General features: G+C 54.2%; 1 protein-coding gene across 3 annotated transcripts; it reads right to left on the reverse strand.

Moving 5' to 3' along the window:
* Positions 1 to 15387: 15387 nt before the first annotated feature.
* Positions 15388 to 59380, reverse strand: BCOR (BCL6 corepressor). 3 transcript variants are annotated; one of them, XM_079911116.1, is made up of 15 exons: positions 58625 to 59380; positions 39513 to 39638; positions 38120 to 38198; positions 34339 to 37179; positions 33622 to 33675; positions 32964 to 33150; positions 27326 to 27586; positions 26629 to 26871; positions 25708 to 26033; positions 25123 to 25377; positions 20104 to 20270; positions 18782 to 18927; positions 18291 to 18368; positions 17932 to 18088; positions 15388 to 16468 (listed from the first exon to the last, which is right to left on the reverse strand). In XM_079911116.1, exons 2-15 carry the CDS (start codon positions 39596 to 39598, stop codon positions 16177 to 16179), a joined length of 5172 nt encoding a protein of 1723 aa, XP_079767242.1. In that variant the 5' UTR covers positions 39599 to 39638; positions 58625 to 59380; the 3' UTR covers positions 15388 to 16176. The 3 variants fall into 3 exon arrangements, with proteins under 3 accessions (XP_079767242.1, XP_079767243.1, XP_079767244.1); XM_079911117.1 differs by lacking the exon at positions 58625 to 59380 and adding an exon at positions 57819 to 58181; XM_079911118.1 differs by lacking the exon at positions 58625 to 59380 and adding an exon at positions 40200 to 40264.
* Positions 59381 to 70161: the final 10781 nt, after the last annotated feature.

The following is a 70161-nucleotide window of genomic DNA, read 5'->3' on the forward strand; positions in this document are numbered from 1 at the left end:
CAGAAGCTTCATTCTAATCAGGAATTTTTGGTGGTGGCTTACCTTTTACTTCATTTGTTTTATTTCCTTTTTGTTTGTTTGTTTTTTGTTTTGGCCGTGCCACGCAGCTTGCGGAATCTTAGTTCCCCAACCAGGGATCGAACCTGGGCCTCCAGCAGTGGAGGCACGGAGTCTTAAGCACTGGACTGCCAGGGAAGTCCCTTTATTTCCTTTTAGAACGGCGTTGTAGGGGACGGTTTCTGAGAGAGCTAAAGGAGGGGGCAGCTGTGAGGGTGAAGCCACAGCTATGGGAACAGGAAAGATTTGGAAAGGTTGGTGCAGAAGGGGAGGGTCGGTGGTGGTGATATTACAGGGGAGTTGGGAATGTGAAGCCCTGGATGCTTTGGGGTGAGAGAGGGATAGAGGCAGGGGTGATATTTGAGGCTACCCAGACTTGCTGCTGGGCCCTGACTAGCCTGGGTTCTGGCCTTGGACCGGGGGAATAAGAGGAGAGTGGTTCTGAGGGACATGGTAGCAAACACGGGTTGATCTGGGGGTTGAGAGAAGGACGGGCTGTGAAAGGGAGCTGGGAAGTGGGATGCGGGAAGCTGGGAAGGGGAGAGGGGTCTCAGTCAGCAGAGTGTCATGTGGGCCTCAGCCAGGGAGAAGTGGGAGCTAGAAGCGGGAGAGTTCACTGAGACTGGGCCTAGTGTGTGGAAAATGGCGCTCTTCCAGTCTCCAGAGAGCTCCTTGAGGTGAGACCAAGTGTCTCAGCTAAGGGCTCCTGGGCGTCCAATCTGCTCAGAACATCTGCCTCCACCCTATCTCCCCCCTGCCCCCAAGCAAGGTGAGTCAGGAGAGCGGGGCCAGTTATTGGAGATTCTGGGGGAGAGTCAGGGGCTTGGACAGGTCAGGGACTGAGGATAAGGGAAGGCAGAGGAAGGGAGAAATTTAAGGGAAGGCAGAAGTTTTTACATGAAGACCCAGGTGACATCGACAGATCCATCAGGCCTAAAGGGCCTAAGGCTACTTTTTTTCTTTTTTAGCCTGTTTCAAAGTTTATTTTGTTCATTACATTTCTAATTCTTTCAAGGTAAGAGTCTTTCTAAAAAAACTCAAAAAACTCCACTCCGGGTGTATATCCGAAGAAAACGAAAACACTACTTTGAAATGATACATGCACCCCAATGCTCATGGCAGCTCTATTTACAATAGCCAAGACATGGAAGCAACCTAAGTGTCCATCGACAGAGGAACGGATAAAGAAGATGAGGCACATATATACAATGGAATACTACTCGGCCATAAAGAAGAATGAAATAATGCCATTTGCAGCAACACGGATGGACCTGAAGGGTATGATTCTTGGTGAAATAAGTCAGACAGACAAAGACAAATACTGTATGTTATTATTTATATATGGAATCTAACAGGCTACTTTTTAAGAGGGGACTTTGGGGGACTCGTGAGGCCTCACCACATGTCCTTGGCCTCCATTCCAGTTTGTGGCCGTGTCTGGTCTTTAACCCACCTGCTGGGTCTAGGAAACGTTGCTCTTAAGCTATGGGAAGTGTCAGGGTGATGGTAGTGGGTGACCATGGGAACAGGATCCAGGACTCATGGGACTAACATTCTTTTTTTTTTTTTTTTTTTGCGGTACACGGGCTTCTCACTGTCGTGGCCTCTCCCGTTGCGGAGCACAGGCTCCGGACGCGCAGGCTCAGCGGCCATGGCTCATGGGCCCAGCCGCTCCGCGGCATGTGGGATCTTCCCGGACCGGGGCACGGACCCGTGTCCCCTGCATCGGCAGGCGGACTCTCAACCACTGCGCCACCAGGGAAGCCCTAACATTCTTATAATAAAGTGAGAAGGGGAATTCAAGAAGAAAAACCTGTATGGGAATTCCCTGGCGGTCCAGTGCTTAGGACTCCACACTTTACATTTCAGGGGGCATGGGTTCGATCCCTGGTCGGGGAACTAAGACGCAAGTGTGGCACAGCCAAAAAAAAATTAAATTAAAAAAACACCTGTATGATATGAAAAAACAAAACAGATATATGAACAGAAAAGGAAAGTCGAAAGGCTATTCACCAAAACCTTGTCTCCCCCCACCCATGGGCTTGCAGTTCATTTGCGTAATAAAAAAATTAAAAATTTTTAAATTAAAAGAATTTTTTAAGTTCACGCTCTATACTGGATTCACTTATTTATTTACCAGGAAATTAACCAAGACCCCAGGCTCAAAAGCCTCACTGCACTGCTTCTCGGGGGACGTTTGAAGCAGAGGCTGTTGAAATTGTCTCTTTGCCCGCCCCCGCCCCGACGGGGTGATTCATCCATGGGTAATTTCCATGGGCAATTCTGGAAGTTTGTATTCCATATTTTCGTGTGAGTGAAAAAAAACCTCCACGGATTAACATCAGAGTTTGCAAACTGGTGGGCCCGGGGCCTCCCTGGGATGGTTTTGTTTTATCAATGTCATGAATGCTAGTGAGAGTTCACGTAAAAATCCAGATTACTGGCTTCTCTTCTGAAAGGTCAGAAGACCTGACAATCCAGGGTCTGATCGCAGCAACAGCGCATCCCAGAGCCGCACTGCCCCTTCCGACAGGGCACCGCTGGTTCTCACAGCCCCTGTCGCAATCAGGTGTAACCCCAAGTCAGGCGCGTGTGAGTACTTGGCCCAAACTTCTCCTTTATGCCGTTCTGTGAAACGTAAATTCAGTGGCGTTCCTTGGTTTACACTCACTGAATGGTTTCCCTTCCATAAAGATTTGGAGCACGTATGGAGCAGAGGGAATGTGATGGCTTGAAAACATGCCTCCAAATTCTTTGATCCTCTTCCTGCAGAAGATGGAGTCTAGGGAATTCCCTGGCGGTCCAGTGATTAGGACTCCGCGCTCTCACTGCCGAGGGCCCGAGTTCAATCCCTGGTAGGGGAATTGAGATCCCACAAGCCGCGCGGCGCGGTCTAATCCATCTCTTCTTGAGTACAGGTTGGCCTTGGTTACTTGCTTCTAACAAATAGAATGTGGGGAGAGTGACAGTGTGTGCCTTTCAGAGGTGGATCATGAAAGGAAAGCTTCAGAGTGGTCCCCGCTTTTACAGGATGCTGGCCCTTGGAACCCAGCCACTGTGGAGGGAAGCATCCCAGGCCACATGCAGAGTGTAGGTGTTCCAGCTGCCAGACCCCCAGTGGAGCCCCAGCCGACAGCCAGCTTCAGTCACTAGACGTGTGAGAGAAGGAGCTCCAGAAGATTCCAGCCCCAACCTCTGAGCCACCCCAGGGGATGCCAAGTGGAGTATAGGTAAGCTCTCGCAAAGGAGGCCTGCTCGAGTTACGGATTCAAAAATAATTGTTGCTGTTTTGAAACAAGAAGTTTCTTTTTGACATCTTTATTGACACATGATTCATAGATCATAAACTTCACTCATCTGAAGTATATAATCCCATGGTTTTTGAATATTCACAGAGTTGTGCAACCGTCACCACAGTCACTTTTAGAAGATTTTCATCACCCCCCAAAGAAGCCCCATGCTCCTTCCACCCTTGTTCAGCCCCTCCCTGTCAAATACTAATCTGCTTCCTGTCTCTATGGATTGCCTATTCTGGACATTTCATACGTGTGGAATTGTGTAATACGTGGCCTTGTGTGTCTGGCTTTCTTCACTCAGCAAAATGTTTTCAAGGTTCATCCACATTGTAGCAGGTGTCAGTACTTCATTCCTTTCTACGGCTAAGTAATATTCCACTGTATAGATAGACTACATTTTCACATTTATCCATGCATCAGTTGATGGACATTGGATTTAGATCCACATTTTTAAAAATACATTTATTTATTTATTTTTGGCTGCATTGGGTCTTTGTTGCTGCACGAGGGCTTTCTCTAGTTGCGGCGAGTGGGGGGCTACTCTTCGTTGTGGTGCGCGGGCTTCTCATTGTGGTGGCTTCTCTTGTTGTGGAGCACGGGCTCTAGGCGAGCGGGCTTCAGTAGTTGGGGCTCGCGGGCTCAGTAGTTGTGGCTTGCAGGCTCAGTAGTTGTGGTGCATGGGCTTAGTTGCTCCCTGGCATGTGGGATCTTCCCGGACCAGGGCCCGAACCCATGTCCCCTGCATTGGCAGGCAGATTCTTAACCACTGCGCCACCAGGGAAATCCCTATATCCACATTTTTTTCGCTCATGAATAATGCTGCTATGAATAGTCATGTACAAGATTTTCTGTGGAAGTGTTTTCATATCTCTTGGGTATATATCTAGGAGTGGAATTGCTGGGGCATATGGAAAATTCTCTAGTTAACATTTTAAAGCACTGCCAAACTGTGTTCTAAAGTGGCTGCAAATTTTCCATCCCTACCAGCAATGTACAGAGGTTCCAACTTCTCCACATTCTTACTAACTTTTGTTATTTTCTGTCTTTTGATTAGAGCCATCCAATGGGTGTGAAGTGGTACTTCATTGTGGTTTTGATTTGCATTTCCCTGATGGCTAATGATCTTGAACATATTTTTAAAGTACTTTTTGGCCGTTTATATCGATATATCTTCTTTTTTTTTTTAAGTTCCAATCTTATTTTTTTTAATTAATTGATTTATTTTTGGCTGTGTAGGGTCTTCGTTGCTGTGCGCGGGCTTTCTCTAGCTGTGGCGAGCGGGGGCTACTCTTTGTTGCGGTGCACACGCTTCTCATTACTGTGGCTTCTCTTGTTGCAGAGCACGGGTTCTAGGCGAGCAGGCTTCAGTAATTGGGGCTCGCGGGCTCAGTAGTTGTGGTGCATGGGCTTAGCTGCTCCCTGCATGTGGGATCTTCCCAGATCAGGGCTCAAACCTGTGTCCCCTGCATTGGCAGGCAGATTCTTAACCACTGCGCCACCAGGGAAGTCCCTCTTTTCACTTTCTTGATGGTATCATTTACAACACAAAAGCTTTTAATCCTGAGAAAGCCCATTTTCTTTCTTTTTAACCTCATTTATTTTAGTTTTTAAATTGAAGTATAGTTGATTTACAATGTTTCAGGTGTATAGCAACGTGATTCATATATATATATATGTACACCAGTTCATTTTTTGTTTGGTTATTCATGCTTTTGGTGCCGTATCTTAAAAAACATTGCCTAACCAAGATTTGCTCCAATGTTTTCTCCTAAAAGTTTGGTAGCTTTAGTTCTTACATGTAGGTCATTGCTCCATTCTGAGTTTCTTTTTTGGTATGGTATGAAGTTGGGATCCAACTTCATTCTTTGCAGGTAGATCCTGTTTTCCCAGCATCATTTGTTAAAAAGACTGTCCTTTCCCCACTGAATAGTCCTGGCACCCTTGTTGAAAGTCAGTTGACCATCTATGTGAGGGTTTCTTTCTGGGCTCTCTTCTATTCTATCCCATTGATCTATGTACCTGTCCTTACGCCAATATAAGCCACAAAGCTTGGGAGTGACTGTCATGCAGCCATGGTAACTGGAACAGGAAGGAAGCAAGGAGGGGAGCTGACTAGAAGAGATCAAGTGTAAGATGGAGGAGAAAGGTGGCTGAAGGAAGAAGAGACAGGAATCTTCCTTGCTCCTTGTTGAGTCTCCTTAAGCCTATCTTTTGCTTAAATTTGCCAGCCTTGCACATGCACAAGCAGTTTCTTCCGACCCCAGGGAATGGGCCATGAAGACTGCTCATTTCTGGAGAACTGCAATCTTGTGGTGGAACAGAACAAGGAAGCCAATTTACGAAGGTTTCAGGCTTGTCCTTCTCCGGCCCATCCTTTTAGCTTGAAGCCTTTGGCTGGGGGCATTGTTAGGACTTGTATAGACCTTGCAAATCTAGCAGATTTGGGGATGGGAGTGACAGAGGCAGAAAAGTTCAGTCTTGGGCCAAACAGCCAGGCTCACAGTTACCTCCAAAACGTGTTCAGGGTGATGCTCCCACCTGCTAGCGAGATTAATCTGTAGACGTAAGGCAGACAGATAAGCTATAATTGCAAACTCTTGTAATTTTCCTTCTAGGATTGTGGACATAGGATGTGCCTGAAGACCAGAAACTATTTGTTATTTTATTTTAAGCATCACACAGGCTTCGGTCAAAAAAAAATTTCTGCTTCCAAAGTTCTTATCCTTAGCATTCCCTTCCTTCCTTCCTTCCTTTTCCTCCCTCCTCCCATGCCCTCGTCCTTCTAGTAACCATTTCCCTTCCTCCACTGCCCCCCTCCGCCCCACCCCACAGAGGCAACAACTATCCTGAACTAAGTATGTATCACACTTCTTGTTTTTATATCTTTAGTAACTGGTCAGAAACCCATTAAGAGTATAACACGGTACTTGGCCTATTTGGAAATGTTACAGAAATATGTCACGCTGTACACATTCTTCTGTAACTCGCTTTCTATTTTGGTCAGTATTACATTTGTGACATGCGTCTGTCTTGGTTGGTGTAGCTGGGGTCTAGTATCTCTTTGGTTGACTATAAACCAGTTTATTTATTCACTTGCCTGCTCAAAACGCCACCTTCCCGGAGAGGCCCTCTCTGTCCTGACCAGTCATCTAAAACGGACTCTTTCTTTCTTCTTCTTCCTCCTCTGCCTACTTTTAATATAAACACCTTGGGCTTCCCTGGTGGCGCAGTGGTTGAGAGTCCGCCTGCCGATGTAGGGGACACGGGTTCGTACCCCGGTCCGGGAGGATCCCACATGCCGCAAAGCAGCTGGGCCTGTGAGCCATGGCCGCTGAGCCTGCGTGTCCGGAGCCTGTGCTCCACAACGGGAGAGGCCACAACAGTGAGAGGCCTGCGTACCGCAAACAAAAAAAAAAGAAAAAAAAGAAAACCACCTTGAGGAAAAAAAGCAGTTTCCAAAATCATACTGGGTGCCTGCTAACTCTGGTCTTAGTCTTCTTTTATAGCATGTGTGGCAGAGGGAAAGTTGTATGCGTTTGGGTCGCCCAAGAAGTAGAGGCCAAGATGGGATTAGATAGGAAAGCCAGCCGTCGGCGAGGAAGCGGGAAAATGAAAGGACAGCTTTCAGACCTCAATCAGGTCAGACACTCGTGGAAGGAGAGGGGAAGGAACACTCTCAGAGTGCAGTGTAGTGCCAAGAAATCTCCAGCCAGGTTGTGGAGACTGTGGAGCTAAAGTCAACCATTGGAGGAACCCCACATCTGGCCAGAATGAGCGGCCTCTGTACTGCTGCTGTGCGCAGTCACTGGCTGGAACAGTCTCCGCCCCCCGGGGAAATGTGGCCTCGGCCTGAACGCGGTAGTGGTTCCAGAGGAGAAAGACAGCTGGGGCCTTCCATGAAATATGCTCCCCGAGCGGCAGGTTGGAACAGTGCGCTCTCATGGCCGGCACGGCCTCCCTCCCCAGCAGCGTGGTTCTGGCTGCCTGCCTGCAGGGACTTCATGCAGGGACAGCCTGCTCAGGGTGAGGCCTGGCTGATCAATCCTCCCGTTTGTCCAAGCCAGAGGGCTCTGGGAAGGAGGGTGCTGTGGACCGAATGTTGGCGTCTCCCTCAAATTTCATATGTTGAAAGCTTAACCTTCAAGGTGCTGGTATTTGGAGGCGGGGCCCGTGGGAGGTGATTAGGTCATAAGGGTGGAGACCTCATGACCGGGATTAGTGCCTTTATAAGAGGCCAGAGAGCTAATTAGCCCCTTTCTGCCATGTAGGGATACAAGGAGAAGTTGGTTGGCAATCTGCAACCCGGAAGAGGGCCCTCTCCAGAACCCAACCATGCAGATACCCTGATCTTGAACTTCTAGCCTCCAGGACTGTGAGAAAGAAATTTCTGTTGTTTATAACGTCCCCAGTCTATGGCTTTTTTTTTTTATAGCAGCTTGAACAGACTAAGATATGGAGTGACTTCAGTGTGAGGGGGAGAGACACCCCCCCCCAAACCAGACCCAAATCCAAACCCCAAACTCTGAACCTGGGCTTTGGGAGGGGCCTTAGTGGGGAGAGGCTGCAAAACCTTTTGAGCCTTCTGCTTGTGACAGAATCCTAAGACCTTTTAGAAAAGGAAGAAGAGTGTTTTAACCTGTCTTCGTTTCATCTCTCTCTGTGGAAGCAGTTATGAGAGGCATTGAAAAAGTCTGAGATGAAAATTACATTTTTTTCTTTCCCCCCCTCCAAACTTATTATTTTGAAATTTTTCAAACCTGTAAAAAGTTGAAAGAACACTTTAATATACCCTTTGCCTAGATTCACCAATTATTATTTTGCCATGCTTTTGTTATCTGTGTGTGTATACTCTTTTTGCTGAATCATTTGAAACTGAACTACAGACATCATGATAGTTCACCCCTAAACACCCTAGCATACATCGCCCAAGAATAAGAGCATTTTCCTACATAACTGCAATGCCATTATCACTCCTAAGAAAATTTACATTTATTCAATAATATCCTCTAATTTATGGTCTTTATTTCAATTTCCCCATTGACTCTGTAGTGATAGAAACTACATCAGTGGTTGTCTGGGGTGAGGGGAATGTTGAAAGCAGAGGCACAAAGGCACTTAGATTCTTGACTGGGAGTGGTGGTTACATGGGCATAAAATTGTCAAAACTCACAGAACTATACATTTAAAATGGGTGTCTTTTATTGTATCTAAATTATACCTCAATGAGATTGAGTTTAAAATTTTCCCCAGGGCTTCCCTGGTGGCGCAGTGGTTGGGAGTCCGCCTGCCGATGCAGGGGACACGGGTTCGTGCCCCAGTCCGGGAAGATCCCACATGCCGTGGAGTGCCTGGGCCTGTGAGCCATGGCCACTGAGCCTGCGTGTCCGGAGCCTGTGCTCCGCCACGGGAGAGGCCACAACAGTGAGAGGCCCACATACCGCAAAAAAAAAAAAAAAAAATTTTCCCCAGTAGTCTCAAAAGTGGTTTGTTGTTGTTCTTGTGTTTTGCTTATTATCCAATTTATTAGTCAAAAGTGTTTTATAACTATTTCTTCCCTGATCTAGGATACTATCAAGGTTCATGCATTGCATTTCATTGTCTTGTCTCTTCAATCTTCTCGAATCTAGAACATTCCCTCCTACTTTTGTTTTTCATGGCAGTGATTAAAAACTAGAAATAAAAGAAAGCCAGGCCACTTGTCTTGCAGAATATCCCACATTCTGGATTTATCCATTTCCTCATGATTGGATTCAGGTTCCGGATTTTTGACAAGAACGCTGCAGAGGTGATGCTGTGTCCTTCTTACTGTCATTCACCATGTTGGGAGGCATATGATGCCAGTCTCTTCCTCTACGGGTGAGGCTCACCTTGTACGTTCCCTGCTACAGACTCAGGGTCAGCCATTTTTTCAAGCAACGCTGGTTCTTGATAGTGGAGAATGGTATTTAGAAACCAAGAACTTGGTCCTGGGTGTGTTCATTGCTACTGGGGTATTAATGTTTCTCAGGCCCTTTTAGTGGGCAGACAGAGCTTGTGTTTGTTTAAATACTGAGTTAACAATTCAAATCCAACATCACAAGGTTCTTTCTCCCTTCTGCACATTCCATATTCATACCTCCCTTCTCACACAGAAGTTCCCAAAATTACCAATGTATTTATCATTTGCTCTATCTTATAATGCCTATAAAATACAATTTCAATACAAACATCACTGCAAGAGATCTGCTAAGTAAAGTTCATGATATCTTTGCAGTTATGTTTGTCCTTAGAATATATTCCACTAAGGACGTATACTCTGTGTGGTAATGTTGTCAATGGGATACAAAGTTTCATTTGTTCCTATTTATATTCAAATTCAGCATTTATCCTTATTCATCTATTTTTGTTTTTGAATATTTAAAACATTAAAAACTATATAATAGGTGTACACAGACTCTTGCGCCACCCCTGACTGAGCTTTTGCCATTGAGGACTAGCATTTGCCATAATTTCTCTCTCTGCCAGTTTTCCCAGTGACCAGGTCATCACCAGATGGTAGAGATACGGAAAACAGATCTAATCTGCGGGAATTTACAAATTGTATGTGAAGAGACAGCATCGTTTCAGGGTCCTTTTATTTATTGATTTATTTTGAAGTATCCAGCTTTTTAGAAAGGCGAATCTAAGCATTTATCTAGTGCCCACTACCTGTTGGGTACTGTGCTTGGTGCTCTCATTGAATCCTCACACCTCTGAAAGACAAGTATTGATGCTCATTAATAAAAACAACAAAAACCTTTTAGTGTAGAAAATTTCAAGTATACCCCAAAGTAGAAGAGTATAGTGCAAATAAACCCCCATGTACCCATCGCCCGCTTCAACAATTACCCACTGATGATCAGGCTTGTTTGTCTATACATACCTCCCCCTTCCCCCGCCTCCTGGATGATTTCGATGCAAATCCCAGATATCTTATCATTTCATCCAGAAATATTTCAGCATGTATTATTAAAAGATAAGGCCTCTACCAAAAAAATGTTCAGTGTTCCTATTTCCGTGTTTTTCACGAATATTTTCTTTTTTTAGTTTGTCTGTTCAAACTGGACTCTAAGATCCGTATTTTGCAGTTGGTATTTCTCTTAAATCGCTTTTAGTCTATAGGTTCCCCCCTCCATCTGTTTTTTTTTTTTCCACTTACAGTTTGAAGAAACCAAATCATGTGCCTTACAGAGCCTCAATCTGGCTTTTGCTGAATGCATCCCCATAATGTCCTAACACGTTCTTCTGTCCCCTGTATTTCCTGTAAATTGTAAATAGATCCTAAACGTGCATTGTCCAGTATGGTAGCCACTTGCCACACGTGGCTACTGAGTACTTGAAATGTGGCCAGTCCAAACTGAAAAGTGCTATAAAATATAAATTGGATTTTTTTAAAGTTTTAGTAGAAAAAAAACAAAAGTAAACTATCTCGTTAATAACGATTTTTATATTGATAACATGTTGAAATGGTAATGTTTTGCATATATTGAGTTAAAATATTAAGATTAATTTCATCTGTTTCTTTTCCCTTTTTAAAATGTAGCTACTAGGGAATTCCCTGGCAGTCCAGTGGTTCAGACTCCACGCTTTCACTGCTGAGGGCCCAGGTTCAATCCCTGGTTGGGGAACTAAGATCCCATAAGCCACGTGGCATGGCCAAAAACAAACAAAGAAAAAAAAACCCTCTAAAAAAAAGAAACAAAACCCCAAAACACCTCTAAATAAAAAATGCAGTTATTAGAATATTCTAAATTACACAGGTGACTCACATATTTCTATTGGGCAGCGCTGGTCTGGAGGCTCATCAGTTTCAGGTTCAATTTTTTGGCAAGACTACTTCATAGGAGGTGAAGTGTTTGCTTATCAGGAGGCTCAGAATACCTGGTTGTTCCTTTTCGTGTTTTCTTTCTATTTTCGGTAATGTTGGCATTCATGAATGGTCATTGCCTGGATCTACTATTTCATTAAGGGTTGTAACCTGGTAACACCTTATATTGGCTGTAATACTGTTGTAAAGCAAAACATTTCATGTAGGAAAGGCAGGGAAATGCTTCGTTTTTCCTCCTATATTTGCCAGTTTCAAATGATGAGGTTTTCCCTATCATCCCTCCAAAGAGATCCATGAGTTTGTTTTATATATATCATTCATCATGAACTCGCGGATTTGAACATATTTAATGTTTACCGTACTCCCCCCTTATCAATGGGGGATACGTTCCAAGACCCCCCAGTGGATGCCTGAAACTGCAGACAGTATCAAACCCTATACCCAGGGGCTACGATACCGCGACAGTTGACCTGATGACCCAGTTGCCTACTAAGTGACTAACAGGCAGGTAGCATATACAGTGCGGATAAGCTGGACAAAGGGACGATTCACGTCCTGGGCAGGACTGAGCAGGACGGAGCAAAATTTCATCATGCTACTCAGGACAGTGCACAATTTAGAACTTATGAATCGTTTCTGGAATTTTCCATTTAACATTTTCGGACCAAGGTTGACTGTCGGTAACTGAAACCTCAGAAAGCGAAACTGCAGATGTGGGGGGTGGGGTAGGGAACTACTTTATATTCTTTGCAGTTATCCTCACTGATGCTAAAAGTGGCCCATATTTATAGGGGCTTCTCCAAGTTGGCTACTGAGTCTGACACAGCCCTACCAGCTTGTATTGTGTATGTCCACACTCCCTGCCAACTCTCACTGGGATCAACCGTTTCTCAAAGGAACCTCAATTCTCTTTAGTGAGAAAAGGTATTTAGAAACCACAGTCTGGGAGTTGGTGGTGCTCATTTCTATTAGTTATTATTTCTAAGCATTTTCAGTGGACAGAAGGAAACCTTTTTTTTTTTTTTTTAATTCATCATGAGTGCATACTGATACTTCCAATTCAAGTTCAGGACTACACAATTTCTTTTTCTTTTCGTTTCTTTTTTTTTTTGGCCACACCATGTGGCTGGCGGGATCTTAGTTCCCCAAGCAGGGATCGAACCCGCAGCTTCAGCAGTGAAAGCATGGAGTCCTAACCACTGGACTGCCAGGGAATTCCCAAGGACTACACAATTTCTATTTAACCTCACCAATCCTATATTTGCATCTCCTTTCTCCCATGCTAAAAATCCCAGATCCCAACCATGCCAAATACTTTTTGCTTCATCTCAGGACACAAACAGGACAGCATAACAATGCTGACACTATCGCCAAGGATAGGATTAGCGAAAATAATCTAAACCGTTTCTGTACTTTTTTGTCCTTAGGGCAAGGGATTATACAATCACTTTATTGTGTTTTAAAGTCACTTGAAGTAGTCCCTTTCCATGTGGTTATGCTTCTGACTGGATAGTTAAGGTTGGTTTCATTTTGCTTTTTGATTTGACATTGCTTTTGGTTTATAATTATTGAAACTCTAAAGTCAGATCGATACTATAAGAACATTCAGAGAAGTGAAGTTTCCACCCCTTTTCCTGGCACCTTGTTCTTCTTCACCCAGAGGTAACCATTTCTAAAGCAATTTAGAGCTAGCTCTCAATTCCTTGGACAGTTACCGACAGTCAACCTTGGCCAATTTGATGAGGCTGAAAGAGGAAGATGCCCAAGTGCACACAGATGATAAGCATATTAAGATCAGATTTGGTGGGAGTCGTAGAAAAACTCAAAATAACAGTGGCTTCAACAGAACTGTTTATTTTTCTCAAACATAAAAAGGCAGGCAGAGCAGGGCAGGGCTGGTATGGTGGCTCTGTGCCACTAGGTCCTCGGGTACCCAGGCTCCTCCAAATACACTGAGTGCTTGACTTCCACGCCTCATGGTCCAGGGTGGGTGCTGTGGCTATAGCGGTCCCAACCACATTGTAGCCAGGAGGTAGGACCGGACAAAGGGAATGACCTTGACCTTTAGAGGCACCTTCAGAAGAACCATACTTCTACTCTCCACCTTGGTAAGCAGTATGAGCGAATCTATACCTGGGAGCCCGCTGCAGCCAGTATGACCTCATTTATACCCTATCTTCACTGTGGAGGGCTCCTCTACGCCCAGCGGGTGCACTCCCTCTGCTCCCATTGGAGGGGGCGGGCAGGGGGCGGGGGCGTCTACACCTATGGTACCTCCTCTTTACCCATGGGGAATTCCTTGACATCCAAACTTCTCTAGGCCATGGGCAGCTCATCTATACCCTGGGTCAGATACCCTAGTTATTCTCTGTCCACGTTTTCTAACACCCTGATGGTTCTTACAATAAATGTTCTGACTCAACAACAGCTCCTCCAACCGCATAAACCACAACGTGAAATGTCTCCTAAACCGAGCCCATTACTCACTTCCCCTGCACCCCTTAAACCTGTGGCTCTCACTTATTTTCTTGGCTTTATTAATAAAATGACCTTCATCCAGGATAGAACCTCAGTTGGTCTCGGGCACCCCCCCTACTGCCAGCACAAATACAAACAGCGAAGTAACCTGGAGTATTTCGTTGCTTTTATTTGGGCTCTTAGGAGCTCCTCGTTACCTATAGAAGTTCAGGCTCACTGGTATTCTTTCGTTTCGATCATTTCTTCAGGTCTTGCTATTTACTTTGTCTTTCTCTCCTGTTGTGTCAGATGACTTCCTAATAAACAATATTCAGCAAACTGTGAACACTGGTTTTAACTCCGGAGTGGGGAATGGGAGGAAGGGTTGGCTTGGGATGACAAGAACCTCTATTTCTGAAATGCTGGGATTTTTCTTTAAAGCAATGAAAGTGTACTTGTTTATGATCAAAAAATTAGTAAATCGAGAACACTGTTGGTTCCCTTTTGTCTTCAGGATACATCCCAAGCATCATTTGGTACTCACCAACAATGGGCTCTCTCTCATTTCCACCTCTGACAGTGCTGGGTTTCCCCATTCCCAAACATGGCTCACTTTTCCCACCTGCCAGGTCACAGAGCTTGCAGGTCCCCTCCCTCTGCATACTTCACGACCCCACTCCAGTACATCATCGCCGTGGCCCCTTCCGTCTACTCTGCCTAGGTGTTCTCAGGGTTCATTGCAAGACTGACAAGCGCTAAGGGCATTCTGATCCCAAGTGGACTTGATACAAGGAATCAGATGCTGGGCTAGAGGAATGTGAATCGGGGATGACACCGGAACCACTGGATTTAAGAACAGTCTGCTGAGGTTGTCATCCTGGCGTCACCACAATCACTACTGCGTCTCATTACCCACAAAGCTGAAGACCCAGTGTTGGAAGGCTGGTCAAGTCACTAAAACTGGCCAGCATGTCTCCCTAACCCTTCTTACCAGCAGCCAGTAGAGCAGGAAGATGCCTCTACCTCGCTCTGCCTTCCAAACCGACCATTCAGAATCCTAGCGGCAAGGGAGTCTAGTGGTGTTCAGGTTTCTAGCCTCTGCAATGAAAGAAGGAATTAAAAGGATGTAGGATGGAAATTGATAGTACCCAACAGGGATACTGCTGCAAGAAGTAAGAGCAGTAGAGTAGCTGAGTGGTCAAAACTACAAGCCTTGACTATTGGGCCAAGCGGGTTTGGACTCCATGTTAAAAGGTAACAGAAAAACACGAGGTCTGGAGGGAGAAGTGACACAACGAAAGTCTTGTTTCTGGAAAAAGTCTTCCTAAAGATAAAGGGTTGGCCATGATGAAGCTACTGTAGTCCATCAGGGTCAAAGGCAATGTAAAAGCCTGCTAGGGCATCAGAGGAGACAGGGTTGAGAAGGATCTGAGAAACATTAACATATATGTCCATGAATTGAGTTTTCAGGATAGAACTTCAAATTGTCTTCAGAGTCTCACTCCCCTGAAATCCTCTAGTCTGTTTCAGTTCATAGAGACTATAAATTGCCCTAAAGTTATCTATGGGGAACCGACCGTCAACACCGCTTTAAAAAAAATTGTGACAACAGTAATGTTTTAGGAAAATACATAGGAAACAAGGTACTTCAATCTTCTCCTTTCCTCAACAGGTTTATTGCCTTTTAAGAAAATTTTTGTAAAATATAAATACAAAGGCAGAGAATTTACTTACAAAGTTAAAACACAGATTTCAAACATAAACACACAATTCAGAAAATTTTAGTTTTATGTACAATTTCAAGCAACTTCAACATATTATGTTAGTTTTCAGTATTTTACAGGGTACAGAAAAAAATAGCTCAAAGTCTTCTTTAAATAAGAGCATAAAATGTTTAAACATATAAACAATCCGGTTTGATGCGTGAAAACTAATTTCACAGCTTTTAAATTAGGATATAAAAGTTTCATACAATTAGTTGTTGTGTGTGGATATGGTTTGAATTTATATTACACACTACTGGATCACATCCAATAGCATTGACCTGGCCTGAGCAGGTACTCTGTAAACAAAACATAAAGTTACAACGTCGCCAAGTGCCTTCCCCGAATTCAACCCCCCAAACCAACCACACGGTTCTGACCACACTCTCAACAGTTATGGCCTCTGTCGTCGGAGCTTTGTACGAAATTAAGTCAAAGTGTGGAGCTCCTTTTCCTTATTTGTTTTTCTCCTTAAAAAAGAAAAGAAACAATTGTTCCGAGTAAAAACAAACATATCCCAAAGCATGTGTGCATTGAAAAGTAAAGAAACATTATAACAACTTCATAAAAACTGACTTAAAAGTTTAAAAAGAAAAAACATGTTTCTAAGTCCTTCCGACTGGAGTCGTGTCTCTTATATAAAGAAGAGATATTTCATATGTAATAGTGTCCTTTCTTTACAGAAATAGTCGTATTATGACACATATGCACAAGGATTAACACTATGACACACTGTACACGGCGGGCCCCGGCGAGCTCACCAGTAGTCGTCTGAGTCCATGTCGCTGGGGTGGAGCCACTCCATGGATGAGCCCAGCAGAGTCTGAAGCTCGTTCGTGAACTCCACCAGATCTAAGAGCTCCTTACTTTCCGGATTAAAGGACTCCAGGTCTTTGGGGCAAGAGAATAAGAGACTTGCTGACACTTGCCGGTAGAACTCGGCCTCCGCAATGGTGACAATTTCTACATTTGGGAAATTGCAGCGGAATATGCGGGAGGACATTTTCAATTTCTTGAGCGTGTCTGACAGCAACAGCCAGTTCCGAGGCCTGCACCAGAGAAAGGACAGTGGTTTGAGTTTCCGGCAAAATTAGAAGCGCTCCCAACTATGAACTACCCGTCTCCTGGCGGTGAAAGGGCCCGTTACTTCCACTTTGATCACCCCACCCCCACCCCATTTCTCACTGTCCTTAGAAGATCTACTTCTTTTTAAATTTTATTTATTTATTTATTTTTGGCTGCGTTGGGTCTGTTGCTGCGCACGGGCTTTCTCTAGTTGTGGCGAGCGGGCTTCTCACTACGGTGGGTTCTCTTGTTACGGGCTCTGGGCGCACGGGCTTCAGTAGCTGTGGCTCGTGGGCTCTAGAGAGCAGGCTCAGTAGCTGTGGCGCACGGGCTTAGTTGCTCCGCGGCATGTGGGATCTTCCCGGACCAGGGCTCGGACCCGTGTCCCCTGCATTGGCAGGCGGATCCTTAACCACTGCGCCACCAGGGAAGCCCGGAAGATCTACTTCTAGGGGGGGAACTCTGGACTCGTGCGCATGTGTTAAGAGACCATCTAGGGCGGATCAGCCAACTTAGACAAAAGAAGGAGCAGTGTCCCCGAACGAGCCTCGTTGCGGGCCACCCCGGTGCTGCCCTGGCTCTGGTCACAGCTCAGGTCACCCCTCTCCAAGTAAGTGCACCCCGTTCTAGTCACTGGGGAAAACCAGTCTGTATGCCAACCCAAGGGAGATGGCAAACACCTCTTTGATCTCTCCTCCCCTCCGGCCCTCACTTGAGGTCCCCTGGCTTTCCCTTCCTTTCCCACACCTCCAGCCCGCCCCTCAATGCTTCCGGGAGTGAGGCTCCTTCGAGAAGGGAGGTGGTGCAATCCTTCCTGGTACCCTGCCACGCTTTATGACCTCCGTCCCAAATAGAACGTCACCACAAAGGCAGACACGTTCCCAGCCTCAGAGTCCAAGGAGGACGCTACTCCTTAGGCCCCGGGGTCAACACACAGCAGAGCAAGGTCTCCTGACGTGTTCACTCCGAAAGGTTGGTCATGGGGCACAGCGGCCCGACCGTGGGGACAAGACTCGATCTAAGCAAATCTGAAGACACATAAGATCCCAGGTGCCACGTATGGCTTTCTCTAATCTTATACGAGAAGAGGGTACATCCGTATCGTCCCGTGGACCTCACGCGCCTTGGAAGGCCCCTACGGTAGCCGTTTGGGGAGGATCCCTTCCCCAAGAGTTTAGTGACTGAAACTGTGCAATTCCAGTCACTGACTCCCGTGTCCTTTGGGCCCTAGGGGTGTGTTCCAATGAAGGCAGTTTGCTGGGGAGCCCTCCCACCCCCCACACTTTTCTGGAAAAGTTCTACTGCATTATGTGAGGTCGGTGGACACTTGGTGAGGAATTCACTCACCCCCCACCCATCCACCTTCATCTGCTGAAGGGGATTTCTAACTCCTGCCACCCCATAGAGCAGCTGGGCTGGCTCTCCACCACACGCTGGCCACACTCACCCCTGAGCGACGGACACCTGGACGTTGTAACATGGCAAAAGGGGGCTTTCGGAAAATTCAAATTCGAATAGGTCACCATAGGCCTCGTCGCTGTCATCCTGGTCCTCCGGTCCTGGGGGATTTGCTAAAACATCGTAACCACTTTCATCATCTGGTTCTATCCGGGAGGCAAACAAGAGAGAGGTCAGTGAGCTGGAGCACGATTCCAGCTGTTCTCCAAAAAGGACCCTGGAAAAATTATCTCCCGAGTGAGCCCTGCTCACAGCACCACCACCCCCGCAAGCCCTCGCCCGCACCAGAGAGAAACGTTCTGTAACTCGCGCACATCCCGCCCCAATGAAACGAACAAGGCTGCTCACCACACACAGAGCTGCCGTAGAACTCCCAAGAGCCACTGGGGTCATAGTCATCAGGAACCTGCAGGTCGTTTAAATAGTCTGGAGAGAGAGGGGGAGAGAGGGAGAGAGAGAAACAAGATAACGCCTGCTGGCAAGAGGCAAACGCTGCTGGAGTTCGGGGACGTCTCGCGCTGGGGCTGGTGTTGCACAGGCCTCCAGGTATCTGACTGAAACCTACCCACGCGTCCACCCACCTCCCCGAGGGACTGCCCGCCTCAGCACCCCAGCCTGCCAAACAAAAGCTAGCCTGGCTAGCTAGGAGTTTTCCAGCACTCCCTTGCCAAACTCAAAGTATGCATCTCTTCTTTGACAGACTAACGTGAGGCCACTTTTCCCGGTAAAGTGTCACTTAGGGTAAACGGGGGGGGTGGGGCTAGGGGGAAGCCAGGTGAAAGCCTGTGAAGTCACCGTCTAGATGCTTGAACAAGACCGTTTCTTGATCTCCGTCATACCTGTTAAGAACTTCTCCAGAAGTTCGCTGTGGGTCATTTTCATGATGGTTCTACCTGAGTATGTAGCCAAGGTGGGATCAGCACCATAGGAGAGGAGCAAGCGGACAATTTCGAGATGATCATTCTCGACAGCATCGTGGAGAGGCCTAGGAGAGGTGCGGGGGATTACACCTGTGCACGCGACGCGTGCTTCTAGCGACGCAGGGCCAAATCGAGCGTGTGCGGCCAAGCCTTGTAGGCGCGCTATTTCACCGAGGAGGCGAGTATACGGTCACTGCCATTCCACGAAGGGAACGGAGGCACTGTGACTGGCCCGTGACTCTGTTAGTTCGACACATAACGCTTTACGGGACAGGTGAAGGGACTATCTCAGGCCTAATTCTTAAATGCAAATCTCTCTTAATGCACAGTCCAAGAAGGAACTCAGGCCACGATGAGAACGTTTCCAATGAACTTAAATAGTGACAGACTGTAAGAAGATAACTTACGGCGGGGTGGGGGGGAGAATCGCAGCATCACGGAAGCCCATACGACAAGCAATCGTTATACCATTACAAACAAAACGAAAAAAAGTGCAGTTTGTAAAAGAAACTAGGGGCAAAGTGGAACCTCTCCTGAAACCAACTTGGAGATGAGAGATCAACCCTCTCGCCCAGAAGCAGTCGACAGGCAGGGCAAGTCCTCAGGAGGGTACAGAGTCCTCCTGCCTGTGTCCGCTGGGGTCAGGAGCACTGTCCGCAGTCCCATCCAGAAAGAATGCTATTTGGAAACCGTGAACCACCCAATACCTTTCGGTTTTGCTAATTTTATGACTGTCAGGAAAGCACCAGTGCCCTGCCTCGTGGTAGCATCCCAGGCACAACCAGGAAGACGCTCGGGCTGACTCAGACCTGGGCCTCTGGCCACTAAACCGAGGTCAAGGACAGAGTGGGGGCCAGGCCCGGGGATGTGGGTGGACACGGCAGGTCCTATCAAGCCAGTCGCCATTGGACCTGTCTGTACTCCGAGCACTTTCAACTCACGTATATTTTAAATATTGTGATTCAACAGACGCTGGTGGAGAGTCCAGGGTCTTAAAAGATTATTCAGGCAGGCCCAACATTTTCAGGGACTTCTGTCCCTGTAATAACATCGTCACAAAGTTTTAAAGTTCTATGGAAATTTGCCAGAAAGATCTGTCCGATTCCATTCTAGAGGACTCCGCCCTCAGTGTGCTTACATGGCACTCACTCTCCATCTTTCCTTCTGGGGTTCCCCGCACACCCTGAGAACCGCTGCCTACGCCCCAGCAGGGCCAGGCCAAGAGCAAGACCGCCACAGACCTGGTTCCATCCTGGGCACTGCAGTTGACATCGGCGCCATATTCAAGGAGGTGTCGTACAATGTTGAGCCAACCCCTTGCACAAGCCTCATGCAGGGCACAGTAACCCGCGTTGTCGCGGTGGTTCACATCACAAATCTTGTTCTCCAGGCAGTACAAGACCACTTCCTACAGGGAGAGGAGAGGAGATGCCATCAGACCACCATACAGTGAACCTTGCAAGGGTGACCTCTCCATAGGCTGGCGGTGCCCACTTTCAAAGGCATACACCCGTGGGTCCAAAAGCCCACCATGGCGCGGGCAGGCGGCAGGCATCTTGGTGGGGGGCAAGAGTGCGTGCGAAGGGCTTGGAGATGCAGACAGTGTTGTCTAAGGCTCTGCTGCACCAGTGGCCTGGCCATGGGCAAGTTCCCCTTGAACTTCTCCAAGCGTCCACAGGGCTGCTGAGAGGACGCATTCGGAGAGCGTCGAAAGCCCTCAGCCCAGGGGCCGACGTGACCGGTACAGAGGTGTCACGGCTGCTAACATCTTAGACGCCACATCGCCAAGCACAGACCATCCTCACTTGGTGGGTCTGTTCAGTCGGTGGCAGTGGGTGATAACACAAGTTTAGATCAAAGTATGGCCGACCAACGCTTAAAGAGAGCGTAAGTCAGCCAGAGAACATCCCCAGCTTCGAGGAGGGACACCCAGGTCGGCTACATCTTCGCGCCCCCTGTTAAGACCCCAAATCAGAACCTGGGCCTCAGACGCTCTTGTTTGTATGTTAAGTTAAAGAGAAGCTCTCTCTCTCCATCCTCGAGGAATGACACAAAATGCTTCCAATAAGCCCACCCTGTATTTTGCTTCACTCCAGCTTCTCGGGGCAGAATCAGTCTAATATTTTCATATTTACTCCAGTTAATGACAGGAACCTGCTATACCACAGGCTGCAACCTCCACATTTTAAGAATCAAATAAAACGTTCACCCTCCCCCGCTCCGAAGGTGTTCTGTGTCAACGCTGTGCATCAGAATCACTGTTCTTAATTTTATTTCTTTGGCTTGTTAAAATATTAATATGAGCCACTCCCAGTAAGCAGAGCAGTAATTTATTCAATGTTTTATCACCTTAAGAAAGTTTTCAAACACGTCGAAAACGTCTGCCACCAGAAAATACGTTATACTGTTTATACTGGTTAAGTCATGCCCAGCAGAGAGCTGTCAGGTCCTGAGCTGGGAGTAGGCAGAACTTGCATGTGGCCCAACACATGGTCGGCTGGGTAAGGGGGGATGGGATGGGGTCAGAGCAGGCCTCCTTGTGACATCTCTCAGGCAACTCATCTGTTAAACCTAAAACGGGGGTCATTCTAGCCGCCCGTAAGTGCGAGATGGGTTCTGTGAAACCTTTTATGCCCTTTGGAGGACACGCCAATCAAAGGTGGCCACTCACTTGGGAGCGAACCAGAATGTTCCATTTGCTCACCACGTGAACCTAATGGGGCATGCTGGTAAACCTGGCCATTGGTGCCCTGTTACTTCAGGTCACTGCGGCAGCTCCCTTCCAAAACAAGAGGAGGAAGAGAAAAGGCACGCCCACGAATGCGTTTCTCCGCTCAGATCCCAACCTGCCGTAAAGCCCACAATCCTCTGGGCTCCCAGGCCACCTGCCCCGAGCCCTGGTATCCAGGATACCGCATGAAGCTGCTGCTCTTTCAACAGGCCCTCACCAGCCAGACTTGAGTGGACGGCTGCAAGCTAACGAGTTGTGTGCCCCAGCCAGGGAGAGGCCCTGTCACGTGGCTCTGGGATCAGGTCTGAACGCCACCAACTGCTGTGCACAGATCAATTTACTCAACCCTGGGTTTATTTGCTGTGACAATCATGGCCTTCACCTGGAAACCTTCATCACTGCTAGGGCCGATTCAAGGGTACCTAGAAACGAAAGGCCGTCCAAGCTGATGGGTAAGTCAACTCTCTTCTCCTCCTGGAAGATGGCAGCAAAGGCAGCAGTAGCCCCACGGCCAGGTCAGACTTTTTGCCACGGGCTGTCCTAACTCAACCACGTTGATACCACGTCTTCTGTCACCCACGGGAACCCAGGAGATATCAGGAAAGGAAGGTAGTACTATCCTCCTCATTCAACACTTGGAAACTGAGGCCCAGAGATATTAAACCCCAAGTTCAATTAACGTGAACTACTAGACCTGTAACTCAGGTCTTTGGTACCTGGTCAGCTGGGAAGATTCAAAAGGCCCAAGCGGGCCCCAGTTAGAGGGATGCAATCCAGCTGTGACGAGCATCCCACAGGCCTTCTCTGTTGGGGGTCAAGTGGGCTAACTACACTCTCCTAGCTAGGAGGGTGATGGCGTCTAAATGGATGGCAACCGTCGTCACCAACAGTTTCTCTAACTGAAAGGTGAAGAGGTGGGGCGAGTCTGTCTACGCAACACATTTCTTGGTTTATTTTCTCCGCTAGAAATAAACGGGAGTGTTTGAAGGGCAACCCACCCATTCCCAAGCAAAATCAAACTGCTTTTGTTGGACAACCGTCTGTTAAGCGGCTATAAGCCGAATGCCATTACCCGCAAAATGTAACCATAAAGGCCATAAACCCGACGTTGTTAATTAATTAAATGCCTCATTAACTTTTTAAAAAACATGATTTATTCAATTCATAGAAAATTTAACCATCACCGCTAAAGGCACAAGCACGTGGTCGCACACTGGCGTTTTAGCCTAAGAAACAGAAGCCTTTTTCCCGGGAGGGAAAGGTTTGAGGTCTTTGGCCACGCAAGTGATCTATTGAACGCGGATCTGAAGCCAGAGTGTGTTTCTAGACTTCCAAACCGGATTATCACGACATAAAGCTCAGACAGCCTTTATACCGCACATGGTATCTTCGGCTAAGCAGAAGAAAACAACCAAGAATGCTGAAGACAAAACTTCAGGAAAACCCTCCCGAACCGCCCCCTTATCTGGTTAAGCAAACTGTCCTTCAATTTTAAAAGGTTTAAGTTGCCCCATCTCCCAACTGGGCCATCATCCCAACATTTAAAATTCTGCCCAGAGAAATCCCAGAAAGTTGGATTCAAAGTTGAAAGCGTTCATCTACTTGTCACAATGTTCAGCATCAAAACTGGTGATCTGTATAATCTACATATCGAAATTTACATTTGAAGAAAAAACCAAATCCGACCATAAACATTCCCGAGGCTTCCTGTGCGATCAAAGGCCAGGTAGCCTGAAAAAGTATGGATCAAGTGCCCCTTGGTCCAGGCCTCAGACCCACCAAACCGAAATGGAAACTGTCTTAGAGGACCAACGAGGGTCTTCTGAGGTCTCTGGTCCCAAAGGGAGACTGCTGGAAATGATGCCAAGTTCACAGGTGGGGCTAGAAGCCCCGCCCTCCACGGCGTGTGCAGGAGCACCCCGCCCCCCCATCTCTAGCATTTGCTGGAAGCGGGAATCTATTTTCTCAACCCTAACCCAAAAGTTGGGGTTAGGGGGCTCCCCCCCCACCTCCAGCGTTTGCTGGAAGCAAGGAGTCTATTTTCTCAACCACGGGGGGTCTAGCTCAGCACTGTGTGCGACGTCTGTCTGTTCTGTCCTCCTAGGCGCTGCTGCTCCCGGCTCTTGGGAAACCAACTGCGCGCTCCTTGGACTTCACCTCCAAGTAACCGTGCTAACTACCAGGAAGTGCTCTCTAGCTAGCGGAGAGGTCTCCAAGAGACGTGTAGATATAAACAACAGCACATTCAACCAACGACCAAAAAAACCCCCCCAAACTAAGCATAGCCCTAGAGCTTCCAACTTCCCGCCCACAGTCATGCCTTAGGGCCAAGGCAGGCTCACCTCGAAGGGCTCACGGCACTATGGACGGTGGCGGGGGCGGGGGGGGGGGCGGGAGACGGGGAACAGGGGCACAGAGCTGGCTGAGGGTGTGGGCGCCAGGGCTCCGGGCCAGCCTGGGTCCTGCCGCCCCAGTGCTCGTCCACACCTCCACCCTCAGCCTGCTGAGCCGCATTTTACTGTCACCATTCAACTCCCAGAGGGCTGATGCCAGCACAAAAAAATGCCTTTGCCCTGTGGGCTGTTACATCACGATTCCTACTGACAAGTATGGTGGGGGAACTGCACAGGGCAGAGGGAGTAATCTGTCTCACAGAGGTTTTGAACTGTAAAAAGGGCAACTCCAATGTGAGCCAGTCTTGGCGAGAAGCGTGGTGGGAAGTGGTGGGCTGTGCAGTACTGCTGGATTGCTACCTGTACGGGCATCAGCTAACCCCTCTGGGGCTCAGTTTCCTCATCCGAGAGTGGGCTAGTACTCGTTACTCCCACGTGAAGATGTTAAAAGGGTGAAAGGAGTTACTACAGATCACACGGGCTTAGAAAGATATCAGCTATCTTTCTGTCTACGTTGCTCTAGCAATAGAGACTATCACTGTCATCAGCCGTGCTGGGTTGGGATACAGCGGTGTGGACAGGGAGTTCTGTGCAAGGCTCAACAACCCCCCCCCCCCCGCCCATCAGCCCTCGGCTCCTGTGCCCTCCCAGAAAGAGACTGCTCAGGTCTGCCCCACTCCCACCCCTACTCTGCACAGACACTTCCCACCCGCTACCCCACAGGGGCATCACCCCGCCCCAAACAGCACAAGTAACCCAATAGAGCTAATAACTACTCTCTCTCTTGCTATTCGGGATCCAAAAGGGCTCATTAAAATTCCCCTGGTCGCCAAGCCCTGGGTTAGGTCAGATTTTATATCAGAGATAAGTGAGCCGGACTGGCCGAAGCAGCCTACCTGCCTGAACGTGAACGGAACATCAAAGAGGCCTGCCTTTCTTTTCACACCACGACTGAACAAGCCACCGAAGAGTTGGCAGTGTGAGCGCGGGGGCCAACACAAACGTTCCGCTGGAACGCCCAGCCCAGCCCGCCACGTGGCTCTGAGACCCGCCCCCCATCCCCAGCCAGTGCGTCTCCCACCCAAGGAGCAGCAGCCGGCGGATCCTGAATCCGGGGCACCCACAAGGACGCTCACCTCGTAGCCAAGCCGGGCGGCCCGCTGTAGGAGGGTCTCGCCCGCGTTCTTATTGACGATGAGTCTCCGCGCTTCCGGTGGCATTGGGCGGGACTGGGTGGTCTCTGGAGGGGAGCTCGAGCATGTCAGCTGCGAGGCCTGGGAAGGTGGTAACAGTTGCTGCAAGCGGTCCAAGGGCTTCTGGTCCTGCTTGGCCGGCGAAAGATCATAGTCGGAACTGGGCTCAGGCCGCTTTCGAAATCTCCGGACGGTCACCTATCACGAAACCACACAGCGCACACATTTCAGGCTGTCCTTCCACCACCCGCCTGGTTCCCCTCCTCCCTGAGTTACAAACCTGAGTGGAGGAAAGCACTTTTCCTCCTCTCTGTCTGGGGGAGGCGGGGTGGGAGGAAGGGGTTGCATTTTTACTAGCTGGAAACTTCACCACCACCCAGGAGACAGGTCCCCTAGGAAGGGGCAGTGACGTTCTTGGGGGAGGGGTTCAGGAAAAGGAAAGCTTTGTCCCCAGAAGCAGAGAAGTAGGCAGGCGGGCTGTGCTCGCACGGGCCCGGGGGGCGGGGGAGAGCCGGGGGCAAGAGGTACCTTGCCATCGGCATTGTCCACGTAGTAGTCCCCTGGCAGCGGCAAGCCCCGCCTGGGCTCCTGAGGGATCAGATGCTTGGTTTTGCACAGTCGCTTCCCGGATGGCTTCTCGCTGTTGTCGGTGTATTTCTGCAGCAGGGACGTGGCCTGGCAGTCCTCTTCGACGTCCATGCACACCACATCTGTCTTCTGGCTTTCTTTAACTTGGTCATGTTTGGTAGGCAGTCCTGAGGCTGGCGTGCAGCCTGGCTGAGTCTGCTTTCGGCCGCTTGCATTGGTGGATGAAAGGCCCTTCACGGGCGGAGAGCCGGAGAACACAGGCAAGGCTGAATCCACAGGGGGGGAGGGCGGGAGGCAGGGGGAGAAGAAGCGGGCGTTACACAGTTGTAGCCAGTGAGGAAAGAAAAGCCCATTGTTAGCACTGATCATTGGAGCGGCTTCAGTTTTTAAAGATACACCAATTATGTTTCCAAAGCATTAATATTTTAATTATCCCACATTCAGCCGGCAAATAGCTTAACCCACGAAACGCCAAATGGCAAGGTGCTTCAAAGGGCCGCAAGAGAGGGCAGAAGCCAGCCCTTCGTGCGCTCCCGTCCCCACCCGTGGGGGGCCTGGGTGCTCGGGACAGGGCGACTGGGGACAGCCTGAGGCTGGAAAGAGGACGCCGACAAGCGCCCGGGGTCACCCAAGACTTCCCTTCCTGCCCAGCCGCGGGCTGGGTAATGAGGAAGCCGAGCTCCCGCCTCACTGTACATTCCATAAGGAAGTGCGCAGGCTGAAAGGACCTCATGAAGAGAACTCCCCGCTCGCCACACGCTACTCTTGTCAACTTGGATGGCGCTCAGGTCCCCTCCAGGGCCGTTTCCCACAGAGGGCGGGTGATCCACCCTCCAGGAGCGCCCCCCGCCCCGTGCGTACCTTGTTCATTGCCAGTGTGTTTAACTGACTCCTCCAACCAGCTTCTGTTGCTTTTGGCCTCTGCCCTTTTCCTGCCAGGTTTCTCTTCGGAGATGCTATTGCCCTGGGGGGTGACCGCAGGCTGAACCGCCTGGGTCACTTCCTTCCTGCCCTGCCGGCCAGGTTTGCTCTCTGCTGCCGACACCTGCTGCTCCCACCGTTCTCTAAGGTGCAGCAAGTGGCGTTGCTTTTTGGGATGGAGCCCTGTTAATTCAATGCACACCTTCAGCTTGGTCAGCTCACTACAATGTGGCTCTTCTAAGTGGTTAGAGGAACTGTTTGTCATTTCCCTCTCAGGCCAGTCATCTAATGGAGAAATAACTACAAATTAATGAAGAAGCCCCCCGGGGGGTGGGGGGGAACAAACTGTCTTACACATCACTAAGAGGGGTGGGGGAGGGGAGGGGGTGTGGTCACTGTGTTGGCTGGAACTTGTCACCAAGTCTCGGGAGGGGACCTACTTGCCTTTGGCCATCTTTGGGCTCCAGCCCCGGCACCTGGCTTTGGGGGGGTGGGGGGTGGGGGTGGGGTGGGGTGGGGGGGGTGGGGAGGTGTGAGTGGCTCCCCCAGGGCTCCGGGGTGGGACTGGAACTTTCCACTGCTCCGCTCCAGGACTTCCGCGGGGTGCCCTGCGGGCCCGAAGCCAAACCGAGCTCACCTTTGGAGACCCGTCTCCGCTTGGCTTTCAGCAGAGAGTCCTCCGGGAGCTCTTCCACAGTGGTCTCGGTGTGGTTGCTGTCGCCAGAGACCTTGCGCTTTCTGTCCAGCCGGAGGGTGGGGCTGCGTGGCACGTCCGGGGCCGCCTGGTCGGCGGGGGGCTCGCTGGCAGGCTCCGTGTCCATGAAGTACTTCTCCCTGGGAAGATCTCTGTCCTCTGGGGCTTCGAAGGGGTCGTGTTTGTTTCCAGCACTATACTCGCCTAGGGGAGAGGAGACAACCCGGAAAGGAGGGAACAAAGGTCACCAGGAGCAGGCAGGACCCCCATGCCCAAGGCAATCTGCTACCAACAGACCCTCCTTTGGAGGCCAGGGGCCTCGCACGCAGGAAGCACAAAACCCTCAGAAAGACAATGTCCCAAAGGAAGGGCAGCTGAACACAACCAGCAAAGAAAGCAGAAAATGAGGCGTGTAGCCCACTCACAATTTCCCTTCCTCCGGTTCATAGCCGGAGCAGTAGTGATTCAAGGAGAGGCGCCTAGATGACCCTTCTATAGGCACGTGAGATGTTAACTCCCTAACTGCCTAACTCTCCAAGGTGGCTTACTCTTCAACTGAGGGTGAGTGACCTCACAGTAAGATCCAACCAATCCAGGGCAGAGCTACAAATTACTATGGAAACAGCTGCTGAGGTCATTACCTTCTAATAAACAGAAAAGGCTGATGTCATAAAGAGACCAAATGTCCCCCAAATGTCGGCTACACAGAGATAGCACCAATGTTCACTTGGGTCAGCAGGGGCAAAGGTGAAGAAAGAGGGTAAGGAAAGAATGGTGGGAGGCTGGGAAGCTGGGGAGACCAAGGGAAGAGGGGCCTGGCAAAGCTAAGGGAAAGGCTTCCTGGTGCACACACAAGGGTCAGGGGCAATTTCAAAGAACTCAACCAGATTGCTACAAGTCCATCTGTCCTCTTTCCACACCCGTGGGGGGAAAAGCATTTCACTGCCATCAAGGGGCTGCTCCTACTTCCTGTCTCGGAAGAAGGCCCTCAGTGACACTAGGCACACCCACAGGGACACCCGCCACCCCACCTGGTACTTCTCCACGCCTTCCTTCCCAGGCAACAAGCATCTAAGGACATTTCAAAGACACGACTCCAACCCCCTTCATGGGAGGGGGGCGGGGGCGAAACTGCTCACACCCCAGCTCCGCCCCCTCTGCTCAACCTAGCATCCACTTGGGGCTTTTCCTCCAATGACCCCAGCCTAACATCACTCCTCACTTTTGCTCTAGCCAAAGAAACAGTTCAACCGCTCTGCTAGTCACACTGTTTCTAACACACAAATAATGCCATAACGATCACTGTGATGTTAACGAGTTCCCCGAAGATGAGCCTGTCCGTCACCGGCCGGCCGGGGGTGGGGGTGGGGGTATGAGTTTGGTATTTCGTTAACACCTGAGCTAAGCTCCCACAGCCCCGTTTTCCTAGATGAAATCATGGACACACCCCTCACATGCTGCTAGCATTCCTCCTCCTCTCCCTAGACCACTTCAAGTATCACTCCCACTTCTGCCCAGCCGGCTGGTCCCCTCATCAGCCTCTCTTGGGGGCCATTCCCAGCATTTAGCGGCAGTCAGTTGTGGGAATGAACCTCACCCTGGCCTTGGCTAGCCTGACCTGTGTTCTCAATGGTGGAACCCACTTTTCTCCAAGGGTATCCCAAGGTGGGACAGATCCCTATCTACTCTTGCCGGAATGGTGGAATCACCCCAACCGCGAGGGTCTCCTGTCATGGCAGCAGGAGAAACCCCAAACTCCTGACCTGTGCTTACGGGTGATGCAGCCCACGCTACCGCAGGCCCGGTGAAGAGGGTGCGCTGCAACTCTCACTCCGGCTGCTCTTGTAAAGTGGGAATGTTACTGCTAGCCTCCTCCCAGGGCTGGGCTTCATAATCACGGGCCGGGCTCAGCACAGAGAAAGGCTGGAAAGATCCCTTTAACCGAAAGACGCCAAGACCGCCAGACCAGCCTGAATTTCAGGCCTGAAATGTATGAAGTTTTAAGAGGTGAGCCCTCCTGGTTACACCATTGGACTTCTCTGGTCCAGTCGGCCTTCCCTAAGAGCTCCGTGGGAGGGGATCCATGGAGGAAGGTAAGGGCTGCCTTAAGAACCCCCCGTGTCCAATTTTAAAGTTTCTTTTTCCAAACTAGGTCCATCCACCCTTCCCCCATCCCCGGAGCCTTTTAGGGCAAAGACCTCAATTCCCCTCAGCTAAGGTCCCCCCAAGACCTTACGCTAGTGTGACCTTACGCAGGCCAGTAATAACCCTGAAGGACACCCACCCCGACTGCCCAAGATACCCATGGCCACCAGCTACGGGGGAGAGGCTCCGTGGCACTTGGAGCTTCTCAACGACTGTTCTAACCACGACCCACAGGAGGAGTACCCTTGAGGGCAAAGGAGATGGGGAGATAAATAGATACACGGGGACCCTAACCATCAGGCTTTGCCATCACTGCTACTTTTGGCCCTTCTAAAAGCGGGAAGCCATGTGCCCTTGGTCACCCAGTCTAAGCAAGATGTGAACGTGGCTGTATTGTTTGAGGTTTCATGCTTGCTCCCTGCAGCATGGTCGTATGACTCACAGCACATAGATCCCAAATTCATTATGGTTGTACCATAGCATCACCTCACAGAAGCATCACCATAGCAACATATACAAGTCACCGTGGCAACAGAGCGCCCTCACCACTGTTGAGCCATGCCCAGTGAGGCCTAAACAAGGTGAGAGGGTTCTGAGTTGTTGGAAGGCTCCCCAGGATTAAAACCCCCTTCTCTGTAGCTTAACTATAGCACCTCCAGTAAGGGCTAACCTTGTTAAAACTTACACCCTCTACAGAAGGAGTGCAGGCGATCTCTGTTCCAAAGTAGTTTACAAACGTGCAGGTGCTCAGCTGGAAGAGAAGTTCCCCGAGCAAAGAAGTTTCATGAAGCCCCTTGACCAAGTCTTCCTCCGGCTCCTGGCCAGGCATTGCCACCGAGCAGGTCCTAGGCCTGTCCCAGCCAAGTGGTTGGCAAGGGAGATGGTTACTCCAAGTTTGAGAAGGAAGGGACCAACGCCTCCTTGCCCCGCCCCATCTTCAAATGCCACTGAGGGTTCCTAGTGATGAACTTCCAAGTCTGAGGAACCTCCAAACTCATTTGGTGAACTTCCAAAATAAAAATTTAACTCAGCCACCCATGCAATCATAAAGAATAAATGAATATCTCAGCCACTGTGTTTTTCAGTTAATTCGTTTTTTAAACAAGCCCCTAGCAACAAGATGCACCCACACCGGGACAACCAGGGCCGCGCAGACAGCACCCACCATCGTAGAAGCTCCTGGTCCCTCCACGGATAGGGGCTGCCTCAGAAGGGGGAAGGCATCCCGGACCCTCTTTGTGACCCCTGCCTGCCCCAACTCCCCGCCCCAGCTCCCATGTGCTCACAGCTCGGCTCTCGGCCACACCGGCGCCCATGAGAAGGACCCGAGTCCACATCAGCTCAAGACGTGATGGCCCAAGAACAAGGCCCATTTATTTCCAGCTGAATGGAATGAACACCTGCTGTGCACCTTGGATGCGGAGGCGGCAGGAAGAACAATGGCTCCTTTAGGTGACCTTTCCTGACCAACTATTTACAAACCACAAGTCTCTACAAGACAGAGGGTGGATGGTGAACCCACCTCCGTTGCCCCAATCTTTCAAACGGAGCCCCTCACCTTCCCCAACCCTTCTCCTGCCCTCCCATGGTGGAGATTCATGGCTCACTGGGCCACGTCCCGGGTGCTGCAGGAAGAGACCCGTCGGTCGGTCTGAGACTGGAGGCGGGCAGTGGGGGGAGGGGGCTTTCGGAATCATCTGGGGCTCAGGCCCTGCTCCCCATCAGCCACACTGAGTTCTTGTCTCCACGCTCAGCAGGCAGGAAAGACTGGGAAGGACACACACAAACTTCTCTGGGAAGAAGGGCGGGGTGAGGCCATTGAGACATGAGGGGCAGCGGCCACCCTGGGTTTGGCCATGTTGCTGGAGAAAAGGGCAAGAAGACTCGAGGCCGGTTAACTTCCCGCTCCCTTCCTCCAGCCTCCCTCACCATCCACCCAGAACAGGCAGAGCCCCTCCTCAGAGAAGTGCATCCCCGTGAACTTGGCCTTTGCCCACTTTTATCAGATCTCTCTGAGAAACTTCCCCGAGAGCTGAGCTATGAGGCCGCTCGGGAGGGTAAGGGCTGCGTGTCAGCTGTGAGCACAGGCAAGGAGGGAGGCTTTCTTGCTGCTTTACTCCAGGGCGGCCTGGACCCTCCGTCTTTCATTCCAATCCCGAGGGGGAGGAGCTCGGAATCGTCTACTCCAGGCACATCAAGAGCCCCATCACTCGGGTAAGGTCGTCACTGACTAGCCACAGAAATCCCCTTCCACGGGAGCCACGCAGGACAAACCGGTCCCGGTGCGGCTTCCCCAGAACCCCGGCCGCAGGCCTTTGTCTGACCCCAAAGATGAGCTGAGGGAGGGCAGTGCTCCAAGCAGCTGAGAGAGGCACACGCTGTCGCTGACCACAATTTTCCCGAACTGCATCAGGCACCCAGGACCTAAGCGTGTGCGGGAACGCCGACCCTACGACTGGGTCTGAGGGCCTGGACCTCCCAGGCGTGCCCACCACCCCCGACTGTCCTGTCTCGGGAGGATTTCACGCCCACCCTGTCCTCGACGTTCACCTAGATGCCCTCATTCACCATCACCGGTGAGGTTTCTGGGGTCCGGAGCGGGCTGCAGGCCACAAGCACGCACACTGAAGACAGCGGGAGGAAGACCTCCACTTGCTGCCAACAACATCTCGTTAGCCCAGGAAGTCTCGAGGGCAAAGCCCGAAGTCGTCCCCAGTGCGGAAGCAGCTGTTGGGAGCGCAGAGTGTGACTCGAGGCAGACGCTAGCTTTCTCTCCAACTTTGCCTCCAAAACATAATACACCCCGTCTGGTAGGAAGAACGCCCTCGTTTATCCCACGCCCCTGGAGCGTGTTGTCAACTCCTAATGACTGCAAACAAGCCTGCCATAGAAAATAATTATGCTCATCTTGCTGGTGCCTTTATCAGCCCTCATCTCACTTTAACGAAACCTCTGCCTTTGGAGGGAGAATCCGAGTACTCTCCACTCCCTCCCATAGGAGACTGTCACTCTGGAGGGTCTGGCTCTGGCTGCAAGTGTCATGCCACTGCTATCAAAAACCCGCATCCGTCCCTGCTACAAAACGGAACACATACCTGCTACGCTGGAGGTCTTGCACCGCCATTCCCCTGCTCTACTGTATCAGGCTATTACTAACTACGGGACTAGCGTTTCTCCGGAAAAAGGAGATGCGTGCCAGGAAACAACATTTCATAGGCGCTCCACTCCTGGACGCCGCAGCGCTCCAAAGGGCAACCAGCCTTGCAATCCACAGCTGGGAAGGATGGCCAGAGCAGCCCGTTCTCCGAACAGCCACCACCCAGATGCTGGGCCATCGGAAGCGTATTGTTTCCTCTCACCTCCCTCAGCACTGAGAGCGGAACCGCCCCGTTCCCACCGACGTGGTACCACACGCGAGCCGCCTGGGTTCACTTACATCTCTCACTGTCGTTCTGGTCGGCAATGGCCTCCTCCAGGGCGACCGACTTTGGCTTTTTGTCCTGACTTCCTTTCAGCCTTTCCCAGTCAGCGGGGCTGAATTTGCACACCTCGGAGTCTTTGGTCGTGGGGTGGCCACCTTCTCGCTCTTTCATCTCCAACTCTGAGAAGCGCATCATTGCACGCTAGAAAGAGAACGGAGATGGAAAAAAGACACACCTTACCACCAAAGCTACTTCACTGCCCTTACCTTAAAGGAAAGTATCTTCAAAGAAAAGTTTGCCCAAAACCAACCACAATTTATGATACAACTGAGATATTTTAAAATTTAACGATAAAAATGTAAGAGTGTCTATATGTAACTAGTCACACACTCTTTACTCGTAAAGCCATATGTATGTAGAGATATATGTGGTGTGTATGTAGAGCCATACATACACTGTGGCATAGAGACAGACATTCTCTTTCGAAGGTAAATAAAACAAAACAAAAACACAACGCAAAGAAAGCGAAACAAAAACACAACAGAAAAGAAAACAAATGCACAGTGAATAAAGACGACCATGGCCCACAAACTTCCCTTTGTATATTTGGAAATGAAATTTAACTCAAAAGGTTTATGTAAGATTCTAGTAATAAAAATTTGAAGAACTGACCTCACAGTAAGCAGCGGGTAGACATAAAATACTGTCCTCTTGTAATCCTTCCATCTATGTAATTAAAATGGGCACTCAATGGATCATTTAGATAACTTCATCCATTTTTATAAGCATAAACCAATTTTTTTCTTAACATTGCAAAACAATTTGGCTTTATTTATCTTTTAATTAAAAGTAAAATATCTTAAGGAAATTCCTATACAACATCTACCATTCACTAGCAAGTTAAATACATACTCTATCCCTTTAAGCAAGGTTTGTTTTTTTGTTCTTTTTTGTTTGTTTGTTTTTTTGGTGAAAAAAAAAAAGTTGCACGAATCTCACAGACATGCGGCCGCTACACACCTCCACCAAGTATCACGTAAGGCATTCTAAGCAGCGCTTTTAGGTATATCTGTTAACGTACAGTAACGGCAGAGAAATCAAAGCGATTGATAGGTAAATGTCATGCAGTCTTTTAGACATCCTTCGCAATAATTAAAACTTCCGTTATCAGCATTCGAGTGGAGTTCGCTTAAAATCTACAGAATAACTTAAAGTATCCACTTACGTCCCCTTACTGGACACATTTCAAACATTTAAATTATCATAAGCTTCATTAACCAAATCAGCCCGGTGTCCTGCCCTATCATACCCCCGGCCCCCTCCTCTTCACACATTAAAAAAAAAACCTGACAACTGGTCAGGCTCCTGAAATTCGGGTGGGGGGCTCACCTGCAATGCCCGCTGCTCCCGGCTGAGCTGACTGGAGTCTGCGTACAGTTCGGTAGTGACACACTTGAACCGGTCACCCACGTAACCAGCGGAGTTTGCGATTCTCTTTGCCAGCTTCGATGGCTTCGGTTTCAGAACTTTGCCATCGGTTGATTCTGCCTCGTCAGCTCCGTCTTTGGTATAGGTGGGGGTGACGTCCACACTCGGTGGGGCACTGCCCACGCAAAACGGTTTGGGATCCTCTTGGGTTTTCCCGAAAGTGACCGCAGAGCCATCGCTCCCCAGGGTCGGCTCCAGGAATGAAGTCGAGACCGGCATCGCCAGGTTCTCCTTGTTGGTTCCCGCCGGAACATTCTCCTTGCTTAAGCCGAAGACTGGCTGGCCCGGAGCCTGTTTGAAAGTATAGGCTTCGTGGAAGTCACTGATGCGCCCCAACTCCTCTCTCAGGGCAATGAAATCCCGGTGTGGCTGCAGGGCTGGGTCGGGCGGGGGTTTGGTGGGCTCGGCACTCTGGCCGACGCTCTCAGCTGTGAAGCCGGGTTTGGACGCGTTAGCGTCGGTTTTCGCCTCTGGCTCTTCCCGGAGGAGGTCTACATAGACGAGCTTGTCACTCTTGACTGCGGTCTTCCCTTGATTCCAGCTGGGGCTGGGCTTTAGGTTCTTGTCCGCGGGGACTTCTGGATGTAACTTGGTGTTGCCAGCCTCCAGCATCTCAGAGAACCGGTTCCGGAGGCTTGGGTCCTCGTAGCGGGTCCTCTCGTGGGACCGGGACCTCCTCTCCGGTTTCTCCTCTTTAGTGATCTCGATGGGCGTGTGAGGTATCAACATGGGATGCACCATGCCCAACCCCAGCGCGTCCTGGTAGGTCACGAACTCCGGCCTGCCCGTGGGGAGCCCATAGGGCAGTCCCGGCTTTGGGGCGAGGTGCCCAGGGAAGAGACTGCCGTTGGGCAACAACACCGGGTGAGGGTAGACAGGGCCTTTGCCGTGTAAGGACAGGGGGCTTATGGCAATGCCCTCGGGCGCTGGGTAAGGCAGGTAACTCCTGGGGTAGGGGATGGGTGGGGACCTGAACGCCTCGTTTGGTGAGAGAAATATTGAGCTCGGCGGGAGGCCGTTCTCGTTCGCTTTGAAGCTCGGCTCTGGGTTGCTGACTTTGGCGCCCTTGCTGCCGGTGCCGCCGCTGTGCTTGGCAGGTGTGGTCGGGGGCTGGCCCACGTGCTGGATGACGGATGGCGTGGTATCCACGGAGCTCCTGCTGGTCTTGCTGCCCTCGGCGGTGGCATTCGGGGCCGGCGACGCAGAGGCCGGGCGGCCGGCGCTCGACACCGACCCCGAAACGTTAGTGACCACGGCGTCGGCGGCGCCCATGCGGGGACACGAAGAACTGCGCTGCTGCGGGATGGCCCAGTCCAAGGCCTTGTTTTTCAGCGGCAGGCCTTTGCCATTGTTCTCTTCGTTAGGACTTGGCCCGGGCACCACCCAGGACGAGGGAGCCGTGCTAATGATCTCAGATCTATAGATAGCACAGCCGTTTCCTGGAGGAGATAGAGTTTCTTTCGGAATCTCACTTCCGGAGAGCACGAGGCCGCTCCCGGCTCTGCTGTGAACCAGGACCGTGGGCGCCATCTTCTTCATGTGGTCGGCTTTGGAAGCATCTACATCCACCACTTTAGAGGACAAGTCTAGTGGCTTATCGGTGACGTCTTTGGTAACCGTCTGCTTCTCCAAGAGAGGAGGTGAGCTGCCGTCTTTTCTGTCCTGACCTGCTGCTTTGCGGGTGTGCCCGGGAGCTGGCTGGGTGCTTTCGGCTCCTTCTGGGGCCTTAGGATACTTGCTGCTGCAGAGCCTGGCCGCGGGGAACTCGCTGCTGACCGTCATGTATGGCTTGGACAGGGTGACCGAGGGCGACGTGGAGATCCTGGCATAGTGCTTATGGAACTCGGAGTAGGTGTCCGCAGCGGGCTGGGAGGGCAGGTGGACGCGGGGTGAAGGCCGAGGCGAGGGGGGCAACAGGAGAGCCGTGTCCCCCGGCAGGCCGCTGGTGACCGCCTTGGCAGACGGCACCCTAGGCTGCTTACTGTTCTGGATGTGGGGATATGAGTGGGAATCGACCGGGTTCCCAGGACTGACGCCCATCTTCCAGGGCAGGCTTTTGTCTGCGCAGTGGACCAGAGGCGGGATGGCTGGGGAGGCCGAAGGCGTCGAGAGTCTCATGGGCGAGGCCAGGGACGACGGGATGTGGGGACTGACGTAGTGAGGTGGCGGCAGGTAGAGAAATCGCTCCCCGTTGGTACAGACCGGAGAATACAGCGGCTGGGCCAGGCTGTAGGACTGCTGAGGTAGCAAGGCCTTGTACATGTTCAGGGAATACTTGTTTGGCGAGTCGAGGAAAGGGTAGATGGCTGGCGTGGCCCCCTCCATGTAAGGATTGACCCAGGGCAGCCGCAGGTAACTAGCACCATTGATGTTGAGTGGGCTCTGTTTGTCGCTAGCAGGTCTGTCCAAGCCCAGTGTTTCTGCCGTGGGGACAGCACTTTTTTGTATTCCGGGTGGCGTTTTGTATATAGCACTGAAGCCATTTGGGGGCTTTCCGGAGACAGCGGAGGCCTCCACCGTCTCGGGCGTATTCGGTTTGAACTGCATCTCTGGGTTTCTTTCGGAAGAAAACCCCAGACCACCTATGGTTGTGGCAGCCTCCCGCCCTTTCTCTGAGCCCAGTCCACACAAGCTAGAATAGACGATGTTTCCGGGGACACGCAGCCCTTCCCGGATCAGGCCGGTGCGGTCCATGCTCAGCGCTGCCAGGCCATCGATCCGATGGGCCGTGGTCGCGTCCACCTTCGCAGAAGAAGAACATGGGTATTACCGAGGACACGCCTTCAAAGCAGCCCATCCCAGAGAGAAACCGCGGACTAGCTCAATAAGACATCAGCCTCGACATCTGAGCCGAAAGGGTTTAAAAATAAAGGATTCACAAGGTCTCTGGCCCCCTCCCCGCTTATCCAGAACCCTCCTCTGCCTGCCGTCTCACTTTTGTCCAACTAGTATCCTGAAAGCACGTAAAACGTTGGTCCCTTTAGACTTGAGGCCCCTGCATTAACTCAGTCATCTATTCACTCTGGAAGATCCACCTTCTCAGCAGAAATTCTTTGCTGCAACTGAGGTGATACCAACTCCACTGCTCTCAGAACCACCCTCGTGGGGTACAGAACTCGGACTCACCCTCCCCAGGCCCTGTCAGGTTGGGGCGGGGCGATGTTCCCTGTGGCCCCCCCGCCCCCGATGTAGCGAGGCATTATTTAACATAACAAAAAACAATCTTCAGGGGGACAGTAAGGAATGAAGGACTTGAGCTGTCTCGTTTCTAAATCAATAAAGAGGCCATGGGTCAAACTGTAGTTGTGTCTTTTGACTTCCTCTCCCTGGTATCTGAAGACAGCTCTGTTTCACATTTTACTGGGAAGGTAAACCCTAAGGCTACAAATTTATCCAGCTGGGAGCACTGACGTGGCACGTAGCTTATCGAAGAAAAGGCGGCACATATCCCACCAGTCGCCAGGGGACGAGGACGTAAATGGCGAGCACAGCCAAGAAATGGAGCCAGGAAGAAACTGGGTGAGGCTTCGTCCTGCAGCCTAGGCTTTCTTTCTACTCAAACCCTGCCCTGAAACACCCCGCCCCGCCCCCAAAAGGCCCTTTAATGGTATGCAAATGAATGCACGATTGATTTACAGATCACTGATACTCAGCACATCAACAGAAGCCATGAATCTCTTACCACGTTGTGATTCAAGGGATTTTCTTCCCTTAGTTCCAGTCTGGCCTTTGAAGCGTCACCATCGTTTACAGGAATTTTCCTATTTAGAAGGACACACCAACTTCATGAAAGCATTCCTCACTTAATCCATCTTTCATAGATTGCCCCAGAATGGACCAGTTTCTAATAACTCCGTTTTTCCAACTGCCCTTAAAAAAAAAAACAAAAAAACAAAAAAAAACAAACCTCCCCAATGGCCCATATTGAAAGTTGTCCCCGAATGGTGATCCAACAGGACTGGGAAAAACAACGGAAAGGCAGGGCAACAGGGATGTGAAATCACAAATGCGTCCTCGAGTTGGGTAAGGCAGAAATTCTGCACAACCACGTCACCCTCACAATTTTTTTCTCTAGAGAGGCCGGGCAGGGCAGTCCAGGCTCTGCTGTCCTAGCAGACCCTTGTAAGCTCTACCTGAGGACAGGCATGACGTAATACAATGTCCAAAGCCAAAGTGGGGACCTCAAGGCTGGAGTCTGCAAGCTGGCTACATCAATCACTTCTGTGTTACCCGTGAGGACAGGCTTTCAAAAACTTTTCCCCAAACAAAGTTAGGTACCATGTCCTACGAAACTGGTTTCCATGGTGATAATGAAGCCATATTTGACTGCCTCTATCAAAATGACGGGGGATACACACTAATATTCTACAAATGTCAGCTGCTCCAGGGGAAGCCGCACATCTGTGCCAGGCTGCTGCGGCTGCCCTGGAACTTGTTATCAGAGAGCATCGGTAAAGAAAGTGCTTGGTGCCGACTTCCAAATCCCCAGGATAAAATCACTGACAAGCGGCAGAGAAAAGTTTCATCATTACCCGGAAGAGCAGCTTCAATTATCTACTGCTTAGCTGCCTCTACCCCGCACTCCAAAATTACTGATTAGGAAGCATAACAGAGCTGTCGGGTGACTGAAACCAGGAGCCAATGGCCTCGCTGAACAGGCGGCGGAGGACGCAGAGAAACCCTGGGCTTCAATGATGTGAAGGGTGGCTATCGCCCCATTTATTACTGAGCAAACTATTTGTTTTAAAAGCACATCGAATGCCGATCCACCTGGGCCCACACTCCTGACATTTAGAGTTAAAGCAGCATATAGACTGGGATTAATTCTCCTTCATAAATATGAAATAATAAATTAAGGACGAAAGTGCACTGAAAGGCCGCTTTAGGGGCTAATCTCTTAAAGGGCGGCAATGCTTCGCTGAGCCAGGTTGCCTGTTAGGCAGGAGATCTCCCCCCGACCCCCTACCCCCTTTGGGCCCACTCTGGCTGTGAGGACGTGAAGGGGGGGCTCTGCTCAGGAGCCCTGGGGAAGGACCCACGCTCTCCCCAGGCCTCAGCCGGACACGCGCATTTACCTGTCGTCGCTGATCCCACACATGCGGACCCTCTCGCTGTTCATCCAGCTGTGAACGTTCCCATACAGGGGGGTTGCTGAAAGCATGTCGTCTTCTTGGATGGCAGCTTTTCTTCAAGCGTCTAGTCTGTTTAAAACAAAAAGAATCCCAGAAGGTTGAATAAAAAAGGAGCCAAAGAGGGAACAAGAGAAACCCTCCTTCTAGGCACTCCATACAGAACGCACTTGGGAAGGCAGACCCTGCTCCATGTTCTACAGACGGCCAGGAGCAAAGGAACACGCCTGAGCCAGAGGTTCAAGGAGGGAGCTGGAACTTCCCTGGCAGGAGGCGCTGGGGATGCAGAGAGGGTTCAAGAACCACAGGCCACACACCATTCAAGGTACAGCACATATCACCCTTAACCTGCCCTTCTCCCTCCCCCTTTCCCAGCCTTTCGGAGAACACACTTGGATTGAAAGCAGACGGTGCCTGATTCCGGGGAGCCCCACATTGATTCTTCTTGCGGCTGAAAGGATTGGGGACGGGGGTGGGGTGTGGGATAAAAGGCACAACGGTCCGGTGTGGCGGCCCAAACGACGACTCACTTCTACGGCTGCGGTGCGTGTGACTTACAGATGGAGGGTTAAAAAGAGTCAGTGGGCTGGCGAGCCACCCCACCCGGGCCCTAGATTAGATTAAGCCCCAAACCTGGGTGGTTTGGCCTGGGAGCTGCAGAGGGAGGCGGCGGAGTAATTCGACGACGCCTGCTCGCTGGGGACCAGCAATCAGTAGCGAGTGCAGAAATCGTAGCAGCCCAGGCTGCCGGGCTGGGGCTGGGGCTGCAAGTTTCCGGCCCGCGGGGAGCAAGCAGAAGCCACCCGTTAACCGTCTACCGGGAGGAGGGGGGAGGCTGCCGAGGCGGAGGGGAGAGCCCCGCCCCCTCCTTAACTTCCCGGCCCACCAGCCCCACCCACATCACATTCTAGTTTGCTGCATGAGTGAAGGGTCAGGACAAGCTGCATTTTATTAACAGGATTATCACGGCGCGTGATTTATCCTCGTGCAGGATTTTAATTGCTCTTTGGAGGTTGAGCCGTTTCTTTTGACTGCGCTTCAGCCCCATATCCTGCTGTTAAATGCTGGGTTAATAAGTAGGGGAGCCTTTAATGCCTGGGACCGATGGCCCTAGGCAATTCCCCTGCTCGCAGACTCCCTTGTCCGGGGCGGGGTGGCGGGGGAGGGGAGGGCCCCCCCAGCCACGGCCTCTTTACACAGGGCCCAAACCTGAGTGTGAAATCACTGGTGTGCAGCTCATGGGGGGAACTTTTCTTTCTCCTCCCTCACACACCCACCCACACAGTTTCCGAAAGCCCAAATGTTCCCTAAGTCGACACATTTCCTTTGTTAGCAAGAAAAAATATGCAAATGCTTGCTTTTACACTTTAGCGCACGGAGCTGACTGCCAGGTCTGTTGGGTGGGAGCCACCGAGGACTGGGGACTCTTTTTCCGAGAGTGACTAGGGGTGGGGTCAGGGAGCACCTGGGAGACCTGAATCCCAAAGCCAGCCAGGCTATCCCTCTGCATTTCTTTGTCCTAACACAGGCTTTTGTCCACCAGCATCCCCCGTCGGCGGCGGCCCCTATACAGAAGAGAACACCGTCTCAAGAGTCACACGGCCCGTAGTCAGAACTCAACAATGAAGCTTGAGGAGAGGCAGAGATCTCCCAGTTGTGTCCGGCCTGGTGGGATTCTAGAGAAGCTGTTTCTTTAGGAAGCATCCCTTACTTTAGACAGACTGGGGCACTTCCAGTGGCTGGCCACGGTGCCCCGAAAAGGTGGACTCAGATGGACTTGGGCATCAAGGAAGGTTCTGTGGGGGGCTCACGGGCTGTTCTTCCGTGTTTCGAACATACACATCAAGTTGGGGGCAGGCCACCACTAGTGCAGGGCCGACCAGAAGGCACATTCAACAAAGTGTCCCCTCGCTAACCCCTGCCGCCCCTTCTACCGAAAGGAAGACCAAAAGGAAGATGTCCAGGGAAGCCTCATCTAAAAGGTGGAGGAGCAACATTCCTCGGTGCAAGTGTCCTGGCCGTGGCTGCAGCGGGAGGACCACACCGTGCCACCCCCTGGCTGGGTGTCACGATGAAATTTGGACATTATACCAGAAGCCAAAGGGTCACTCCATCAAACCCTTAAGAAAAGGATGAGGGAAGAAGCGTGTGTGCCCTCGAAGCCCCAATCTTCTGGTGCCCCAGGCTTCAAAACTTACACAAGCTGCCTCTTACATGTCTCCTTTAGTTGTCACCTTGGGACAAGGACCTCTGAGCACCTGACTGAGGAAACAGAAAGGCCGCTGCCACAATCATCCTTTTGAGTCCTCTCCCCTCCCCTCAAAAAGGGCCAGGAGCCCCCTTCCCTTGAAAGGGCTTTTCTTTAGAAAGGGCGGCCTGGACTTAGCATGAGAGGGGAATGCAGTTTAGAGACACCTGGGACCACGGGGTGCTTTCAGAGTCTCTCCCCGCCCTTCCAGGTCTTGTCTGGTGGGGTTTTCAATATTAACGCCGCACAGATAAATAACACCCAGTGTCAGGATGAAGTGTTCTTACGTGCACAGGGTCAGATGGAGGGTTGAGGCCCCGAGCGTGGGCCGGTGTCATGGGAGTGGGGGCGGGGCGGGGGGCTGGCCGTGAAGAAACAAGAGGAGGAGGGGTAAGGCTCAGTATTGGATCCTGCTGGCTACACCTACACACACACACACACACACACACACACACACACACACACACACACACACACTTATAATCTTTAGCTGCCCCATGAACTTTTTGTGAACTGTTTAAAAGTGGAGGTCTGCTGAACAAACAGCGGCGCCACTGCCAGCCATAATTTCATTGCAACGAGCTAAAGACTTTTAACTCTTCAGGTTCCGGGCCAAAGATGGACCTGGGTGGAAAGGGCCAAGGAGCCGGGGCCCTGCCTGGCGTGAGGCCCTTCTCCAGAGTGACGGCCCGAATCCTGGGCAGGAACACCCTCATCCTGGGCAAAGGCCATACTGCTTACACCCCACCATCACTGACGAACGGGCCCACCCCCCATCTCGCTGGGATGCAGAACTAACTAAGGGGATCTTGGGCACAAGGGACACAGAGACGGGGTCAGAGACACAGCCATGCTCACCCCGCTCCTCTTCTAGAAGCGGCTATTGAAACAGTTGGGGGGTCTTTCTTACTTTCTTCTTCTTTTTTTTTAACCTCCAAGGAAAAGTTCTTCAAAAGGGACTTCCCTGACCCTTGGCCGTGGGTCATGGTGCAGGGGGGCAAATGATGTGATTCAGATGACAGAGCGGGCGCTTTCCTGCTGTATATAAGAGGCTCATCTGCCCTTATTTCTCAACGACCCCCCCCCCTTTTCTTCCACAGGTGGGTGATGCTTCTGGAAGTGCCAAGATGTGTGAAGTCAGTCATGAAAAGCACTTTACAAGCACCAACCTGTTTCCAGTGGGAGCTGCTAAGCTACACCTTGGCTCTGGGTTTTAACCCTTTTTCCCAGCAGTGGAGAGAAGGGGGCAAGGATGTGGGATAGGGATGAAGAGGGAAGGTGGCCAAGAGAAGGGGTCAGCCGGGGAGACGGAGGAGCGTCTGGTTTCTGAAGAACAGACCAGGAATTGTGGTGGCTGCCCGCTGAACACCCGGTTCTGGGAGAGACCCGGCTTGCAAAACGCAGACTCGCAGCGTGGTCTCCGGCTTTCGGTCTGGCCCTAAGGGCAAGCACAGGAGAGCTTGAGTCTCCCTCGACAGACTTGGGCCGTCATCTGGTCCAGGAGCCAAGAGTTATGATTAGCATCGGAGCTTGGCCTGGACACTGGGGAGAAGAGCCCGATTGGCGGAAAGAGGTCAGAGGGACCAAGATTAGGAGCTGTCACCCCAACCTCGGCATCCCTGAGTGAGGGCACCTTGGCCCTCTGTGAAAAGACACGAGGGGGCACACGGGTCCCCAGCTGCACCCACCACCGTTCTGCCGATCCCTGCCACGAAGACACCATTATGGAACGAGGAAAAGGAGGGAACGTTTGTTTTGTTTTTTTCTTTAAAGGCGACTTCCCTTGGCAGGCAACAAACAGGTCGCAAAGGAAGGAGCAGTGGCCGTGAGAGGCTGGCGTGAGTGCAGGGAGGCAGCACCAGGCCACTCCTGGCACCTCTCCTTTCTCTCCACCCCAGCTCCTCCTGGCATCGGGCCACTTTCCACTGCCTCCGCCCTTGAGGCGCTGATGGATTGGTTCAAGTCTGCACAGCACGCTTGTCAAGTGACAGCGACGGAATGGGAAGCAGCGTCACCAAACCATCCCAACTCCACTCCAATACTAACGGTGCCCCTTCCTAGGGCCTCGCTCTCTAGGCACCCCTTGCCGCATCAGGCACTTTTCCAGTTAGTGACCAAGAAGACCTGGACAGGTTTTGGGGAGCTTCCGGCTCAGAAGGCCGGGCAGACGGCAGGGCTCCCAGCCAGCATGCCATGTGCCACGGTCCTCCGTAGGCTGGGGACCTCCTCGGGGAAGGGGTGTCCCTCACTGCATGGGCATGGCTGGTTCTCTGTGGAGGGCGCGCGTGCGTGCGCGCGCGCGCAGTCACCACAGCCTCCCAGCTCCCACTCTCATCCACGGCGTGTCTCTGGGCAGGTGGCCGGACCTCTTCAACTTTGGCCCCCTCATCTGTAAATATTTGGCACCGTGTTTTCCAGAGGATTAAACTGCACTATGGACTTGAGTTCTGCCTGGCAATAGCTGGTGCGGGCCACATCTAACCCATTAAACAGCATCTAACTCTACTAAACATACTATGTAACAAACCAACCCCAGGACGGCTACATAGTTTCTTTGCGGCAGAGGGAAGGCTGAGGCAGGGACACAGAGGGGGCCCGGGAGGGGTGACCTTCTGCAGAGTGTGTGGCTTTCATGGAAGCCCAAAGCTCATGGCGCGGGAGCCCTTCCTGGGACTGCTCCAAGCGCAGACTGAGTCACACACAGGCGCTTCTCTATTGGCGTCAAGGAAGGGAGGGATGAAGAAGTTCCTATTTTAGGACTGGGGGCCGCGAGGAGGTGGGAGATGAGAAAAAGCGGTCCAGGGTGTGCAGCGTTGGGGCAAGTCCTCCTGGGATGTTTTCCCCAGTATGTGTAGCAGTGGAGAGAGGGGAACCCCAAGGATGCCCCCAGGTCGGAGGGAGGGTCGCAGGCTTCCTGGGGTGTGGCTGAAGGAGGTCGCCGACTGGGTCCTGCAGCCGGGCATGAGTGCTGGGGGGGAGTGGGGGGTGGGAGGAGTGATCCAGCCTGCCCAGGCGCTGTCTCTTGGCACACTCCAAGTCATGGCTGTCGCCGCCTCCAGAGGCGTCCCCACTCACGACCCAAGTTTTGCATTAGTAACAGAGCTGCGGAGCAGGAGTGGGGGTGTGACGGGGTGGGGGCCGGGAAACTCACGCGGCCGGCCCTGACCTTTCGAGCAACCAGAACCTTCCCTGCCTCCTCCCAGGGCGCCAGAATAGAGCAGCGAGCCACTCGGGTCAGTCGGGAGTGAACTTGGCCCGCAGCGGCGGCGGCGGCGGCTGCGAGTGGGGGAGGGGCGCCCCCTCCCCCGCCTCAGCCCCGAGCGCGATCGGTCGGCAACAAAGGGATTTTCTCTCCCACCACACACACCCGCGCTGCCGCAGGCTCCTCGCCCCTCCTCCGCCAGGTCCCAGCGCGGGGCCGCCCCCCCCCCACGCACCCCCCGCCCGACCTTCCAGGACCCCCGGCGCTCTCGGCCAGCTCCCGACCCCAGCTCACCCCGCCCTTGCGCTCCTCTGGGCTCCCCCTTCCCAGGCGCCTGCCGCTGAATCTCTGACAAAAAGCAACTTTGGGTGGGCGCACGGAGAACCCAGGATGTGCGGCGGCGCGCCCCAGGGGAGTGGGCACTGACTGGAGACCGCTCCGGGCCATCGTCCTGCGCTCCCTTCGGCCAGTCTGGAGTGTTCTCTCCGTGGACGCCTCCCCCACCTTCCCCGATTGAAAGATGCAAGCCAGGTGTAGCCAACTGTAAAAGGGGGCTCGGGGGCTTGGGGGGGGGGGCACCAGCAAGGATCGACCGGGAGAGCCGCTGCCAAACCGGGGCTGCCCGCCACACACCCCCTTTCCCAAAAACAGAGCCGTGTCGTCCCCCATCCCACCTCCCCGTCAGCTCTCGGACCAACCTCAGACACTTCCCCTTCCCCACCCCCCACCCCCCACCCCCGACGCCAGGCCTCGGCTTTTTGTTCCTTTCACTTTCTTTCACGGTTGTGCCACACACAACCACGTGTGTATGCAAGAGGGGGCCCCATTTGGAAGCTGGTGTCCCTCGACAGGAGGCAGCAGCCCAGGACAGGAAACCTAGGTTGAATGCAATGAATCAACCTTACTCCTCTCCTCCCCGCCAACACACCCCCTCGGGTCTGGTCCCTACAGGCTGGGTTCCCGCTTGGAGTCTACACAGCCTGGAGGCAAACCCAGAATGAACGATCCATAGACCACAACTCTAGAGGGGGTGTCACTGCACTGCAGCCTCCATCAGGGCTTTGGAGAAATAAAGTGAACTCACTGCAAACTCCTCCCCCCACAAGGAACAAGCTATACCATAAAGCTATTAACGACAGCTATCATTAGTACACACAGGAAGCACAAAGGAACTTTTTACGAATAAAAGATGCGGAAAACACAGGGTCCTGTGATCTGCACCCGGCTTCCCTGCTGATTGTGTGCAGACTGGGAGTCCTTGGAAGGCTGGGGATGAGGGTCAGGGGAGGACAGGGGCTCCCACTTTCTTTACAAGGAACAATAGGAACCCCACGTCTGTTCATCTTGGAACCCGGAACACCCCAAACAAAGCTGTGGGAAAACTGCGGTAGACGTGGGGGCCCGTGAATTTTTCTAGCCGTTCAGAGCTTAATTACTCCTCCTTGATCCGTGGGACCAGACACGACACCGCCAAGGTTAAAATGCCCCAAACAGCGCCGAGCAGATGTGAGCGAGCTGGCAGACGCGCAAATGAGGCCTGCCTCGGAGCACGATAACAAGTGACTAATACATTGCATATCGTTGAAAGAAAATTATTTTTCTCTAATTTGCATTTGCTTGGGGGGAAAAAAAAGCCAACCAGAGTCCCTCTTCACAAGCACGAGTCTAATCCTGGAAATACAGCCCGGCTGCTTTAAGAGAGCTGGAAGGAGGGAAAGACTGCCAGTGTTTTGGCGTTGCAGGCTTGTTTATCTTTCCGCCTTTCCTCCAAGGCGAAACTCGTTTTGCAAGCAACATTCCTACAGAAAATGGCACACGTCATAAAAAGAGACCAATTTATAGAACTGGCACCGAAGTTCATGTATCATTCCAGAAGCATCTCCCAGCTCCCCACTAGGGAACCCAACTAGATGTAGAAGTCCACATTATAACTCAGAGAGTAGATCTGGGGGCAGGGGTGGGGGGGGGAGGTGGACCCATAATTTGCAGATATCCTGCAAGCTGTACACTCAGGGGCCAAAGTCACACAGAAGGGCAGAATATAGAATTAAGTCAGCTCTAAGTGATCCTCCGAAGCCCAGGGGCCAGGGCTGCGAAGCCTACAACCTTGAGATTGGGGGGAGTGGTTTTTACAGCCAGCTTGCCCCAGGACAGCCCAGGGGCAGGCCCATCTTCCGGACCATCCAGAGCCCGCCAGCTTGGACCGGCCCAGCGGGGTATTGCTGCCACCCACCAACTGTTCTCCCTCCCACCCTGGCGCCTCCCCACAGTGCCTGGCAGAGGACCAGGAACTCAGAGAAGGCCGGGCTGTGGGCATCTAGTTGATTAAGTCACAGAGTGGGTGGCGCTGTGGGCAGACCTCAAGACAGCACCGTTGGTCCTGCAGCTGAAAGGCAAGTGCACTCTTAAAAACTGGGAAGGCAGAGGGAGGTGGGTAATCAAAAGCCGACTTGCACACCTCCCCACCCCCATTCACCCCCCTTCGGGTCCTGAACCTACACACTTGTGTTTCCAATCCAGGAAACAGGGCCGAGGGCATAGAACACAGCGGCCGCCTGTCTCTTGAACTTGTCTGAATAACAGGGCCATTTCAGAGGAAGAACAACGGCCTTCAGAGCCTCTGCAATTTCCAGAAAGCCTTCAGTTAATAATACATTCTTTCCAACAGGCTTGCTTTAGGGCGGAAAGTTATTTTCCCAAATCTTAACAACCCGGTCACAAGCCGCGGAGGCCCCAGGTCAACAGATCCCGGCCAAACCCCTCCAGACAGTTGACACTCGTGACCCCGCAGGCCTTCTCCTGCCACCTCTGCCTAACAAGTTCCCTAAACCACAACACACCAACCAGCGCGCACGTCCACCACGATCCCAGGAGCCAGAAAGATGCGTGTCGCGGGGTGCGGAGGGGGGGGCGGGTGCCGCCGCCGCCGCCGCCGCCGCCGCGGGCTGTCTCGCAGCGCATCCGAGGGCTCCCGGGCCAGCAAGGGGCGGCCACCTCTGCAGCTCTCCGCGGGCCTGCATAGTGCGCGCTTTGTGTGAGCGCCGAGGAGGCACAGCGCTGCTCGTGCACCAACAGCTGTCACATTATTTGCACTCGCTGTAAACAGCCTTCACATTCCCCCCTTACCACATAGTTAAAGCCAGACTAACAATCCACAGTTAGAGATCAAACCAACAACAGCAGCATTGTGTCTGCCTTCGCACCAAGCCCAGCAGCTGGCAGGTTTCTCCGGAACAAGAGACCCCCCTCCCCCCACCCCTCCAGGCTCCAGCCAAGGCTAGCCGAGGCAGCAATGCGTGTGTCGCTGCCGATTGTCAAGGCAAGAGAACACAGCCATTTCGCGCAGAGTTCTGTGGGGTTCATCAGCTCTCTCCCAGAGTTTCCTCCTCCCAGGCCCCCTCCCCCATTTCCTCAGCTGGGAATAAAGCTTGTTCAGCCTCCCAGGGTCAGTTTCTCTGCTCAGCAAAGCGTGGGTCGGCCTGCCCCGGCCAGGCCTGGGGTCCTGCAGCCCTCTCTACCGTGTCCCAGAGGCTAGGCAGCTCGGCACTTTCTGCAGCCCAAAGCCTCACGTGCTTCGGAAAACCGTCCAACTCCCTGAATCCTTCCTGGTCGCCCCACTGATCAAAATGTCTCCTTTATGATTTTTGGTTAAGTCGAACATTTCCATAATCGTCATTATTAGCACAAATTACACGCCTAATCGGTCCTTAAATAGATTTTAATTAAATAATCATACAAGGCTCATTTTATGACTTAAGAAATGCATTAGTTTTCGTTATAAACTTTCCACCAGGATATAGAATAATGATAGCAGACAAATACTTATTCTTTGAAAAGCACCAATAACTGATGGGCAGAGTATTGGAAAAGTAGACCCTGCTTCACACCTTCTGGAATCGAAGTGGAGACTAGACAGACCACATCTGCACAACTTCCCTCCGGAGAAGGGAGAGGGGATTTCTTCCTCCAAAACATTACTTTTGTCTTCTCTTTGGGGCCAGGAGAAAGGAACCCCAAATGTTCCTTTTCCATGCCCATCTGAAGAGATTTCTCCAGCTTAGAAGTCTCTTCTAGAGACCACTCCTCGCCACCCCCATCTGTTTTTCACCCCTCAGTCTGCTGAGAGCCGAGGTGGAAAGCAGGCAGGCTGTGCTTGTTAAATGCTGTGTAAAATGCTGTTAATAAAATAATAAATACAAAGGATGGAGGCTGCTGGTTCCATGGGTGTTTTGACTGGAAATGCCTTGGCACTTGTCATGTGTTTATGGGAGGGCAGACAACTCTAGGATTTACATAGTTTGGACATTTCTGTACTTCATTTATTCTTTCCTAAATGACGTAGGCCTAGAGCTATTTCAAGTTTGCATTTGTACAGAACTGTTAAATGCCTAAGAGTTTCTCCAATTAAACCAAGTTTTAAATCAGACCCAAGGCTGGAACGTACTCTCGGCCTCGCCCCACTCCACCCCTCTGCCTCTGTGGCTGGAGAAAACAGACACTCAACAACAATCCCCTGTCCTTGCTCTCCCCACCTTCACCACCAACCCCCGGGGGGGCACCTAGGGCAAAGGTTAAGGTGTCTTCAGATTACAGGCAAGGCCCTGGCTACACACACTGGAAAGCACTGCAGTTGGGCGCATCCTGGGCACACTCGAACCTCTAAAATAGTGAGCTAAGATGGGGGGAAAACTGCTGGCCTGGTAAAACCCACTGTTCACAAAACAATGTCAGCAAAGGCTGGAAGGCATTCTTTAGAGAGGTACCAGGGACTCATGCCTACTGAAGCTCTTTCAGCACAAAGGCTTTTAGGGGAAGAAGGGAAAAGGGGGGTGGGGGGGGAGAGAAAGGGAGGGCTCCTGTTTCAGAGCAGGCATCCCCAGAGAGTCAAGAACCAAGTGTAGCTTCAATCAAACGCTGACTTCCCCTCTGGGAGTCTAGTAGGAAACCTGATCACAGTAGCTTACTACCGGCCTGGATCCACACAGGTCTGGTTTTCTTCTCATGCTAGTAATTTTTTAAAATACATATCGATATAAAAGAAGCAATCCCTGACAGACTTTATTGAAAACCACACTGAGACCTCATAACATCCGGACTTAATCCCTATCAAACAAACCACAGCACCTCTGGCCTCTGCAGCGGGCCAGACCCTTTCACCTCATCCCACCAGGTCTCACCCCTCCAGCCGCTGCTGTTCCCTCCCCCCGAAAGAATGACGGGAGGACTGGCCAAAGAGCACCTAGATACCGGTTCTGGAATCAATTCCTAACCATATAAATGATCCCACTTAGGGGGAGGAAAAAAAAATCCCAGCCTTTTCATATGGAATCCTTTAAAGCCCAGAATGCAAATAACTGTAACAAAGGGAAAGAGGAGCCCACAGAGGCAGACCTGGAGGAACAGCCTCAGGAATACCCTTGGAGGGGAGCTTAACCTGCAGGTTGGTCCCCAGACACAGGCCTACGCAGGTCTTGTTGGGGGGGCGGGGGCGGGGGCGGGCATCTCAGGGGCAGCAGGGAACAGAGAAGCAACTATAGGAATCTGACCAGTCATTCAAAGCAATTACTAATCCTCGGGGCCTACTATGTGCCGAGTATTCTTTGATCCTAAAGGTGGATAATTATTCCCAGTCTTACAAATGAAGAAACTTACTGAGGCTCGGAGGCCATAAATAACCTGCCCCCAAGGTCACACAGCTAGTAAAAATGGGCCACGGTCAAACTCAGTCCTGGAGTTGCGGAGAGGAGCCAATGATTGGTCAAACTGTGCCATCCGGAATCCCCAAGAAGTTTGGGAGGCTCCCTTAGCCCTTGGACTCCAATACACAGCAAAAGGATAGCACTGAGCACCTATGAAATTCGGTCCACAAGGAGCCTGGACCCTAGTTTCTCCTACACCCAGAAATCTCTTGGTCCATGTGAAGTCTTTCGAAATTTCTGCCAACGTCCTACCCAATCTCCCTAGACTGGAACACCCTGGTGTGAGGCCAGGGATCCCCAAAAGGCTCCGCTTTCCCCTCCTCCAGGAGCCCAGAACAAGCAGTGGGAGGTGGGTGCTACTCTTAGGTCTCTGTAAAAAGTGCTGACACCTGGAACTAGAACAAGGCTTGCCACACTAGTTTTGCCACATAAAGCAATAAATCAAATTATCTAGACAGAGCAAAAGCCCTTTGGAAAGAGTGCCTACATCTACCTTTCCTAGGACTTTAATGAACAACCCAGGGACCAAAGTGGACTGGGGAGGCAACTGAGGGGGAAGCGGCTTGCAAGATGCTAGACCCTCCTGGACTCCTGGGGGTCCCCACAAAAAGCCAAGTCCCAAGACAAGCCGGAGGTTGGGGTGATCTCTCCTCTCCCCAACTTCTCATCCCAGCAGCGCAGGGTCGGCGCTCAACATCTCCTCCCCACCCCATGCTCGATTTCCTGGTCTGCCCCGGGCTTTCAGAAGCTTCGGGAACTATCCACACCCGATGCCACAGACGCCACAGGCTCCACGACCGAGGGCCGTCTCCAGCTCAGCTCGGTGGGAAGGGGAACGGGCAGGAGCGCCGGACACTCGGCCGCCCCTGCGGCTTCCCGGCCCCGGGCGGGTGGCTCCTCCAGCGGCCGAGGCTCCGGATGTGTGAAATGGCTCCAGGAGCGCCTGGGGCAGGCCAGGGCCTCCGCAGCGGGAGGGACCGAGGCGGTGGCGGAGCCGGGTCCTCACCCCTCGAGCCAGCCAAACACGCCCCGGCCAGTGGCTCGCAGCCAGTGGCTTTCTCTCTTTTTTAAACTTTCCGGCCTTGGCGATCACCGCCGATTGGGACAGGATTTCCAGCCCCCGCCTTCCCTCCTCCACCCCCTCCGTGCAGGCCCTTCCAACCTCCAGGGAGGTGACCCCCGCCCCCGGGCACCGTGAGTCCCTGGCCCCGGCAGACCCTCCCCGCCCCCGCCACTTGGGCCACCTGGAGCGAGCCGCTTCCCAAAGCGATCGGCGTCCGGCCGAGTCTGGGACTGCTGCTGCGTCCGGGGAGGAACTCCCGCAGCCTGCAAAGGTCCAGGCCTGCCCGCGGCGGCATGCAGAACCGCCCCCTGCTCTTGCTTTCTCCGAAAGACCTGACGCGGGGGACGGGGGGGCGGGGGGAGTTTAAGGCCTGTCTTTTAAAAAAAAATTTAACTCTTCAGATGCAAGAATTTGGGTGCCCTTGGCACGGTTATGAGCGCTGGGGTAGAACAATAGAAATGGGGGGTGCCGGAAATGGTACAGGAAGACCCCTATAACCCTATAAACCTCTCCTCCCCCCAGCACTTACTATTAGCATTAAAAGATCCCAGTGCCCTCAATGCAATAGTGCCTGTTTATAACTTTTCCCTGCTGGGTCTCCGTACCCTAAACAAGCCCCCTCCTCACGTTTTGAAACCACCAGGGCAAAGACCGCTCCCAAATCTGTGACCTCCCGGAGCTCTTGGGCCTCTCACCTGCTCTGCCCCGGCACCCTGACCTGACTCACCCTCTTCCCCCCAGTAGTTCCTCTGGTTTGCACCTAGACAATAAATTTAGTTTAATTTAGCTTCCGGTCTTTAATTTTAGCAGGTCTCCTTTTTGCATGCAAATCAATAGGCAATTACCATCTAAAAGCTCGCCCAGCCCCGGGTCAATGTAAATTGATCATTGTCCGCCTTCCACAAAATAACACCGGGAGTCTGTGATGCATAATGAGATTATACTGGAAACTGTCTTTTAGATCAAATTATATTTTATGCTGTCAGGATCTTCTCCTAGCGGACTTCCCCGCTAGTCTAATCACGGGGCGCCGGAGCCCATGGGTGCCGAGAGGCGATGGCTGACCGGGGAGACATGGTTCTAAGAAATAACAAAGTGCGGGGACGCCCCCCCCCCCGCCGCCATTTCCAACACCCTCGACTAGGGGCAGGCGGAAATGAGCCTGCGCTGGGAAAGGGGGCCTTCTACAGAAACGTTGCGGGGGAAAAGCTCGTTGGTTAATTCCCATCCAACAGAAAGTCAGCTATCCCTTCCGGAAGAACACATGGGGGGCAACCAGCGAAAGCCGTCGGGCCGGGCTGGAGGTTGGGAGACGTCCCCGGCCAAGTGCTCGGGGCACAGGCGGCTCGGCTGCCACGGGGGTGGCCTGAGAAGACCTTCCACTCCTGCCCCGGCTGCTTCTCAAGCCAGCGCCACCATCTAGGCCCCGGCAGCGCAGCCAGCCTTGCAAACAGACGGAATCCTGCCGGCCGTACACTCGGGCGAAGCAGCCCGGTCGGGCCAGGCCGGCTTCGGCCTCCCCTCCCCTGACTGGGCGAGGCCCCTCCAGGCCCGAACCGTGTGAGCCGAGGGCTGGAGGCCTCCAGCCAGGAGAAGGTCCTCCCGCCCTTGCGCGGCCCCCGGGGCACGGGTGTGACCCTGGAGCTTAACAAAGGGCCTTCAGAGCTCCTTTCGGCCTCGGGCTGGCGGGGGAGGGGTGGGGCCAGCGGGGAGGGGAGCGGTACGGCGGCCCAAGTGGACCCGTGAGGCCCCCCGCCCCAACGGGCTGGGTCTGCCGGGCCCGCCGCCCTCGAGGAAACCACCGAGGTGGCATTGCCGGGGCCGCCGGGCACTCCCGAGGACCGTCCTGGGGTTCGGGCGGCTCGGAGGCCGGCGAGCCTCCTGCCCAGCCCCGCGGCCCGGCTGTCGTGCCCGACCCAGCGCGGACTCCACCCGAGTGCGGTCTTCCCAATAAAAGCTGGAATTCCCGGCTGGGCTCAGACAAAGAGGGACCGCGGCAAATCGACGCCGCGGGCAAACCAAACCCAAACCGAGTTTACGCGCGCGTCTGGGGTCACAGAGGCGCCTGCTAATCCTCCCTACGCTGGCCGTCCCCGCACGGTCTCCTCAAGGGGGAAAAAAAAAAGGGAAAGAAAGCATACCTCCCCTTGATTCCGCCCAGAGGCCGAGCTTCGCACTTCTTTCGGTTCAGTCTCTATCAGTTCACTAGGCCCCGCGCCACCTTAGCAAACAGGACTTAGAGGAGCGCAACATCCCTTGCTCCCGACCCAGAATGCAAAGCTACTCCTCTTTTTCCTCCACCATCCATCCTCTCAGGGTCAAGAACTCAGAAATCTTTCAGAAATCCTCCTACCTGCTCAAGTCTCTTCCCCGCTCTAGATGGGAAGAAACTGTAACAAGAAGCAATCTTAGTAACCAAGGGCCACCCACCCTTAGCTAGGCACCGTTGCCCTCAGTTTCCCTCTAGCCAAAGACACATTATTTCCCAGTGAATGAGTGTGCGAATGTGGTTGTGTGGCCCACACTTCCGTGCCCAGCTCTGTCTCACTGGGCAGGAAAATCTTCATCAGGCATTGAGGAGTTTTTGTCATTCAGCCTGTGTATCTAAGCATGGATGTATGCATGTGAATGCTTTTTGTGTTTCCAAGTGACCCTCTTCACACCTTTAAATGGGCTTTTGTCTCTGGAACGAACTTACAGAAATTCTGCTCCAGTTTCCAGCTCAACAAAGTCTGGGATTTTCTCCTAGAATCTCGCTCTAGGTCTCAGTATTTGCATACCCATGTTTACATTCCTCGCGGCCAGTTCTTTATCTCTTCTGTATCTCTTGTTCCATGTGGGCACCAGAGCCCAAGTGTCTTGATTTGTCTCAGCACATGTCATTCAGGCGCACATCTTAATCTGTGCATTCCTGTCTAACACGTACACCTCCCCACGACTTACATTCTTGCTTTGCCTATATAATGTGGCTCGTTCCCAGACCAATATGGGTTTGCAGTTTAACGTAAGTAGAGGATCCCCTAAGACTACAAACCCTAAAAGGAAGAGGAGGGGGAAGGAGAGAGGAGTGTGACTAATGATTCATTTCTCTACAGGGTAACCCACCCACCAATTTCTACCTCAGGGAAAGAACGAGACCAATGCCTGCAGAGTTGTGTTAAATTTTTAGACCAATTCAATGCTGACCCCATGTACGTGTATACAAATGATCGATCTTGTACACATCACTATCCCACTCTTGTTTGGAGGCTGCCTCCCTGCACATATCTTATTTGAACTCTCCACAAGTTCACGGTTAGAACTGTTTTTATTTACATAGACAGCTCAAGGACCCCTTTGCTCTCTCCGATGCATACCTGTACACACTGGCCAGGCATTTCAGGCTTGGGTCTTTGGTCGGCAGCACTCTCGGTCAGAGGCCCCACTGACTAAAGCTCTGAGCAGACCTGCACATACTGGGCCGCTGGGAACATTAAGGTCTAACCTCTGCATCTCCCCAACTCAGTTCCTTAAGTGAGGGTGCCCACTGTGTGTGTTCACACCTCCCCCATTGGGAAGTATCGGGTCAAATTAGATCACCTAGCAACTGCGTTTGGTTCGTCGAAGAATCGAGCCCAACGTACCAGGATGTGAGATTGCATACACAGAAGAGAAAGGAAAACCCTAAGCCCAGACTCCCGCCTCCTCTCCCCAGGGGGCTACTTTGCCTCCAGGAATTTCTACTACACTCCCCACCCCCACTCTCCCTATCGTCTTTAAAGGGTTAAGAGAAACCCTCGCAGCCTTCCCTCCACCCTGGTCGCTGGGCCCGAAGGCTCGCTCGCTCACGGGAGTCTGCCGCCGCCTCCGCGGCCCGCCCCCCCCTTCCCGTCCTTCAGCCGGGAGGGAGCCTGCATGCCTGTCTAGACCGATCTATCACAGGCACACCAACAACACCCGCGAGAGCGCGGAGACCCTACCCAGGTCCCCCTGCCCGCACGGTTCCCGGCGGACAGAACCCTGGAGCGTGACCGCGCCTGCAGGGTCTGGGTGGGAGCCTACGGGCTCGGGCTGCCCCGAGCGCACAGCGGGTCCGCCCCGGCCCCGGCCCCCAGCGCTCCCGCCAGCCCGGCTGCCGGGGCACAGTCACAGCTCTGCGCGCTGGGCAGTCCTATTTTTATCTTGTCTAATCCCAAACTGGGCGGGGAGCACAGGCGTCGTGCTTAGAGAACAAGAGATAGGCGAGGGAGGCGGGGAGGAGCAGCCAGGCAGCGACGCGAGCGGGAGCGAGTTAAAGACACAGTCGAGGCGACCGAGAGCAGGAAGAAAGAGCGGGCTGCGCGGGCCTCGAGGCGCCGCACGCAACGCGCCGCCCGGCGAAGTTACACTCGCCTCCCGGTCGCCCCTCGCCGCCCGTCCCTCCCCACTTCCCAGCGGCGCTCTCCGCAGCCCGGGCCGCGGGGCCCCGGCCTGTGTGGGAGGCAGAGGCCCGGCCGGCCCTGCAAAGGGCTGGAGAGAATCGCTAATGAGCTGTGCGGCCCATTGATCCGGAGAACACTTCCTAATTAACTCTCAGTCACCTACTGGTGACAGCGCCTCAAAGGACAGCGCTGGGGCCGTCCGAGCCCCAACCCCGACCTGCCCGCGGAGCGCCTGGCGCCCGAACCCCGCGCGCCCCCCCTCACTACCCCAGGCAATCCCGGTGAGTGGCGGCGTAAACCCGCACACTAAAGGCCAGCCTCGGATTAAACCTGGACGGCATATTAATCAACGCCATCTCCCCCCTTGCTCCACGCGGTGAAATCATGCCCAAAATAAACACGGGAACCAACACTGCAAAGCCCAGACCAGATAACAGGTCGGGGGTGGAGTGGGAAGGGTCGAGAAGCAAACGTATTTTCCAAGTGTCCACGTACAGGAGTCTCGGAGGCTGACAATTAAAATGCCTTCCACACAAGCAATTCTGTTGGCCAAACCGAATCCAACACCTCGTAAGGATTGATTTCGGCCCGCGGTGTCCGTTTCCAGTGCCACAGGAAGTGTCAGATGGCTAGAAATACCCAAGTCTGTCTGCGTTCACCACCCACCACCTTCTGGGGTGGGCCATTTCCTCCTCGTTTTTATTCCCAAGTCATTTTAAGGGTTTTTCTCCAGAGACTACCCCTAGAATCAAATACCACTACCCCTCCTCTGGCCTTCTCTCAAAAAAGAAAAAAACAAAAAAAAACGGCTAAAACCCTGAGCTGTCTACTCTAGACACAGGAGACTGTACGAATACCTATTTGAAGCGCGCTGGTTTCTTTTTTTAAGGTTTGTTTTTAAATACACATAACCCTCCCCCCCTCCTTCGCTCTTCCATCCCCCCAACCCTTTAGACGCCGGCGGCGCGCGCCCTCGCGCGCGGGCACTCACAGCCTCTAGCTGGAGATCGCGGACTTTCTGGAAAAGATTCATTAACTGCAAATTAAGCCTCGCCCCGGCCTCGGCCTACACGCGGCCAGGCTCAGCCGTCTCAGGGACCCGGGGACGTGCCCACTCGAAAGTGCAGGCGGCGGGAAGCCCGCCGGGACCACGCTTGCCTCGAGCCGCCCTACTCCGCACACGGCGCCCCGGGGCTTGCTTGGTAAACAGCAGGAGCACGTCGCCGCCGCCCCGAGCCCCCTAGTTGGCGGAGGCTCTGCAGCGCAGCCGCCCGCCTGCTCCGAGCGCGGGCCCCGCGGCGCGGCGGCGCCTCGCCCTCCCCGCCTCGGCCGAGGATCGCGCCCGGGTGCGCAAGTTCCTCTTCGCCCTCAGCCTCTGCGCCGCACGCCCTCCGAGTGGGACCAACTTCCTCCGGCCGCAGACTCGCACACGCCCTACAGGGCTTTCCACCAGACTCCTCTCTGCCCAGAGGAGGACCCAGGTCTCGCCCCCCCGCCCGCCGCCGCCCCCGCACGATCTACCCCCACTCCTGGGGTCTCACAACTTAAAAGCAACCCCACGACGTCGCAGGGAGGGTGGGGGTGGACCAGGGTGGCAGATTAAAATTTTAAAAGAACATTTACAAAACAAAGCGTCTGACCTGACTGGCTGGCTGGCGGGCGGGCCGAGTCGGAACCCCTCGCTCTGCTCGATTTCCTAGTATTTTTTTTTTTAATCCACGTGATTCACGCTTTAGAGCAAGCCAAAAAAAAAAAAACAAAAAAACAAAAAACCGGGACTCCCCTCCCGAGTCGCGCGGCAGCGGCGGCAGGTCGAGCTCGGCTCGGCCCGGGGCGCCCGCCACACACACCCTCGCGCACGCACACGCCGTCGTTCCACGAGCAAGAACGAGCTGCCCCCGGAGAGGCGAGACGAGGCAGCAGCGGCTGGGGGTTTTTACAGTTCTTTCCCGAGTCGAAAAAGAAAGCAGACGGGAACCCGCCGCCCTCCCCTTCCTGCTAGCGAGCTAACGCCGAGCCGAGCTTCCCAGCTTCCAGCGCAGCTCACCCCCCCGCCCCCCCCGCCCGACTCGCGGCGCTCAGCGACGACCGCGCTCCCGCGCACACAGGCACATACTGCCTGCAAACTTCCACTCCGCGAACTCCCTGCTCTCCTCCCAGCCCCCAGGGGGGCGGCAGGCCCCCCCCGCCGCGCCCCCCCCGAAGCCCACGCCGGCCGCTTAGGTTGGCTGCATTTTTAATAACTTACAGCTAGGAAATAAAAACGAAAGCGAGCAAGGCAGCCAAAGTGAAGCGCGAGGCACAAGCTTCGAGGGGTACGCGAGAGAGTCAGAGGAGCCACCCGCCGCTACTCTGGGCCCCGAGGGAGGGGGCCGACTGCAGTCCGCCGCACGCACGCTCGCCAGCCCGCGCGGCCTCCCCGGGGAACGGTGTTCCGGGCACTGACCTGAAATCCCCGGCCGGGGAGTAAGCAGGGAGCCTGCGATCCGGCGCTTTGAAGTTTTCCCCGGAGCAGAGTCGAGGCGGCGAGGAGGAGCGACGGGAGGTGGGGTGGGTGGGGAGAGGTGTGCGGGGTTGGAGGAAAGTGGGGTGGCGACGTTGGCGATGGGAGAAGGGGCCGGGCCGGGGAAGCGCGGCGAACAGCAAAGTTTGCCGTCCCCCGCTGCCCGCAACCCGCTCGCGGCGCCGCGATCGCTCGCCTCCCTCGCCGTCTGCTGCCAGCCGGCTGCCCTCGGGGTCGGCCCCGCCGAGGGGTGGGCTCTGGGCCGGGTGGGGGCGGGGCAGGGCGGGGCGGGCTCAAAGCCTCCGGGCAGGTGGCGACAGCCCCGCGCGATCCTCCGGGCTCCGGCGGCTGGGCCGGGCTCGGCCGGGCTCAGCAGCTCTCGCGCCGCCGCTGCTGCCGCCCGCGCTCGGGCAGGAGCCCCAGCGCCATGTTGACGGTTCGCCGCGAGCGCCCGCTCGGGCTGGGTGTGTGAATGTGTGTGTGTGAGTGTGTTGGCCAAGTCTTCCCTGCGCGGCGACAGCGCGGCTTGGGCTCCCCGCCCGGCAGCTCGCGGGCTCCCCCTCCGCCGCCGCTGCCGCCTCGCTCCCGCTCTCGGTCGCGGTCTGGGCTCCGGCGCGTCTTCCCCGCTGCCGCCGAGCTCGGTCCGCGTTCAGCAAGGAGCGTAGCTCTGCCTCACCTCGCCGCTGGGAGCCCAGGCTCCGTCTGCCGCCGCACGCCGCGATCCCAACGCGTCCCCCCTCCCTGGTTCCCTCCTCTTCCTCCTCCCCCTCCCTCCGCCCTCTCGCCCGCCCGCCCTCCCTCCCTCCCTCCCAGCAGCCGCCTCCCCTCCCCCCGCAGGCGCAGCGCTCGGGCGACAGCCGCCCGCCCGCCGCCGCCTCCAGCTCTCGCAAGTTTGAGCTCCCCCAGCCTCCGCTCACCCTCCGCTCACCCTCCGTTGCGGCGCCTGGGCGGTGGGGTTTCGGAGGCGTGATTCCCCAAGAAAGGTTTGCCCGAGTTTCCCCAACCGTCATCGATTCCCGGCGCGTTTCACCTCTCTGGGTCCGAACCCCAGACCACTTGGGTGGCGTCCCCCTCGCCCCTTGTCCTCCCCTCCCCCGCTCGGACCGAGTTGGCTGCGCACACCCCGCCCGGGCGCGCGTCCTGGGCGAGCGAGAGACCGACTTGGGCGGCGGCGGCGGCGCGGGCGGCCCGCTGATCCTGAGCCGAGGGGATGGGGGGCGGCGGGGGCGGCTCTCCCAGCCGCGCGCCGAGACTCCCCTCGCTACCCAGAAGGCCAGTGGAGGACCGCAATTACCATAAAGCGCCTAGCACTCGGCTCAGCCAAAGCTGTCAAACCCCAGCGGCAGCCGCCGCTGCCTCCTCTCGCCACCAGCGCTGCGCTCTCTCGGTCGTGCGTCCCCTCCGAGACCAAGCAGAGCCTGGCGAGTGCGCGTCGGTGCCCATCCACACCCTGGGTCCCCCCTTCCTCCCGGAGAAGCCCTTTCCCATTTCGGTGTCAACAGCTACCTGAAAACACCACCTTGGGCAACGGTGGCCGTTCCGCCCGAACTCCGCGCCCGAGTTCCCCGGACGTTTCGATTGTGTGGGAATTGTTTGGAGAGGCGGGGGATGGAGGAGGCAGCCCGTGGGGCACAAGGAGGCGGGGGTGGGGGCGGCAGGGGAGTGGAGATCCACCAGAATTTCTCCCCGTTCTCGGGCATTTCACAGTCTGCATCTCAGATGATTAGAGGGTCTGTCCTGGCCCCTCACCCCTGCCTCGGGAGATTATCTCCCGCGTTTTATTTTCCTTGGCAGGGAGCAACTTTTGGCTTACACCGTTCGCTCCATAAATTTCCACTCGGTAACGTCGTGCTGATCGGAGCTCGGCGGCGGCGTACAGCCTGCGCCCGCAGCAGTTCAATTCAATTGACACGTATTGAGCTTCTCCAGCGCACCCGGCGCGGCGCTGGGCGCGGGGGGAGGGCAGGGGCAGGCAGGCGAGAGGGGGAAGCGGAGAGGCGAGGTTCCGGCCTCCCCAGAGCGCAGAGCCTCTAGGGCGAGCCGAGAAGCCCCAGTTCGTGAAGCGGGCGGGAAGGGGTGGGAGTGGGGGAGGGGTGTTCCGGCCTAACCGGGCCCGGACACCGCCGCAAGAGGTGACCCCACTCCGTTGCTGGATAGGCTCTTTTGATGCTGAACGTGGGGGAGTCTCTTTCTGCCTAAGGACAAGATGGTGCAGGCTCGATGAGAACATCAATCCGAAATGGAGGTGGCTTGTAAATTCCACACGGAAAGTTTTAAAATATCCTGGAGCGTCTCCATGCCAAAATAATCAAGAGCATCTCAAGTTGATTACTAAGTCAAGGTCAAGGCCAAAATCAGCTCTAGCTAGCAGATCCCTTTAAAAAATTAGACTTAATACTGACTGCAGGACTGGTGTTAGGTGCGATTTTATTTATTCTGTTTTAGTTCTCAGTACATAGTTATAAAAACAGCCCTTTTCAAAGCAGAAGTGAAACATCTCTACCGTTTGAAACCCGAAACTTCGGGCAGAATTAAATCTTCATGCTCCAGGGCTGCTTAAAACAACTGATGCAAAAGACAGGCGGGCAAGTGCCCCTGTGAGCAGTTCCCAGCCCTGCTGGGCCGCCACGGCTTCCAGGACCCGTGCCTGCATAATGGAATGTACGCCTTTTTCTTCCTGGTCTCTCTGGAGGTGGGTGTCTCTGAAGGCTAACCCACACATTTTTTTAATCTCCGGTAACAAGCAGAAAGACACCTGGACTATTATGCTGTAAAGCTATTTTTTATAAAGACATTTTAGGGCCAGACATTAAAAGTTATTAGACTGAACGCATGCAACTTACAGACACAGCTGGAGAAAAGGCCTCTGGTTGTGTGTTGTAGCAACATTTCTTTTTGAAGCAACTCCTTTTATTCAAAACAAATCTAAAATAACCGGGAAGGCTGAAGTTGGGTATTTGTGGGGAAACACTCTGAATGCGGTTCCAGGCAAGGAGACCGCTGTGCCACTGTGGGCCGAGAGGGAGAGCTGGCCTGGGTGAGTGCGGAGCCGTGCCAGGCTCTTCTGGCTCAGTTAGGCCACCGCAGAGACCCTGGCCCCATGCCCGGCCACCTTCTCTCCCCTTCCCATGCCTCCCCAACTCTCCCCCCATGCACAGGCTTTTCCCGGAGTTGAAAGTTGCGTGTAACCGTCCAGAACTTTTGGAAAATCCAGGAACCAAGTTAAAACACGGAGTCTGCTGCCTCTCCGAGTCCTGTGGCCTCCCGGGGCTGCTGACAAAGGGGCCTGTTTGTCTAACTTTAAAAGTTAAAATGAATTGGGGAGGGGGGCGGTGCCGTAAATGCGAAGGGGCCAGAGGAGGGCTGACTGTGGGAGAAATTTGATGCTGGAGACAAACAGACCAGTAAATTCGCCTTTGACGTAATTTGCAGCATGCGCGCGCGCGCGCGCGGGCACACGCGCGCACGCACACACACACACACACACACACACACACACACTTTTTAAGGAGTCTTGCCTCCGTGGTATCCTTGGTGGGATTAAAAGGTTTCTCTTCCATCTCCGAGGGATATATTTTGCAACTCTGCGGGACTTTAAAAAATATCTTATTAAGGCAGTCCTAAGAGGCATGAATGTACGTGGGGGGGGGGAGGGGGTTCATGACTCCCTGGGGATTAAAATGTGAGTTTTTCCTGAGGTGCTCTAAGGTGGAGGAGGGGGAGGGAGTTTACACCTATTGGCCCGGTTAGTTGGCATTATTCCAGGGAGGAGAAGCAGAAAGCTCAGGAATGGCAGTCCTCACTTGGGAAGCCATGTGTCCTCACTTGGGAAGGGGCTCCGGGAGTGGGGACACCGTGGAGCCTGCAGCCTGTGCGGGCCCACTCCTGCTCCCTCCTCCCCTGCCCTCCCACGAGTCCCTCAGGAGCTGACCTGGGGGTCAGGCTGCTACACTCGGCACTCAGCAAGGGGAGGATTTCAATGAAAGCAAAGGAGGAGGCGGCGGGAGAGAGCCAGCGAGTGAGCGCAAGGGAGGGGAGGCCGCACAGGCAGCGAAGAAATAAAGAAATAGGCACAGAATGGCGAGGTGCTTCCAACTGAGCCGCAGGGCCGCTCCTCTCCCACCTGCCTCTTGTCCCCTGGGAAGGGTCTCCCAGTTATAACCTATGGCTCTCGGGCACTCTCTTGCTGCGGATTCTATCCAGCCTCTGCAACTGGACAAGCAGGTTGGCACTTCCGGGGAGCAGGCCTGGAGCCTGGTCGCCCTTTTCCTGCCAGGCTGACTGTGTAAGGTCTGCCAGGCCCTCTTCCACACCTTCAGTCACCGCCCAAGGCCTAGGGGAAAGGCCATGCATCTCGCGGTGCGGTTCTTACCTGGAGTTTGGGGGACCCTGGGACCCTAACATGGTGCGCGGGGTTTGTTTGTAACATACTTGCAGGAACTAAGTCATAAAGCTCTGTAGGCCCCGATGGCGCTCTTCGGAGGCTGTTCTCATGTCTATGCCACTGGTGATCGGAATAGGTGGGATTTGTGTGATTACAGAGAATGCATTTTTACTCTATATAGTGTGAGCTAGCCTGTTCATGTTAACTATTTTTAAAAACAAACACCTACAATGACAGTCTTCCCTGGTCACTTTGTAAAAGAGCTCTGGGCTTACCAAGTGGCACTTAGAAGACCCACTGGCCCATCTTCCAAGCACAAGGCATCCTTGTCCCAGGGATTTCACTTATCTGGAAACATCTAAAGGTAGCTGCCTTCCCTGGTAGGAGTCTGCTAGACTTAGAGGTCTCCAGGTTGAAGACAGTTGCTCTTTCTGTCTAGTCTTTGAACGGTTACGGGGCGTTTGTGGGGGGGAGGGTCCAGACGGCAGGCCCAACATGGTAGCAACTGCCTCTCCGAATTTCTGGTCTGGGCTAGATTTTAGGCTCTGACCAGGCACCGGTGGGTGAACTACCGCCGACACTGAGGGGCTTGCTGGGTAGACGGATGTCAGCCGAACGAGCATAGATACTGGCGGCTCGGGGAGGCCCCGTCTTGCGCCCCACCTGGCCCCTGCTTAAGAGCCCTCGAAGCCACCGAGCTGGGCTGGATGCGCCTGTAGATAGACTCAGATGCCACGTCCCGCCCCGGCTGCTTATTTAGCGAGGTGCCTCCAGCTCATACTCTACCCAGTCGGGGTCAGCGAGTGGGAACCGCGGGGAGAGGGGGCGGAGAACACCAACTCCTCGCTCGCAGACCCAGCAGGGCGGCCTTCCGCCCGAGCCGTTTTATTTGCAGCTTCCCTCCTCGGTGGCCGCGGGCCCCCTGCGGACACGCACCACCCTGAACCCCTTCGCGGGCACTATCCCGGGGCCTGGAGGGATCTGGAAGGCTCCGCCAGCCCCTCGCTCGGGGTAGGAAGGGAGTACCGCCCAGCAGATGAAAACGCGGCGCTGGCCTGTCCCTAAGTACCTCTGAGGCCACCACAAAGTCGGGCGCAGAGGTGAGTGGCGCGGGGCGCTTGCCCCGGGAAGGTCAGCCAGGGAGCAAAGCTTGGGGCTAGCGCAGGGCTGGGGATTCCAAACGGCCTAATCCGCTGCACTTCCCCCCCTCCCTCCCTCCCCGCTCCGGGTCCAATCTGCTCGGCCTTCGCCCGCGATGCTCCCCCCATCCCGGCGTCTCCAGCACGTTGGCAGTCGCGCAGCCCCCGGCCGCGAGCGCGGGGGGGTGGGGTGGGGTGCGCAGGGTGGTTTGTTTTGCGAGGCCTGACAGAACCTTCTGTGTGCGGCGGAGGGAGGAGGCTAATGCATAATGCACAGCGCCTGGAAGCCCGGCCATTAGCGGCCTGTCGGTGACACAGACAAACGACTGAGAGGGAGGAGATCCAGCTCGCTCTGGAGTTTAAATATACCAGCGTGGAGGGGAAACGCCATGATTTAAAAGTGTGTGTTTGCAGACACTCGCATATATTTTAATGATTTCCAGCAGGCCGTGCGCCCCAGCCTTGCATCCCCCTCCCCAAAGGGGGGACATGTATGGGGGGGGTAAGAATGAAGGCAGAGTGAGAGGCCTCAACCCGAGACCCATCGCTAGCTTCCGAGGGATGAAGGGGAGAAGAGGTTGGTAAATGCACCGCGGAGAAAGTGAGGCCTAGGGAAGCCACACGACCCAAGGCCATCCCCAGATTTTTGTTTTTTTAAATCTGGCCATCGAGCCTTCCACCCCGGACTGGACCTTCTACGTTGTACTAAAAAGAAAGGCCTGGGGGAAAGAATAAACCCTACTACCCCGGCTTCCCCCCAGGTGCCCACATTTTTGAATCTTCCCTTTCCACCGACAATCCAGAGACCTCCTTCCTCCCCGTTTAACACACCAGTGTTTTTTAGCAATTAAGGCGAGAAGGGGGTGGGGATAAAGATAAGCCAATTTTTTTTTCCGCCATGCAAGTGTGAAAGATAAGATAACGCTAAGCTGAGGCAAAGCGGCTGCTTACAACCTCCCCTCAGCGATTTTGATCGGTCACTTCTTATCTCACAAAAATGCTCCTTTCGAAAACTGCATCAAAAAAAGAAAAAGGCTGAAGGAAAGCATTTTCATTTGGAACTGACATTTAAAACTCACCTTCTCTACACCAGCAACTCCTCCCCATCCGCGGGGCTCCCCAGGAAAAGTCACACCTCGACTACAGGGTTTCAGGCTTTCTCGTGGGGGGCAGGATTACTAGTGTAATTAGGGTGAATAAAACCAGGGATGCGTGATGAGGATTCATCCTGCATCCAACCCCAGCCTCGCAGCCGGGCTTTCCTTCTCTGAGTTCCTGGTCGCTGTTTGTGTTTCACCATCGCGCTCGTGTGTTAAAACTAAACAGGTAGTTATATTTGGGAGGATCGTATAACTGTGTCAACACGAAGCGGTTGTTAATGCGAAATAATAAGAAACTCTGCTGATTTTTACAGGCCCCTGTAAAGGATGGAAAAGGCGTCATGCGCCCCGGAACCCGAGAACTCTCAGCCGAACCGGACTCTCGGGGAGTCTTATAAAATTCTTTTCTCGCACAAAAATCTCACCAAGGGGTTTCCGGAAGACTTTGTATTTGTTGAGGGAGGTTTCGGTATTGAACTCCAGGCCCGCAGGGCGGCCTGTAAATTCCCCCCCAGCCCAGCCGCTGGCCCCAGATCGCAAACATCAAGGCAGGCGCCCCAGGCTGAGTTGATGAACCTCTGCGCCCACCTCCGGCTTACAGCTCCCGAGCTCCCACTTCTTCACCCCCCCATCCCGGGTTCGCAACTCGGCGCTGGGCGCAAACCGAGTTTGCCCTCTCCGGGCACGACCTAAAGCCCGGGGCTAGCCGCGGCCGGATAGTCCCCGGGGAGCCGAAACCGCCGAGCGGGGAAACCCCTCCTGTCGCCCTTCCGCGAAAAGCCTGGCCCCGGCGTAGGCGCCAAGCAAACGGGCATCCGCTGACAGCCGGGCCTCACGTAAGGCCCACACGCGTCCCATTAGTCAGCCTGAGTTCCCCTCGGGCGAGCAGTCTGGCGCGGCCCCAAGGCCAGGCGCGGGCGGGGAGGGGGTGCGGGGCCGCGGCGAGCTGGGAGCGGGGCGGGGGCGCGGGCTCTGCGGGGCCCGGCCGGGCTCGGTTCCGCGTTCCTAGGCCCGCGGGTAAGCTGAGCCGGCGGGGCAGGCCGCTCCCTGGCTGGCGCCGAGGCGCCGAGCTGCGCTTCACGTGCCCGCCATATCAGCGGCGGCGGCGGCGGCGAGGAGCGGGGGCAGGGAGGCGCGCCGCAGCTCCCGCGGGGCCTCCGGCCCCCCTTCCCCCGCCCTGCGGGGGGCTGGGTCCGGACCACCCCGCAGCCCCCATCCCCGCGCCGGCCGAGAGCGGCGCTGCCAGACGCCAAGAGGCTTCTAGGGCGCCGTTCCGAAAGCTGCGCGGCGGCGGCAGCCAGGGGAGGGTGCTCCTCGCGGCCGCCCCGGGAACTTCCCGCCGCCCCGCCGCCGCCGCCGCCGCCGCCGCCGCAGTCACCGGGGCCGGAAGCCCTTGCGCCGCCCCGAGCGGCCTCCGCTGGCCCCTAGGGCTGTTCCAGACGAGGGCTGGTCGCGCGTCACCTTCGATCCCTCCTAGTCCCAGGCGGCCGCCCTCGCCCTGGGGCATCCCCATTTAAACCCGGAGGACCCTTCTAGAGGTCCAGCGGGACCTTCCTCTATTACCGCCATCAACGCGGCTCCCCCGGCAGCTGGGACAGGAGGGGCGCGGAGCCGCCACTCCGGCCGGGCAGGAACACCTGCTCCCGGGCCCTGCAGCTGGGCGCGTGGTGCCGGGAGAGGCTGCCTACTGTTGTGTGCAGAGATCGCGGAGGAGAAAATGGGGCTCCGAAGCTCAGGGCCAGGCGCAGCCGCGCCCTGGCCGCCCCCAACTGCCACCCTTTCTGTGCGATCAAGCCCGAAGCTCGGGGACGCGGGTCTCCCTGAGGGTCGAAGGGCCGCCACCCCTGGGATCCAGCTTCTGGCCTCAAGAGGTCGTTCGCAAGATAGATGGGGCAAAACCTGTTTTGGGAGTCTTCCCGGTGTCCGCCCCCGCTCTCCAAACCAGACACACTCATCTCCCCTCGGCCCCCATTCTAGCCTCCGGCGGGGGACAAGAGTAGGTCATGGCGGCACTGGTACGGGGTTCGGACTTTGCCACGCGGCGTGGGCAGGGCCGATGGACCCTCCCCATCTCCTGTGTGCCCAGAGGAGATCGGGCAGCCGAGATGACCTGCGCCGCTTGCCCTGCCTCACCCCCCCTCCCCCGTCCCGCCCTCCCCGGAGCTCCTGGCCCAGGGCCCGGCCGGGGAAGGCGTTGTTTTGCCAGCGGGAGCCGAGCGAGTGCGCAGAGAAAAGCCTCCCTGCTCTAATGAGAGTGCACACAGCGCTGCAGCGAGGAGGATGATTACCCGGCGGGCGGGGGGGCGCGGGGCCGGGCCGCGGGCGGCGTGTGCGGCGGCCCCGCGGGCCCGGAGTCCCCGCCTGTCTGGCTGCTAATCGCACGCTTTCTGCTGTTACGGAGGCAGGCGGGAGCCGGCGGCCAAGCCCAGCGCCGGCGACTCGGCGGGTGACACGGAAACATGGCGCAGCGCCCCTCCCCCGCCCGCCCGCCCTCCCTGCGCTCCCGCCTCCCGCCTCGCACTTCCTCCCGCCCGCGAGGCTTTTGCAGTTCTAATGCTCTGCTGTCCGCCCGGCACCATTACGCTAGCAGCCGCTTCTCGGCCGCCGCGCGCGTCTCTTTCCCTTTTGTTTTCGGGGTCTATAGAAAACGTTTGCTTTTGTCCCGAGCTCTCGTTAAACCAAACTTGTGGTGGCAACGGAAGGCGGTGCGGGCGGGGAGGGGCCCGGGGATTTTGGCAGCAGCCGACCAGAGCGTGGTGGAAACTTCTCTCGCTGGGTTCCCCGCCACCCCGCCTTCCCCCCCCTCCCCTCTTACACACAGGCCAGTCGGCCTACCAACGCTTCCCCCCTTCTCCCCCTGAGAGGCCTCAGCGCTCCAGGAAGGAGGTCTGGGCTAGAGGGACTGTGACCAGGGGTGAAGAGCCTAGGGTGCGTGTCCGTGGGCCCCGAGTTTTTGGCACTCGGTGACCTCGCTCCTTGAAGTCTTGACTTGCCTCTCCCTCCCTTTGGTCATTCGGGGCTTTGTATCAGCCGATGGAGAAGGAAGGGGAGGGAAGAGAAGAAAGTGGTTCGCGTGTGTGGTTTTTATATTAAGGGTTTGTTGGAATCTCTCACCTCCAACTGTATAGCCTCTTTTATAGGATCTATGGAGAGAAGGGGGAAGGTGGGCCCCACGGGGGAAAGGGTCAGGAACCTAGGCCTGGGAGCTGGATCTTACTCTACCGGTCGGCTCAGCTACAGCCCGGTCCGCAAGCGGGGTGGGGGGACATTGCAGAGAGGGGAACGCACAGGAGGGCCGGGTCCCTCGATCCAGGAGACGCCAAACCTCCCTCCCCCGGTCGAGAGCGCAGGTCCCCCTGGCGCGCTCCCCAACCCAGAGCGCACGCCGTGGCTCCGCACCGGAGCTGCTCAGGCGGCAATTTTTTAAGCCTGCAATTAAGCGAGGCGTCGCCGTGTCCTCTGCTAGTGTCGATCCTGTCAGTCGCACATGGCCTTGGTGCTCCGGTCCGAGGCCCCGCGATTAGTCACAGGCTCGCTTCGCTCCTTCCCTAATCCGCCTCTGCAGGCAGCCTGGGGACGCGGCCGACTTGGCGGCGCTGGCAGGGAGCCACTGCGCGCGGGGCGGGCCGCCTGGCCAGTACCAGCCCCGCTGTGCCCGAGTCGGCGCGGGTCCCGGGGTGCGGGCTTGGGACTCCCTCCTCCCTTCACAGCCCCCAGGCTGGGGCGGCAGCGCCCCTCCTCCTCTCGCCCCACTCCCGGGCCTGCGAGATCTATTTGTGTGGTGTCATTTGCATAAAAATAGGACAAGTGTTTCAGTGCGTTCGAACGCGGGAGGCGAAATTCTTATTGATGTGTCTGTGTGGAGCCCTCGGTTGTCGGAGCGGTTTGATTTAGGGTGTTTGTGTTGCCTTCTGCGAGGAATGAGAGGAAATCCTGCGCAACGCCTTCGGCGGCCCAGCCCCCACAGAGCATCCCCCTCTGCACGGCCCGGAACGGTCCACCGCCTGGACCCCGGCGCGCCGAGTCCACAGCGAGCAGGCTGAGGGCCAGGCGGGCGACCCATTATGACTCATAAAACTGGGCGGCCTAATCACCAGCTGCCAACCCGTTTACGTGTGGCGCTTCCCAATGTTCCCTTCGCCCGGCCCGGGCCTCCAGCAGGTTCGCCCCGGACACGGCTAGAGCCGCTCGGTGGGGGCTAATCAAGTGGTCGCTCGTTCCCGTCAGCAGCGCGGCTTCCCTTCCCGGGCGACCCCCGCGCTCCCGGCCTTTGCGCTGCTCGCCAGCAACTCCTCAGCTTGGACAAATAGCTGGGAGGGCGCCGGCCGCGCGGAGCCAGTAAATCAATCATTAACTCCCCGGCGAGGCCTGGCCAGGGGAGGGAGCGGCGGCCAGAACCGAGTCAGCGGGGCGAGAGCGAGGCCCCCACCCCGGGTTGGGAGCCGTCCACGCGCCAGCAGACAGGGTGCGTGAAAGTGGGTCCCCCCGGGGCCTCCAGGTCCCCTCCAGAAGCCTCCGCCTGCCGGGCCTTTCAAGCCCGCACCTCGCCTCGCCAGTCAGGTCGGGTTACTGTGCGGCCCCCGGGCAGGCTAGAACATTAACGAGCCGCCCCGGGCCTCGCGGCCTGCTCTCCCCAGGAGAGCCTGCCGCGCTTGGGCAAGCTCTTCGGATCCGGTCGGGCTCCTCCAGACACTGGCTTGCCAAACCAAACCGATCGCCCCCGTGTCGACTAGTCTCCCAGCGGCACCCTCCCCACGGAGCCCACCGTGGGGCGGCACGCAGGGGGTTAAAAGCTCCAGTTCGCCCTGGCTCCTCCGCGGCGCTGAGGAAACGCTGATCAAAGTGCTTACGGGGAAG

The sequence above is a fragment of the Stenella coeruleoalba genome, assembly GCF_951394435.1.
Source record: "Stenella coeruleoalba genome assembly, chromosome: X".
Taxonomy (NCBI): Eukaryota; Metazoa; Chordata; class Mammalia; order Artiodactyla; family Delphinidae; genus Stenella; species Stenella coeruleoalba.

Bases quoted from the DNA above. Each gene is read 5' to 3' on its own strand.
- BCOR (XM_079911116.1), bottom strand. From the start codon at position 39,598: ATGCTTTCAGCAACCCCCCTGTATGGGAACGTTCACAGCTGGATGAAC. The intron at 26,872-27,325 runs GTGAGCTCGGTT...TTGAATTAACAG, and splicing joins GCGGAGACGGGTCTCCAAAG to GGCTCCATCCCAAAAAGCAA. The intron at 16,469-17,931 runs GTGAGTGTGGCC...TCTCTGGTGCAG, and splicing joins CAGGTGTCCGTCGCTCAGGG to GCCTCGGAACTGGCTGTTGC.